The 68,552-nt window shown below is 50.7% G+C and overlaps 5 protein-coding genes across 6 annotated transcripts; 2 read left to right on the plus strand and 3 right to left on the minus strand.

The window, feature by feature from the left end:
• Positions 1-248: 248 nt before the first annotated feature.
• SNRNP40 (small nuclear ribonucleoprotein U5 subunit 40) lies at positions 249-11,497 on the minus strand. The gene is made up of 10 exons (XM_085208600.1): positions 11,229-11,497; positions 11,004-11,133; positions 10,653-10,746; positions 9,068-9,233; positions 8,023-8,145; positions 6,891-7,011; positions 6,085-6,167; positions 5,590-5,651; positions 2,325-2,428; positions 249-677 (listed from the first exon to the last, which is right to left on the minus strand). Exons 1-10 carry the CDS (start codon positions 11,436-11,438, stop codon positions 628-630), a joined length of 1,143 nt encoding a protein of 380 aa, XP_085064726.1. The 5' UTR covers positions 11,439-11,497; the 3' UTR covers positions 249-627.
• A 229-nt stretch (positions 11,498-11,726) lies between these two features.
• ZCCHC17 (zinc finger CCHC-type containing 17) lies at positions 11,727-24,758 on the plus strand. Its single transcript, XM_003212473.5, has 7 exons — positions 11,727-11,995; positions 12,323-12,380; positions 13,139-13,239; positions 13,924-14,015; positions 14,768-14,868; positions 15,942-16,090; positions 23,863-24,758. Exons 1-7 carry the CDS (start codon positions 11,954-11,956, stop codon positions 24,037-24,039), a joined length of 720 nt encoding a protein of 239 aa, XP_003212521.1. The 5' UTR covers positions 11,727-11,953; the 3' UTR covers positions 24,040-24,758.
• A 909-nt stretch (positions 24,759-25,667) lies between these two features.
• FABP3 (fatty acid binding protein 3) lies at positions 25,668-28,969 on the minus strand. Its single transcript, XM_010723280.4, has 4 exons — positions 28,810-28,969; positions 28,086-28,258; positions 26,044-26,145; positions 25,668-25,965 (listed from the first exon to the last, which is right to left on the minus strand). The coding sequence occupies exons 1-4, from the start codon at positions 28,880-28,882 to the stop codon at positions 25,912-25,914; spliced, it is 402 nt and encodes a 133-aa protein (XP_010721582.1). The 5' UTR covers positions 28,883-28,969; the 3' UTR covers positions 25,668-25,911.
• Positions 28,970-30,023: 1,054 nt separating this feature from the next.
• Positions 30,024-38,441, minus strand: LOC104914271 (cAMP-dependent protein kinase inhibitor beta-like). Of its 2 annotated transcripts, XM_085208601.1 has the most exons (5): positions 38,054-38,440; positions 33,000-33,086; positions 31,918-32,009; positions 31,555-31,706; positions 30,024-31,478 (listed from the first exon to the last, which is right to left on the minus strand). In XM_085208601.1, exons 4-5 carry the CDS (start codon positions 31,697-31,699, stop codon positions 31,396-31,398), a joined length of 228 nt encoding a protein of 75 aa, XP_085064727.1. In that variant the 5' UTR covers positions 31,700-31,706; positions 31,918-32,009; positions 33,000-33,086; positions 38,054-38,440; the 3' UTR covers positions 30,024-31,395. The 2 variants fall into 2 exon arrangements, with proteins under 2 accessions (XP_085064727.1, XP_085064728.1); XM_085208602.1 differs by lacking the exon at positions 33,000-33,086 and having other exon boundaries at positions 38,054-38,441.
• A 5,492-nt stretch (positions 38,442-43,933) lies between these two features.
• SERINC2 (serine incorporator 2) lies at positions 43,934-49,979 on the plus strand. The gene is made up of 10 exons (XM_085208708.1): positions 43,934-44,039; positions 47,116-47,277; positions 47,415-47,602; positions 47,915-47,994; positions 48,128-48,265; positions 48,356-48,525; positions 48,607-48,697; positions 48,768-48,903; positions 49,086-49,295; positions 49,723-49,979. Exons 1-10 carry the CDS (start codon positions 44,001-44,003, stop codon positions 49,859-49,861), a joined length of 1,353 nt encoding a protein of 450 aa, XP_085064834.1. The 5' UTR covers positions 43,934-44,000; the 3' UTR covers positions 49,862-49,979.
• The last annotated feature ends 18,573 nt before the right edge of the window (positions 49,980-68,552 follow it).

Genomic DNA, 68,552 nt, shown 5'->3' on the forward strand with positions numbered 1-68,552 from the left:
TCCTGAACTCATTCCTTTTACATTTATTTATAGCAGAAGGCTGACTCTACTCAAAACAAGAAAATAGAATTCAGCAGTAGCCTGACAATTATTTCCAGTGTGGTCATTTTTATTGCCATGAATAAAAAATAAAGCTGCTCTTCTGAAGTTCAAGTATATGTTTTCCCTGGGTTATATATGAGTGAGGGCTTTGATTTAGTATTGTACAGTAGAAAAGTAAAGCAGAACAATAAATTCCATCCACACAGTTCTTGTAAAAAGGTGTCTATTTCAGTTTGACCATATAAAAACAACCAAGAGAAACCGGACAGGGAATATACAAGCAACAAATGGAATTTAAACAAATTATACAAATTTCAAGTGATCTGGGTAAGGGTTTAGCAGCCCGTTGTACAGCCAAATTCAAAACCAATTCAATTCTGAGTTTTCCTTCTTCCCCAAAAGGGGAAAAAACCCAAGCTGTACAGCAGGCCATGCAGACACTGCAGCCTGTGATGTCTCATCAAGCTGCTTCAGTGTTTTCCCATTACCATGAGTGTGAGGGGGCTGGCACCAGCAAGAAGCAAGTCAATCCTACTTCTGTAAACCAGAGACTTCAAGGGCACGAATCACAGCATCTTCTCAGCTTCACTGGATCTCCCCCATATACAGCCTCTTGTCACTGGATGCAGAGAGTACTGAGGGAGAGAGGAATACAAAAATCAGTTTGAAACCTCTGCTGATGATACACTGTGTGGATTTAGCTGCTGGCTGTAAGGTATCGATAAAGCCAGATCTCATCTGCTCCCCAAAAACGCTTCATGGGATTACCACTGACATTTCAGCACATGCAGCACAACAGCAAGCACGTACAGCTCTGGCTGCCATTCCCTGCCCCAAGACAGACATAAAGGCATGCTGCCTGTAATGTCTGAGCATTAAAACACTAAAGAGAGACACATAAACACGCGGGTAATGCTCTCAAATATCCTGCAATGTTATTTTGCTTGCAAGGAGCGTTCAGATTGTGAATCAGGCACGGCCGCTGGGACCACGTGCCACTAGAGGGCAGAGGCTGGCTGGAAAAGCCTGGCCACGCTGCTGTCATCAGAACAGAAGCAAAATGCAGCTGTGCTCAGCCGGAACAGCCCTAATGCAGAAGGCTAAAAGGCTGCTGAGTGCATTCAAAGTGTGAAGGTGACGACAACTCCATCAGAGCTCTGTTCTTGACCCTGGCAACTATTTCATTCAAGTCTACGAGAGATGTGTGTGGGGGTTTTGCATGAAGCTTGCAGACCAACGTCTGTCATCTTGCTTGGTGTGCCCTCCCATGCAGATGCATAATGTGGGATGGTGGAGTGAGTTACAAGATTAATGTTCCCAGATGTTAATAGGAACCAACTGCAGGACTCTTATGCCATGACTGGATAGGTTTCTAATTTTTACTTTCAGATGAGTGATTGATTCACAAAGAGAAGCTCAGCAGAACACAATTACAAACAATCCGCTCCAAAGCAGAAAGATGGCTCTGCTCTTCCAGCACAGTCTCTGATCTGAAGACAGAGCAATGAATAACCAAGGAACAAACCCATAATTCACTGCCCTGAATCCCCACCCCCAGGCTGCTGCAGACTGTCATGCTCAGCACCACTGAGCTCTCAGCTTCCCTTCGGGGTTGACTTGTGTCAGTTTTTGGCTGAAGCAGTGCGATGACCTGGCTGATGGTGTGAGTGTTTCCATAGAAACAAACAGTGCCCTGTGGTCCTCCTTGGGCCACAAACACTGCTAAGAAACGGACACCAAGTCTGGTCTCAGCTATGGCACTGTAGCTGTTCTGAGAAAGCCACCAGGAGCGTTTTCTCACCCACCACTGATATGCAGTGCCACACCTTCGCCCTGGAGCAGAACACTTCTGGGATGATGACAGAAATCTCTGCACAAAGAACCTCATTTGTCCCCTGTAGCTTTTGGGAAAGGTAGAGGCCCTGTGCTGGAGACATGCCTCCAGGCTTCTCTAACTATTATCATGTGGTCAGCAAATACATGGTTATACTAAGCCCAAGTATCAAAAATCTTTTTCCGTGGCCTCTGGGAAGAAGCAGTAGCTCACAGCCAGCTGCAGCTCATGGCAGACCTCCACAGCACTGCTGGTCACCCAGGTCCACAAGAAGAGCCCCACTGCTCTGCCCAGGGCTTGGCTCCAGGCTGCAGTGGACTTCTTTCCCCCAGTTCTTCAATATTTGGGGTCTGGGCCACCAACACTATTTGTGCTGTTTTATGGAAGACCAGCATACAGCCAGCTCTGAATCTATTTCCCCAGCTGACTTGATCTGGGGAGGACTTACTAATAGGTTCCTCTGGATGGAAAGCCAGCTCGTTCACCGACCCCGCGTGGCCTGGCAGCTTGTACAAAATCCTCCTGGATGTGGTGTCCCACACATAGACAAACCTACAAGACAGTCATTATGAGAGCAAGCATTTGTAAAGGAGAGTAGCCGCCTCCCACACCAACGGCTGCTTCCTGCAACGGTTCACCACCCAGGCTGTAATAACCACAGCTGTTAGCATGGATAAACAAGGAGCCTGTCAGGAGCAAAACGCTGCACTGCTGAATTAAAAGGAGCAAAGGTCTGAGCAGGTAGGAGCTGATGTGCCAGCTCTGTGTTAAAAGCCTCTCTGCTGTCTCAGCACTGCAGCACCGAGATTGATGAGGCCACGGAGACCCTCAGCACAACAGCAACACAGTGGGCTTAGAGACACACGGAGCATCAGAATGACTCTTCCTCTTGCAAATACCTCCCTGTAAGCACCATCAGAGCTCTCAGTTCAGGCTGGCAGGCAAGCAGTGAGGAGGAGTCTGGGTGGTCCCCCCCAGTCCCTGCCATAGCACAATCCCTCCCAGTCAACAACCTTTATATATGGATTTCTTCCTGCGACGCCATTGAAGTCATCATTCACTTGGCAGCATTTATTAGGGGGCTGATCAGATTGCACCCAGCCCTTTGATTAATCTCCTGCGGGTCGCCATGCTGCACTGCTGCAGGTCCTGCCCGTGTGCCTCACCTTGGCTGAAGGACAGCACCGACAGCACTGCAAGTGCAGCGGGTCAGAAATAAACTGCTGGCACCAGGCAGCATTCACACTATCCTTACAGTCTCCAAATGGGAGAAAAAAGGCACCTTTGTGCAGCAGAACACAGCCTGTCTCTACCTCTTTCCTGCTGTCCATCACTATGCCAGTTCCACTGGGGAACAAAGCGATGCCCTGACCTCAGATATGGAGACCACAGCCAGGCAAAACGATGCTGCATCCCACCTGATTGGCCTCCCTCCCAAACTTAACATGGAATGTCATTTGTTACAAGGTCCACAGCTCTTCAGAAAAAAAATCAGGGGCTTGGGAAAGCTGCCAGTTCTGCATTATGCTCCTACTGCCTTCTCGTTTTGCTCTTTAAATAAGTGAGTGGCATCTGAAATAAAATCTGGCGGGGCAGAAAAGGAAAATGGCAGAGCAGTAATTGGTGGAGTTCAGTGTGGAGAGCAGCTCTGCCACACACGTGCTTCAGAGATACCAGGGTGGCTGCTCATAGGGGATGCTGCAGAGGGTGAGGGCATGAGGGACAGCAGGCAAGAGGAGAACACATAAAAGTGACCTACAGTCACATTCCTTCAAAGGAAGGTTGCTGCAAATGCCACTATGATCAGCACATCTCAGCTGTGTGAACTGAAACGTGCTCAGGATCAACGGCCCTTTTACATCCCTGCACATAACCCAGGCTCTGAATCCAAAGTGGGACCATTCCAGGCTTATGCAGTGCCACCACTCCAATTCTTTCTCTTTGACAATGCTCTGCGCACCTCATGAAGACCAATGGTTGCTTTTACAATCAGGCCTCTAATTGTAAAAACTTCTATTTCTTAGTTGAAACAGAAATTAACTTTTTTTCTGCCCCCAAAAAGCACTGAATCTTTTGTGACCCTTGTTGGCTAAGCAGAGGACACTGAATACCAACAGAGACTTTTTCAGAGGCATTCATTTTCAGGCTGGTGTTATTCTTTATATTATTTTCTTAAAGGATATGAAAAGGAAAAAAAAAATGGAGCATCCCACTTGAGTCATGAATATCATTTGAAGCAGCATTTCTTCAAGCTATTATCCAGCAGGCAAGAATCATATCAGGCACTTTCACTACAGAATTCTGCTGCAATGTTTTTTCTTTGGTATGGCAAAGCAGGAAAGCATTAAGCAGCTGATTTTACAATAACCCTTCTGAAAGGCTCACAGTGAAAAAAAAAATAAAAAAAAATCAGATAATTGTCACACATACTCCACATAATGCAGAGCAATACGGTAACCATTGGGGAATTATCTTTTATGCAGACAAATGGAAATTTTTAATCTTACTTTGCTTTCCCAGCAGATGCTCCTTCTCAAAAAAATAATTACAAAAAAACAACAACAACAACAACAACAACAACAAAAAAAAACTTAAAAACTCAGAGACAGCAGAAAAATCTGAGTGGCCTCATCTAACCTGCCCCAGGACCTGGCTGTGTGCTCTTCATCACGAATTTCACAGCAAAATTACTGTCAAACCTACATCAGCATCTGCAGAACTAACCTAATGGCCTAATATTTCAAGCCCCACTTACCATGTCAGGCTGCCCACACTGGGACTGGCCATGAAGGAACAGGTATTCATCACCACGTGCACTGCTGCTGCAGCCCAGCAGGACTGGAAAGAAGGGTCACGTCTCAGCTGTGACAGCTGGCCCCACTATATCTGCACAGCAAGAACTAAAGCTCTCCCTACCGTCTATCAGAAACTCATTAATTTGCTGATAACTGCTGCTCCATGCCTTGGACTCTGGCCTGCAGGAATTCTTGTCTCCATGTCACTGAGAGTGCACCTGGATCTGCTCCAGCAGGTTGGTATTGTTCATGGCAACCTTCAGTGTCTGGCAGGGACCCTCTGCTGCCCTCCTCCCTCTGCCCAGTTTACCCTTTGGTTGCCCTACCCTACAGAATCTCTCATTTAAATAAGTCAGCTACGTGCTAATTTAGTCACAACTTAATTTCCTCACATCTGTTAATTAAAGTAAGGATCACAAACGATCCTTGGAACACCACTGGTGCTACCTGGTAGCTTTGACTGATACTCGTGGTCATTATCAGCACAAATCCAGCACTCTGCAGCAATCTGCCAGAATCTCTGCCTTTAGAAAAGTCTCACAACAGTCTGCTGCTATGTCTGCAAGAGACCTCGCGTGCTGCCAGCTATGCTCCTGTCATCTGCTTGTCCATCTGTTGGATGCAGTGACTGAACACAAGCAGAAATGGAGCTCTCTAGAAGGTTTCTGACAACAGTAATAAGGATTTTACCACCATATAGTGCTTCTCCACTGATGCAAAGGCAATATGAACACATCACTGCTATCACTGCTGCAGACAATGCTCACAGATTACCACAGGGGGTTGTTTGGGTATTCACACCTCCATGCACAGCTCTGGCTCTTCATATCAATTTCAGAGATGATCCAGCTCGTTTCAGGAGTGATTGCAAATATAGTTTGGGATTGACAGTAACAGAGAAACACAGTGATAACTCACCTGTCAGCAGATCCTCCTGCTATCTTACTCCCATCTGGAGACCAGGAGCACCTCAAAAGATTCTAAAACAACAACAAAAAAAAATAGGCACAGTTCAATTTCCAAAGAAGATTTAGCTTTTCCCTTCCACTTCAAGTAAAATCACCACGAGACTTTAAATATCACGAGCACTACTATAATGATCCCTCTTCAAAAGATGAGAAAGTAATTACAGATTTTATTTTATTGCTGGAAACATCCATTGCCTTGCTACTTCACACAACGTAGATAGTAAGTGTAGGAAATACTTAATTTACCTAATTATAGCCAAACTGAGCAAAGAAATTTTGTTACTACAGTTTTAATTGGAATCTCACTTTGTGCATTAATCTTCCTTCGAGTCCTTATTAAAGCTTCACTGGTTTAAACTTGAACTTAAAAAACAATTTACAGAAAAGTTAATAGATAGCTGCAGTGTTGTATAAACAACAGTGTTTCAGCCTGTAATACACTCACCTTCTCAAAATTATGCACATTCCCCTGGAAAATCTTTACACATCTCTCTTTTGGGGCAAACGGTCGCACATCCCAGATGCGAACTGCAACAGAGAGCACACAGTAATTAGCTGGAGATAGCAGAGGCATGGGGGCAAGATCAGCAGCTAACGATCAAAGATCTGGTCACATTCCTTGTTCTTTTCATGCCTATGCTTCCTCAGAAGCTAAAGGAAACCAACAGCTCTCCCACTGCAGGAAGCTGTGATATGAAAGGTAAAATGCAGCAATTTATAATTACACTGAGACCATTGCCAACAGGAGGAGAAAAATCCAAAACAACTCTTACACAAACGAGCCACTGTCTCCTTACACGAGCATTTGCTTTATTCTAATACACTTCATGATCACACTTCTAATCAGATCAGCTTCGCTGAGCACCCATACGTGGGAGATGGAAACAGCACTGTCATTCCCTGCTGCGGGGAAGCAGCTGAACCACTGACAAAAGCCAGACCAAGATTATGTTCAACTGCCTGTGCAAATAACTTGTGCCACAGCCCGTGTCCTCATCACCCTTTGGGAGACGTAACAAACCTTTCTTCCGCTCCCTCTCTGCAGTGGACGTGACTGTCACAGTTCTAACAAAGAGAACTGAAGTTTTCTCTGCGGACCTGCCTGCATTCTGCCCATCTTTTCACCTGATTCTCCTATTTTAGCACACTGACCAATTTCAGCTGTTCCTTCCAAGATGCCACACGTAGCTCTTCAAAAGCAGGGGCTGACAGCTGTCTGCACAGCTGTGCTGTCACATTTGTAGGATGTACCTGTGTTATCCATTGCGTTAGAGAGCAGGTAAGAGCCTTCTGAACTCAGGCTGAGGCCTGTCACTGAGTCTGCATGTCCTCTCATGGTGTACGTGAGCTTGTTCTGGCGAAGGTCCCACACCTTTCAGACAGTAGACACAAAATTGTGGCTTAGAGAGGGCAGAAAAGACTATCAGCAATGCTCTTTGCAAACCACTTCATGCAGGTACTGATCAGCCATCTGATGAAATCAGTTTTCAGTTTCAGTCAGGTGAAGTCTGAATGGCTAAAATAAAAGGCTGTAATGTTATAATGTTATGTATTGTCCTCTAAAGGGCTGTTTTTTTTCTCTATTTCTTACCTAACATGTCCAACCACATTAGCAGAAAACAATTGAATTTCAGCAGCTTATGTATGCAGAATTCCCTTTCAATCTGGCCTCGCTCCCTCAGTTCCCAAATTCCTCTCACCCATGGCACAGAGAAGCAGCTGTCCAATCTCCAAGATTTCACACTATTATTTCTCTAAGAGTTACTGCCATTCAGAGGGCAATCAGAACAGATACTATTTCAGTGCTACGCTTAGTGGTGGTCCTCTGATAAGTATGTGCTCCCCATGCCTAGATAAGACTGGAGACTGAGGCTAAAGAGACAGTAAGACTGTCTGAATTGTGAAACTATCAGGAGAATCTCAGCTACAAAATGAATGAAACACTGAGAGTGCTCTTAAACAAGAACTTTCCACAGTAGCAGGTGACAAAGTAAATTATCGAAGCAGAGGTCAGAGAACATGGATGTGTCACCAGTTTTTCTATAGCCTACGTCATATATGGCTCTAGAGCCTCTGTGAGGGGCAGCAGCTGCCAGAAGAGCTTGCATACCATATCAGTGGCAGCGTGTGACAGCAGCACTGGGACGTGTGGCCAGTCACATGGCAGACAGCCCTGGAACAACTACCTCAGCTTGTTGGCCTTAGATCAAGAGAGAGGTTGGACACCGTGGACCAGTGCAGTTCTTGTGACAGTAAAATTAACCAATAGTCTTCCACATTTGTTCTTGACCAATGAGGCATTTTGCATGCTGCTAAATAAATATTGATGGGATGGAAAAGGTGAGTATGGTTGGAAAGACACACGAGGACACAAGCGTCATACCTTAATATCGTTGTCAATGCCCCCAGATATGATCTGATCACTGGTGTCATTGAAAGTTACAGCCAAGACCTGGTAAGTGTTCTGAAATGTCTGGACAGCAGCTTTTTTTCTGATATCCCACAGCTGAAAAGACATTGTAGTTGTAAAACTTACACATAGGAAGTTGCATACATGCTTTCATAGAACCATAGAACGGCCTGGGTTGCAAAGGCCCACAGTGCTCATCCAGTTCCAACCCCCTGCTGTGTGCAGGTCACCAACCAGCAGCCCAGGCTGCCCAGAGCCACATCCAGCCTGGCCTTGAATGCCTGCAGGGATGGAGCATCCACAGCCTCCTTGGGCAACCTGTTCCAGTGCCTCACCACCCTCTGGGGGAAAAATCTCTCTGTTTTGCAGAGACTCAGACCACTCTACTAAAATCCACTCTTTCACACCTCAAAGGATTTTTACAAAAAACACAGTAAAAGTCTGTGTTGCTAAAACACAGGAATTCCCCAGTTTTAAGGAAAAATAGGAGGGAAAAGGGCAGTTGAATAAAAGATTTCAGTAACTGAAGTTTCGCACCAATGTGCACAAGAACTTCTTTAGGTGAGGGTGACGGAGCACTGGAACAGGCTGCCCAGGGAGGTTGTGGAGTCTCCTTCTCTGGAGATATTCAAGGCTCGCCTGGACGCCTACCTGTGCGACCTGGTGTAGGGAACCTGCTTTGGCAGGGGGTTGGTCTCGATGATCTCTAGAGGTCCCTTCCAACCCCTACGATTCTGTGATTCTGTAACTGCTTGCCTTCCACTTGTTTGATTAACACTGTTCAGCAGAAGTGCAATTGAGTAGATTAATTTTGTTAGCCTTCATCCAAAAACTTACAGCAGGATCAACTGAATTTCTTTTCTGGTATGAAAATTTGTTGATAAAAAAAAAAAAAAAATCTATGAGATTTTTGGACTACTACTTAAAGGTGAATTCCACCAATTTAAATGGAAATGAATATGTAACGTTCTTGGAGATCCTATCTTATTTTCATTGTAGACTGCCTCCATATACTGACCTTCACTGTCCCATCATCACTGCCCGTACAGACAAGCTGAGGTCCTCGCCTTGCTGGGTAGCAGGAGTTCACAAACGAGGTATGGCCCTTCAGCCTCTTCACTCTCTCTCCAGTCTCACTGTCCCACACAGCCACAGTCTTGTCTGTGGATGCTGAGAAGAGCATGCTGTGGAGAAGAACCACTGTGAGACTCTCAATGTCAGAAGCATTTCTCCCTTCCCACTTTCTTACTCTACAGACATGAGGTCACAGCTTGAAATATTAAGTGGGAGCCACTAAATCAGACATTCATTTTGGTTGAAAAGATCATGTCCTGTAACTTGTCACCTGAAAAAATGAGACTGACACCCTTCTTGCTCCAGCCATCTTTCTTGCTACAGCTGCTGAGGGAAACTGATTTGTTCTGTCTGGAGGAAAAGGGGCTGGCAGGAGATCTCACTGCTCTCTACAGCTGTCCAGATCCTTTCCCACAGGACACCCTTCCAGCCACTCTCCCTGAGCCTATACCACTGCATTGGTGAGACCCAAGTGCAGCACTCAGCTTTGTTGAATGTCACATGACTGGACTCAGACCATCAACTCAGCCTACCCAGATCCATCTGCAACACTCCAGCCCAACTTGGTGTCACCTGCTAGTTTCCTGATGGTATACTCAAACTCTTCATCAGCATCTAATGAAGATCTGATTAAATGAAATTGGACCCACTACTATTAAGAACTATGTCCAAAGACAAATGTCTGCTGACTGACAACAGAACAAATACAGAGGAGGTGCTTTCACCAAATCCCATTTCTATGTAAAATTATAGATAGGATTTCTGACTCCTCAGACATGGTCTGTGATGAAACTGGGGCTCTTTCGTCTTGGGAAAAAGAAGCTAAGGGGAGACCTTATTGCTCTCTTCCAATACCTGAAAGGTGCTTACAGCAGAGCGGGGTTGGTCTCTTCTCACTGGTGACAGGATGAGGGGAAATGGCCTCAAATTGTGCCAGGGTAAGTTTAGGTTGGATATCAGGAAAAACTTATTTACAGAAAGGGTTGTTAAACACTGCAATAGGCTGCCCAGGGAGGTGGTTGAGTCACCATCCCTGGATGTGTTTAAAAACCGTTTGGATGTGGTGTTCAGGGACATGATTTAGCGGAGGGTTGTTAGTTAGGGTACTATGGTTAGGTTGTGGTTGGACTTGATGATCTTTAAGGTCTTTTCCAACCTGAGTGATTCTATGATTCTTTGGGAAGAGAAAAAGGAAAGTCTAGCAACCTCCTGGTTCAGATGCAATGGTGGAAGAACCTTCTGAAATAAACACATACATGTTCTCTTTCCCACCCCAAGCAACTAGCATTTCCTACATCATCAGCATGAGCACTCAGATTTCTGAAGATTGAAACCAAACATTCATACGTCACAAGTGGCTCCAGAGTCAACGCTCAGCCTCAAGCAGACACCACTCCTAATCTGAAAAAGGGTCACAAGGGCCGCACAAGGAGCAACGAGGAGGTGCTGTGCAGGGCTCTGTCCAGCAGAAAACATCTCCCCTTCAAAACAGTGGGGATTGGGCAGGAATCTACCAGCGTGCCCCTTACCTGCCATCCGTGTTATAGTGCAGCTCCATGACCGCCCCGCTGTGTCCCTTCAGAGTGGCGTAGTTATCACAATCCCCATAGACATTCCACAGCACTAGAGAAAAAGGAGAGAGGAAAGTGAACAACATGTGAAAATACATCTAATTCAGATTGAGAGATCTGCAGCCTGGAAAAGAGAAGGCTCTAGGGAGATGTGAGAGCAGCCTTTCCATATCTAAAGGGAGGCTATGAGAGAGAAGGGGCTGATGCTTTAGCGGGATCTCTTGTGATAGGACAACGGAAAGTGGGAGATTTTGATAAGTACGAATTATTTTGACACCAAGAGTAGTGAAGCCCGGCCCCGCTACTCACGGATCAGCCTGTCAAAGCCGGCAGACGCCAGGGTGTTGCCGTTGGGGTGGAACTTGCAGCAGTACACCTCTCCCTCGTGCCCCGACAGCAACATGATGGGCGCTTGCAGCGAGGAGCAGCGCGGGGGGCCCTGCGGGAGGATACGGGGAGAGAAGTGAGGGACAGCCGGAGCAGAGGACACAAGGAAAAGGATCTCTCCATTCCCGCCTCCCTCACAGCCCCTACCGATTGTAGCAGAGCACCGGCTGGGGGCTGCCCGCCAGCCCCTCCACCAGCCGCCGGTGGGTCATGGCGGGGCCGCTTGGCCGCCGAGGGCACGAGGGGGAGATCGGGACCCGGCGTGGGGCCAGGGGCAGCACCAGGCGCGGGGCCGGGGCCGGGGCCGGGAGCTGGGCCTGGGCCGCCCGGGGCCTTTCGCTTCTGCTGCTCGATCATCGCCACGGGCCGCGCGCGCCCGCCCGGCTCCCCATTGGCCAGCAGAACGGCCTTGTGCCGCGTTGATTGGAGGAGCTTTCCCGGATGACCCGCCCTTCTCCAGCCTTCCTTCCGTCGCGTAGAGATGACGTAAGGACGCCGCTTGAAAACTACGCGCGCTCTTCGCACGGATTGGCTGCGCTGACGCTGGAGAGGTCAAGGGGAGGGCGCAAGATAACATGAGTCACTTCGATTGGCTGATTCTTGGCTTCCGCCAGTATTGCGCGCGGCGATTGGTCGGCTGAGAGGGCGCCTCGGGTGAGGGCGGTGCGGAGGCGGCTCAATGGTGGCAGCGAGCGAGATGTGACTTTGTAGTGGGAAGATTTGCTCACGGGAAGCGTTCTTTTTTAATTAACCTTTTGTACTTAAGGTAACTCTGGTGTCGGTGCGGTAGCTGGAGCCGGCAGGGAGGCGGCCACGGATGCCGTGGGCGGCGCTGGAGGCCCTGCAGTGTGTCACCCCCCGGTACTAAGGTGATGGAGCCGCTACCGGAGCTCTACGCCATCTTCCAGGGCGAGGTGTGTGAGCACAGCGCTGGGAATCGGAGGACAATGCGGCTGTGTTCCTCATCGCTGCTTAGTTTGGGCCGTTGTCCATGTACATCTATGTGTGTGTGCTCACATGTGTATTTAAGCCTCTATAAGGAACTTGTCCGGGTAGCACAGGAGCAGCTGACCCCATCTGCTCTTGTTAGCAGGCAGTGCTGGTTCTAACCTGCTGTGATGCCCAAAGTTGTAGGAAATCACATGAAGCTTCTGGATGTTGTGTGTGTACTAACCACTTTATTGAGAGCAGGTGTGTTTTAAGGGCTTGCTCTTAAATCTTGTGCTCATTTTTTTTCACAGGTGGCTGCAGTGACAGAATATGGGGCATTTATAAAAATCCCGGGCTGCAGGAAGCAAGGTTTGTTTCTGTTATTTTGTTTGGACTTGGTTACGTGTTGCTGTGTCCAAGCCAAGCAGCCAGCCTCAGAATTAAGCACTTGGCAGCTTTTAGAAAAAGTGTTTTTTAAAAACAAGCAGCAGTTGATGCTCTCAGAAAGTAGAATTTAGATGGTATGCTTGCATGTGAGATTGAGGTCTATTTAGATATGGCTTCTTCCCAAGTGTGGTGTATTTAAATATAGACAAAACAGGGAATCACTACAGCTTCATGGTTTGCGTTGCTTATTTCTCTACTGGTCGTATTGAATGAGCTTATTGCAAAAGACTGAAATAAAAATCAGATAAAAAAAATCATAGCTGTCTTCAAGCTCTGTCTACAGTTGTGGGAAACACGCAGTGTGAAACAAAGTGATCGGGGGTGATTTTACAAAAGGAGCAATAGTAGCTTGTTGTTCTGTTATCCAACAAATAGTCACTTCCCACTGATCCAAAAGTGCCCAGTTACTTTTGTATCACTTCTACTAAAGGTTTTGGGCAGAAGTGTGTCTGCTGTAGAGAAGCTCTGAGGTGCGGAGCCTAAACAAACTGTGCTTCTGTACTTCTTCATACACGTGTATGACTGTGCTGATGTGCACGACCACACATACACAAAAGTAGATGTAGTAAAAAGGATGAGCTGAAGATAAAAAAAAAAATGAATAGTGTTTATTTTCTAGTATTATTTCTTAATAGTGCATGATTATTTTTTTTTTCCCCTTCTTCCAAAATTCTCATCAGGCCTTGTTCATAAGACTCACATGTCCTCCTGCCGCATAGATAAACCCTCAGAGATAGTAGATGTTGGAGACAAAGTATGGGTGAAACTCATTGGAAAAGAGGTAACTTTAATTCTTGTTCCTTTTGTGCTGTGTAGATATAAGTATATTCTAATGCAGTATGCTGTAAGAACAGTGAACATTGAAATTCTGTGTGCAGGGACTGATTGCTTTGTTAGGAGTGTGATGTGTGATACTTTCATATGTGACTTCGGGCACTGACCTGTGACTCAAAATAATGCAGTTCAGGAAAAAGGTCTTCATTAAAGCTTTTGACTGAAAAACAACAGAATTCTACTCTTTCCCTGCTCACTCATTCTCACCTTGTGTTGTCAAGGGCTGTAAGGAAAAGGCCCATACAGCTTAACTTTTCAGGATGTAGTTTTGCTAAACTACTGATCTAGGGGATCTCCCTTGTGGGTCATGTATTTGAGAATTATTGAAGAGCTTCCAATTCTTCCCTGGTGTAGGTTTGGTCAGTTAGATTCTCTGTTAATCTGAAAAGACTTTTAGTGATGGTGTCTTTTTTCTGGGTCAGCTACTTAAGCAGAAGCTGTTCTATTTATTGGAATGCTCTACACTGAAAATGCAACTACAGTATAATAGAACAGAATTGCTTTGGTTCGGTATTCTTTATAGTGCTCTGCTCTACTACCAATTTCATTTCTTCTCTATAGGCCTCCAGATGGATTGTATTAATTAGCATCATGTCATTTACTCTTTTTGTTCCATTTATTTCTCTTCCAGATAAAAGATGACAAACTGAAACTGTCCCTTTCCATGAAGGTTGTTAACCAAGGCACAGGGAAAGATCTTGATCCAAACAATGTTTCCCTTGAGTAGGTAAATCTACTGCGTAGAGTATAACAAGTCATGCAGGTTGCTGCTGCCTGCTTTTCCCTGCCTTTCCTTCCTAGCCTTCCTGCCATAATTATCCTCATGGTCCTCCTTCCTTCAGAGGGTGAGGGAAGTTCTTCCTGAGCTGCTTAGCAGTGCACTGGTTGGGGGGCTGACTGAAGGTGCTTCCTTGGTTGTGCTGCTTAGAGGCTGGCAAGAATTTCTCTGCAGCAGTGAATTCCACCCCTTTGCATCCTGGTAGCATTTTGGTTCTTCCATTTAGTGATGGCTGTGCACTTGTGCTGGGAAAGGTGTTCATCCAGGATGGGCACAGACTCACTTGTATGTGGTAGGAAACCAAGTCTCGACCGCTCAGATGTTTCAGAGCTTTCTTTACCTTTTCCTGTGACTGACGTGTCTTGCAGCTCAAATAAAACTCTCTTATTTTCATACTGGACAAGTGTGTGTATTCGCTTAGATCACGCAGATGTTACTGTAAAGGACCTAATTGCAGCTTATAGCATTTGCTTGCTTTGTGTAGAGGATACTCAGTTGATCTTAAAATAGGAGGTAACACTAACATGCTCTTAACGAATTGGTTTATTCTCATGTCTAGGTGGTCAGCTCTATTCTTTGATTAAGCCTAATTGTGCTTTTAGAGCAATGTTTGGAAGGGGGTGGGGAAATTTAGCTTGCCTATATGTAAGTATAAACGGTTGAGATTGAAAGTGGAACTTTTTTCTTCTCTTCTCAGTCAGGATGAGAGAAAAAAACGCACATTTAGAGACTACACCAGTCAGAAGATCACCCTTGAAGCTGTCTTGAACACTGTGTGCAAGAAATGTGGCTGCAAAGGTATGTTGGGTTGTTTTGTTCTTTTGACACAGCCTTGTTCCAACCAGATAGTGACTATGGATGGAATTGTAAGGATGTCTGTTGTACTGCATTTTGTTTTGTAAAGACTGAATTTCTCTTTGCGGAGAGCAACGTTTTCTATCACTTATTGTGCAAAGTGAAGACTTAAGTAAATTCCTTTTAGAAGGTGTTTTTCTTAAAATTGCATCTCTGAGCTTTCTTCTGAGTATGAGTTCTTCTTCCTGTGTTTTTGTTAACACTGGTCTTTATAACCAAGGCTTCATTCCAGTTTTACATTGTAAAAATTAAATGCATGCCTTCACCAGACCGTTTAACAAGGATAAGAAAGGTCACTGAAAATGACTTGACTGATTAGTTGCTGGAAATGCAGTGTAGATTTGTAAGCAGCTGTCTTAGAGCTCCAAGTAAGCATTTTTACCAAAGGCTTTTGTATTTTGCTTAGTGCAACAGTGAGAAGTTAGCTTACGTGGTACTTCTGCAGTGGCTTTGCAAGCGTTGAGGTGTAAGGTGGTTCTTTGCATCTTGAGTTTTTGCTGCACCCAACTTCTTGTTTGACCACAGACTAAGTGGTTAGGCTGGAGTTGATGCTATTTTGGAGAAGGTAAATAAAGACAGATATAAAGGCAGCTCTTAAACACCAGTATGGTTCTGTGCAGTGGCCTTATAAAATACCATTCTAAAGAAACCCCAAAACTTACCTAGATCCTGCATTTCTCCACTCACCCACCAGATATCTGTCCCTTCCATGTATACTTTTTCATGCTGCTTAAGTCCTTACCCTTATTTTCCTGTTCATAAAGAGTGTCTTAGCTTTGCTTTGACTAATCTTTCCAAAATGATGTATTTTGCACTTATTCCCATCTTTTTTAATAGGGGCATGCTGAAGTAGTACAAATACCTGGACAAAAAATGTACATTTGACATTGTTGTGTTGTGGCTACTAATAAAAAAAGGTTGTTGTTGTTGGCACTTTGGGTGTTTGAAGTGCAGTTGTACAAAATAGAAGTGTCTGAGGATGGAGAGGGATTGCTCCTTCAAACACTCGTTTACAGGTCATTTTGCCAAGGAGTGTTTCATGCAGCCTGGAGGGACCAAATACAGCCTGATTCCAGAAGAGGAAGAAGAGGAGGTGAGAGCAGCAGAATGTGAAAGACGCAGAAAGAGCAGCTTGTCTGATGATTCTTCAAAGAAAAGGAAGAAGGTATGAGGTACCTTACTGCAAGTCTGGAAAAGTGAGCCAGACAAGATGGTTCTGCTGAGTTACATCTGTGATTTACTACAGCACGTGATTGAGTGGTCAGTGCTGGGCTGAGGAAGTGGCTCAGCTGTGTGCAGGTTCTTTAACTGGCAGTCTTTTCTGCAGACTCTGCAGCATTTCTTATATTATCTCTTTTTATTCTTGTTAACTGTCCCTAAGCTGTGTCATAATGCATAGCTCTCAAAAGAAGTAAGAAAGGCATCTTTTTCTTATTGTGAAACTCAATAGAACTTTCTTAGGTTTCCTCAATTTCCACGTTTCTTGCCAATAGCACTCTTTTGTCTTCTCTCTTGCTGCTGTTATCCAATCACCTTCCTTTAATTTGAAGCAAATGTCCACTGCTGCCCTGCCAGCCTCTGTGATGTGACCTTGGTACATCTGCACACAGCAGGGTAAAATCACAGACTGTATTTGCACAGGAAGCATACTCCATTTCCAGGCTATAAAGCTACAAATTTCCACGGATCTTTTATGTTTTTGTATCTTAATCTTGGAATGGCTGAACTCTGGTTTCAGAGCATACTGATTTAATTAAGAAAAAAAAAAAGTAGAAGAGACTTGAATCTAAAACAGGAATGCTTGGTGGTGTATCTCATTATACAGAAATGAACATTCTGTTTTGAGACTTTGGTAAGTAAACATTTTGTCAGTCACCTTCACGTCATGAGTATCCATCGTTGTTCCAAAGCCTTTTTTCTTTTTTTCTTTTTTTTTTTTCTTCTTCCCTTTTTTTCCTTCCACAGCCTTACAACCATTGCTTTCCTAGAGAGGTGCAACAGACAGGATAGGCAGTGGGATTTCCCATGTTTAGAAGCAGGTCAGGCTGAAAAAGGGGAAAAGTTTTGGAAGAGGTAGTGAGATGTGCTTTGCTTCCCAGTATGTAGGCTCTCATTCAAGAATGTTTTTGGCTCGTCTGTGGTATGTTATTATGCTGCAATGTAGAATACATGTACTCTTTCCTATTCTGGTCTTGGAGGCAGTCAATTGAACTGACTTGTCTCCCAGATCCCAGCCTAACTGTGACTTTCAGACATCAGTTTCTGTCTTGCCATTGTGAGAGCAGGCTGTTGGCAAAAACTCAGCGGAGCTTGTTTCTCCTACCTGGAGTTCTCCTCCCTCTAGAGCAAGGATGATTTACCTGGTGATGGCTCACTTTGTCTTACAGTATAGCTGTTATTTCAGTTCTACTGGGGAAAACCTGTACTGGGAGGTACACAAATAGTGCTTTATCACATTGGTGCCTATCCAACAGGGTGGGGGTTCCCTGTGGAGCCTTGCCCTGCTGGGACTGCAGGATATGTGGGTCACTGCTGTGAATTGGTTACTTTTTTTTGTTTTTTAGTCTGTGGATTAACAGCCTTTCTTTAAATGTTGCTTGTTTCTTTGATCTTCTCCCTTCTCAAGAAGGAGATCAAAAGTTTTCAGATGTTTTCCAGCGCTGGAAAGTAAAACCGAGCTTTCTAGAGGCAGGATGTGGTATCCTTGAAATGAATAGCTCCCTTGTTGGCTTGGGTGCCTGCTGTGATCTTGTCTGGGAGCCACCATTGTGCTTCCCTGCTTGCCTGGATCCCCGAGAGGATTTGCACAAAATAGAAATAGCTCAGTCTACCTAGTGAGAATTACTTTGCAAACCTCATCCCATCTGATGTTTGTTACATAGGTGTAGAAATATATTTTTAGTGAGTAGAGAGGTGCTTGGTAGATAGGAAACTGCTGTTTAGTGTCGTAGTAATAGCTCTAGGTTGTTCATTATCTACGTTTTCTGTGTCCCCGATCTGATAGTTCCTTGCAGTCCCTGAGTGCTCTTCCCTCCCTCCAGACTTTCCTTAAAGAGATGCTCTGGGGACCTTACTCTCTGCTTTGTGTGCATGCCATCCCCAGGGTTACTGTATGGTGGTTTGTTGCTGCTGTCCTGGCTTGTGAGAGTCCTGGAGAAAAAATACAGAGTGCTTTTTGTCCCACTGGAATCTCTTTCGTACCACAGTGGAGATAAAAACAAAGTTCTCCAGTACTCTGCTCTTCTGCCTGAATTGTATGACATTTACAGAGTGGAGCTCTCTGCACTCAGAGAACATCAACTTCTGGAATGACAGTGGGTACAAGACTTTCTCCTTTCAGATCACCATGTCAGTACTACACACCTCCTGTTATCAGTGAGAAAACAGTGGCTGGTGGCAGAAGCTCATCTAGTGCTGTCACTGTGCTGTGCAAATACCAGAGAGCATCTGAGGAGCCTTGACAGCTGTGCAGGCTGTTGCTGTGTCCCTTTCACTTTTACTCTGTGGGTCACAGGGTGAGGGAGCTCCTATGGGAACACGACGCTGTGCCTGTGCTCAGCTTGCGTAGGAGGGAGGCGTGCTGAGAAAAAAAAACAAACCCTTCTGATTCTTCTCTCTTGCCTTCTGAGAAAAGAACTGCTGTTTCAGCACTGGAAGGAATATCTCTAATTTGAACTTTTACAGAAATGACCTGTCCTCTGCTGTAGTTTTGCAATGGTCACTGGAATTGTATGGCAAATGTGATCTGTGATTGCTTTTCTGCAATCCTTGCAGCTTTTTCTCCCATCCTGTAAAAGATTACCATGAAGTATTCCTGTTGTCTTTCACTTAAAGCCACACCTTTTTCAGTGTTGTTTGTTCAGTGACCCGTAACTCATCAAGCTCATCTATCCTTGCCTGTTGCTAGTACTTGTTTTCCTAATTCTTAAATGGCAATAGCTTAGGGCACTGCAGAGTCAGATCCACTCTCTCCACACAGAATGCTTTTCTCTTTAACAGAGAGAGTTCTCTATGCTTTTCTGACTTTTGCAATATTTAATAAATGGCCACAGTCTAGACTCTTCTCATCAAATAAATTCTAACTGGTCCTTAAACTGGGAATAAAATATATTTTTTTGATTTACATAATGAATCTTGTTTAATATTAAACTGAGAGATGGATTTTTTTTTTTTTGTATTTTTTAATAAAAACTTAGGAATATCTGCGTGTTGCTGGAAGTGCAGGAGGACAGACAGCTGGAAATCCATTTTCCTTTATCACGAGGACAGACATAAAGGCTTTAAACAACACCGTGGCTACAAAGTGCTGGTGAAAAATTCTTTAAACTTCTTTGAGAGTTGTGGACGCTCCCCTCTTATCTCCAGATCAAATACTTGTAATTCTTAGAATGTAGCCACAAGCAATCTGTCTTACAAAGAACAGGAAAAGGCCTGGGGCAGTGTGGTCCCCTTTAGTAGTACCAACTTCTTCAGAATACCTGGCAGTAGGAAAGCCAGGGCTGTCAGGCTGTAGCCCAGCTGCTCAGCCATCCCTCAACACAGTTTTTTTTTTTATTTTGTATTTGAGGGATTTTGAAGCAAGTTTGTTCCATTTTAGTAGAACTGTAATAGAGGTACTGAACAGTGCGTATGAGGAACTGTAATGGTCTTTGTACTTGTAAAGATGGTCAGAAAGGGCCAACATTTGGAACCTGGGCAAAATTTGGACAAAATTCTCTCACAATGCTTGCACAAATGCAGTGTTTGTAGTACTGAGAGAGTGCCTGGGTGTGCCTGAGAACAGCAGAGCTCAGCTTCATCCATCAGCAGCAGTCCCTTCTGGAGACCTGTCTGTAGCTCTGGGCCTGGGGAGGCTTTGCTGCTGTTACTAAAGGCACAGTTTGGACACTTACTTTGGCACTCTGTAAACCAGAGGAAGGCTGTGCAGTGCAGGTAGGTCCTGGTGAGCAGAGCGAGTCTGGCATCCAGTGGAGCATGGGAAGGCAGCTGAGTGCTGCTCATCCCGTACCAGGATGCTGGCACTTAAAGTCAGGTCTGTGGTCTAATTTCTTTTTTTGTTATTGGTGTACCTCTGCCTGTAATCCTGAGGGGACAGATGTGACATCCTGTCTTATCTTCAGCCTTCATGCTGAGACAGCTTCCCAAGCTCTGGAATGAAACTGTTAGTTAAGGTCTTCTCCAGTTTTCTCACCACATTCACAGACTGGAAAAGCTTGAGAAAATTCTCCATGCTGCGTCCTTTTTCCAAGAAGATTTAACTTTTACCAGTCTTCAGAAGAAGATGGTAATGATTTGCTTCTGCCCTTGCCATGTGAGTCTTTGTAGTGAAGTTGGTGTTGTCACAGTTATCACGGTGCTGTTGTGGAGCTACAGAAGCTGATACTTGCCAAAAGTCTGCTAGGTGTGCAGTCTGCTTAGTTCTCTGAATCTTCCCTGAGGTCTGAGAACCAGGTCTGAGACTCTTTGATATTCAGCTCTAAGCTGTGCCTTGATGCCTTGACTTTGCTATGTGGTCTCCCTAAAATGATTGCTGTGTTTCACATTTAATAAGCTAGTAGCTTCCTTCTTTCTTTGTCCTTAGCTGAGAGTGTCTATCTGGTGCTATGGCATGTTATCCATGCTGAATTGAGATTTTTAGATGGGCTGCTCATGGCCCCACTCTTAGGGGAGGGTGTGTTATTAAATGAAACGTACACCCCTCAGCTTGACTTCCTGTAAGCTGGTGTATTCATATGGAGACCACGCTTGCCTGGAAGTGACTGAAGCTAATGGAAGGAATGTCTCGTGGGGAGGAAGGGGAGAACTCAGCCTTCTCTGTGCTCATTGCATTGAGGCACCTTTTTTCCCCAAGCAATCTGAAGACTGTCTGCCCTTTATAGCATGAGGTGAGGCGCTGGGAGGCTGCCAGCAGCTGGGTGAAATGCCCTGTTAAAGAATACTTCCACACTGCATGGTCTTGGCTTTAACATCTCCCTTGTCACAGTGAGCTGCCAGAGGACCTTCAAGCCAACAGCAGAAGCAGAATCAGGATGGAAAAGTCAGTTATTACTGGGGATTTCCCCCCATCTTTGCCTCATTTATTATTTTTCTGTTCTTAGCAACTGTTTTCACACGAATACTGGTTTCTTCATTTGCAGTTTTGTGGGTGAATAGGCACATTGCCTTTCTCAGGCTTCCTTCTGTGAAGCGAGTTTCCTTTAGGTGGATGCTTTCCAGTTTTTTTAGCTGGGATGGCTGATTTTGCCTGGGTGGGGTGGGTGTGTAGCCAGCCCCAGGCAGTGCTGCAGGCATCCCAGAGTGACTCAGGACAGACCCACAGTGTCAGTGCTGGATTCAGACCTTCAGCACCCAGTTCTGATCCCAGCTTTGTTGGAGCAGGTAGAAATACTTGCCCACGTGAGTCATTCTGATTTTGTGCAGGTATTACTTGTATATCCACGGCTGATAGTGATGTTCCCTTCGCCTGTTCATGCATTTTTTTCCTCTTCCTTGGCTTAACTGTTCTTCTGGGTTGGCTGTGGATGCACAGAGCAGCTAGCCAAGAGAGGAGACCTTCCAGAAAACTTGTTCTGCCTGTAGCCCTGTGTCTTGCACAACCGTGCTGTTGGGCTCACTGCTTTTTTGAGTTTCCTCATGAAATGAGTGCATGGCACAATCAGCCCTGCCAAGGCAGGGGTGTGATTTACAGCAGGCCTCTTCCAGTAAAACTCTGCTGCAAGCCCACGGGTGACCTTGAGGTCACTGGAAACACTTGGCATTGAAAATAAGCAGAGCTGGTAGCTTGGGGTCTCCAGGCTTCTCGTGTTACACTCCCTTGCATAGTGGAATGTAAAACACGTTTTATATGGCAAACACTGAAATTGTGTTTGGGATTGTCAGTAGCAGTGCCCATCTCTGGCAGTGGCTCTTTGCTTTTGCCCCACTTGGAGGCTGTTTCCATGAGCTCACTTGCACTCCAGCTGTGTTTTTGCAAACCCGTGTGTTAGTTTGGTGCTTTCAGGAAGAGCCATTCCTGGGCCCAAACTGTGCATGGAGAGTGCAGTGCTTGTGAACTGTGGCAGGATGGCAAGTCTAAATAAGATGCATGTGGTAGAGTATGCATGTGGGGAAAGGAGCTGGACTGCAGATAGGGAAAAAGCCTCATCTAGTACAGCTAGCACTTGGACTTGCCTGTGTAACTGGATAATGCAATTGGCTGCTGGTTTTCAGCAAGTTTGGGAAAGTCTGTGCCCAGTCTTACATATGCAGGTCAGAGCAGTTAGCACGCACACATTGTCCAGGAATGAGCACACTTCAAGCAAAAACACCAGTATAGGGCTTAGAGCAGCAAGCTTTGCTTGCTGGGCTGCATTCCTCACTGCTGTTGCCTAAGCCTATCACAGGCATTTGCAGTGGCATGAGTGGCCTTGCTGGCCCATCTCTGTTTCATGGAACTCCATTTTGCTTCTTTTCTTACATCCTTTTTATGTGCTTGAACTGCAATGAAAATTCATGATACGCATCTGCAGAGAAAGGTCTCTTTCTTAGTGGAGAAAAGCAGTGAGTGCGTGTTGCTGGATGGAATGCTTGCTGGACTTAGGTGGAGAGCTGGAACCACCATTAGCAGTCTCTGCATGCTTTACAACATACTGTATCTTGGGCCTGCTCACCTGCATGATGCTTTAATTTACTTCCCAGAATCATGGTGTTGCTATTCTCCTCCCCTCTGGTGCTGGCGCTGCTTGGTTTGCACCCTGCAGGTGGTGGCCCAGCTGCTGCTTGGGGCTGTGGGGCACAGCAGGGCTGGTGCTGCTCTTCATGTGCTGCCTGCACAGCCAGATCGCATCCTCCCCCTCATCCTGCTGTCTAATTAAATAGATACAAATTGCCATTCCCACGCTGTTAAGCCTTTGTCTGCCTTGAGGTTCTGTGTCTGATGTGACTTTGGGAGGAGGTGTGCTGCAGTACTGATTTCAGAGTAATCTGTGCTAAGAAGTTACTGCTCAATGCCTCAAAACTCAGTTCCTCTTATAAAGTTCCTTGCGTGATTTATTCCAGCATCAGCTGGTCTTTTTCTGACTATAAATGTTAGGTCCCTCTTGAACACTGTGTAGCTTTTGTTTCAGAGCCTCACAAAAATGCAGCCCTGGGGGCTCAGTGATGCCCCTAACCTCTGCCTGCCACGTGGTGGGGAGATGACATTGTGCACAGAAAGTTATTGCCAAAGGGTGCTTTCCTCATCCCATCTCCCTTCCAGGGAAGGCCAAGGGAAACCTCATGTCTGAAAAACGTTTTGGGCCTTGGGGGGCAGGAGGGGGTGGTGTGGGGTCCGCCCCAGCACAGCTGCTCTCAGGGCTGTGGTGTGCTGGGAGGCCCTGCAGGACCGTCCCGTCCCTCTCTCTCTGGTTCCCAGGTAATGACTGTGATGGTTGAGGTTTCCAAACGATTCCTCTGCATTTTGGCTACGCTTGGACTTTGCAGTGAGGAGAAGGGTGTGTTGTTGTTAGTGCTCCAGTGCATTAGTGTTCTTTTCCTGGCAGCCTGTGGGCTGCTGATGATGTGGGGAAGTGGGGATAGCTCTCACTTCCAGCTGGCTGTTTAGAAACCCATTTCGTTGGCAAAAGTTTTCTTCCTGCCAACCCCTATAAAAAGGAATAGCCTTAAATAAATGGAGATCTCTTTGTGATATGACTACCAGTATTCAGGCTTGGATTTCCGTTTCGGTACCCACCTCTGTCCTGCCAGCTGTCAGACAGTGCCTGCTGTAGCCATGGGCTGACACAGGTGGCAAAGTCCGTGCAGCTGGGGCAGTGCCTGCATGCATCATCGTGTTGGGACAGGCTCACTTCTCTCACAGCTTTTCAGGCTCTCATGACAGCAAATGGCTCAGTGCCCTGATGAACACAAGTGACGGTTTTCCCACGTGCAAAGCTGTATGTGTTTTGCTTCATTTGATAGGAGAAGAAGAAAAAAAAGAAGCACAAGAGTAAGCAGTCCTCCGAGTCTGACTCAGACAGCTCTGACTCGGACAGCGATGGGGCTCAGCCAGCCAGCAAGAGGTCCAAGCATTCGGGGAAGACCAGCAAGGCTCAGAAGAAGAAGAAAAAGAAGCATAAGAAGAAGACCAAAGAGTGACAGCAGGCAGAGAGGGGCACTGCTGTTGTGAACGTGCTGCTGGGAGCAAGCAGGAGCAAGTCAGCGTGCTCCTTGCAGCAAGTCAAGGAGTTTCCTTCTTCCAAAAGTAATGCTCAGCCTGTGTTGTTAAAGTTGTTGACTTTGCTGTAAGTTTTCCTCTGCTACCTTAGGCATGGGCTGCCTTTATCTCCCACCGAGGCCAGTGGGCATGCCTGCCAGCGTAGTCTAATTAATTACACCCATTCATCAGCCCCTCTGTCTTGTAGCCTCCTGTTGGGCTGGGTAAGCTGCCGCCACCCTGCAGGCTCCCTGGTCAGCGTCAGCCCTGAGCTGTGGCATCAGTCCCGGATGGAGTTGCCTGAAAAAGGTGGAGCCGTGTGTCCCTGCACCCCAGCCTGCCTGCACACGTGCTCTGTTGGATGGGTGCAGCTGCAGTGACTGAGCACAGCCCTGCTGCACAACTGCTCCAAGGAAGGGCACTGCTATCTGTGCCCTAACCCCACTCCTTTCCCAATGCAAGGCACTGCCTGGAGGGGCTTGGTTCACAAGTTGGCTTGAGTACACAAACCCTCCCCCTGCTGCATTCATTTTTTTTGCCTGTAAACATTGAAAGTGGCAGAGTAAGAAGCGAAGTGGTGAGTGGTGATATTTTAAGTAAACATTAACTGTGGTGTATTTGCTGCCTTTGTAAAGGATGGAAAATAAATCTCTCAAATCTCCAGGTGTACTTTGTACTGTTCTTTCTTTTGTGTGCTCCACACTTTCATCTTGAGCAGTGGATAAAAGAGCCCTTGGCTTGCAAGCTGAGAACTGCCTGTTGGGGAGGAGATGGGATGTGTTGTGGAGTTTTGATAACGAGGCAGGGGAGAAGCTCTGTGCCAGAGCCTGTAGGGCTTCCCTTGGGTGAGGATGCCATCCCCACAAAAAGGCTGGTGTGCGGTGGGGCTCGCTGTGCCTTTTGGTGATGGCCTGTACCAGTGACAGCATTGTGAGTCCTGTAACTGGAGCTGAAGGTCAGGGAAGTTTTGCTGAAATGGGGCTGTTTCCAGCGCTGCTTGCCCAAATCTCAGCACAGCAGGGCTGGGGCTGGGCACAGGGCTTCAGCCCCTGAACTCCTTCAGGTCCCCGTGGGCCAGCCTGACTTTGGGCTGGTCCCTTTCCAGCCCAGACCCTGACGTGCTCTTGACCTTGACTCCTCAGCTCCTCTGTGGCCAGGCACGTCATGCTGCCTGATGCTTTGGCAGGCAGCACCTGTCTGGATTAGTGCTGGGGAAGGATTGCTTTGGTTGGCATGACGTGCGCTCTTATCCTGAATGATTTATAGCAGAGCTGCCATTGGAGTGAACTAATATCCCCTCCAAAAAACAGGCTGTGTGTCCACCTGGCACTGCAGCGCTGACGCAATGGGTGGCAGAGACTCTGAGCGCAGTGGGACCTGCCCTAGCGTGGGCTCATCAGCCCTGTAGGTGGGAAATGGCTGACGGTGGGTTTTTCCCACATGCTCCTGTGCTTGAGAGCCCGATGGGTGCCCTGGGGGAAGACGTGTGCTGTGCAGTGGATAAAGGGGACGGTGATAGCCCATGGGTGCACATGCCAAAAGCCTTTTTCCCAAGCACGCCAGCCGCAGCTCTGTAACAACATTGCTTTTATTATTTTTCCACGTGGGTTCGTCCATTAAAAAAAAAAAAAAAAGAAAAATAATAACAAACATAACACCCTCACCCCAACCAGCCCCACAAGACCACAGGATCAGGGCACGGTGGCTTTGGAAGGCTCCAGCACTGTGGTGAGCCGCGCACCGCGCGGGGAAGGCAGAGACAATTCAATGCTGGAGCTGGCACTGGGGGACGGGCAGGGAGCTGGGGACAGCCTCTAGGATGCCCTCTCGTAGGTGCGGGTGGAGACAACGCTGCCCATGGTGAGAGTCTGGGGGCAAAGAGCACTGTGAGCACTGGGGTGGGACCTTGGGCATCCCCCCATCTAAAATCCTTTACATTCACTTACCAGAATCAACTTCCCATCCTTCAGCTCCCGCACTAGTGATGTCTCCTTCCCATCCCACTTCTGCACATGGACCAGCTTGCCTCCATCTAGCTTAACCAAGGACTGTGGAGAGAGAACAGAACCACCATTCCCCTCATGGTTGGAGCTTTGCTGCTCCATCCTTGCAGCTTTGGATGCTCCTTTTCATTCCACGGGGCCCAAAGACCAGCAAAGGGCACTTCCAGGATCCCTGGATGTCAGCATCCCACCTGGCTCTACTCACCCTGCTTGGCACAGGACACCAGCTGGGTCACAATTGTAGCCCCAGTTGCTCCTATTGGCACCAGGGGCCACTGTCATGGTGACCCTGCCCTCCCTGCCCCACAGCTGCATCCTGAGCTGAGCTGTTGAACAAGCTCTTGCTCATCTGGGCTCCTGTTTGCACAGCCGCTGCTGTTGACTCAGCCCTGAGAGCTCGCCCAGTGCCAAGGTTAACATGACAGAGGGCTCGGCTGTGCCAGCATGGGAAGTGGCACTGTCTGCCCAGCTCTGTTCTGCTATTGCCCCACTGCCTGGCACCCAGTCCTCTGCCTCCCAGTGACAATTCTCAGCTCCAGCCCAGGGGACCGCATGCCCCGAGCTGTCCCAGCCTCTTGTCCTCTGCAAATCTCCCTGTGACTCTGGTGCACAGGCACCCAAGGGCTGGATTTCCCATGGCTCAGGTCCCCAGCACAGCACAGATGCAGCTGCGTCTTGCTGACCCCGTGGCTTGGTTGACATGCCTTGAGTCCATCCAGCCCAAGGCTTCAGTGCCTCCATGGATCAGGGCTCTGCATGGCTTAAGATTCTCCATCGTTTGGATCTTCTAATAGTTTGAGTCTCCCAGTGGTTGGATGTCCCCATAGCTTAGGACTCCCCACTACCTGCATGTCCTCAGGTCTCCCCATTGCTTGAGTCACCCCACGGTTGGATGTTCCCATGGCTTGGGTCTCACCATGATGTGGATCCCTGCAACCCACTTGCTTCCCTTCATGGGTAGGGACTCTGCATTGGTTTTGATCTCCTCATGGCTTGGGTTACCCATGGTTGGATGCCCCCAAAGCTCAGCTCTCCCCATTAGTGTATCCCCATAGCTTGGTATCCTCATGGTTCAGATGTCCCCATGACTTGGATTTCCTCTTAGCTCAGGTCTCCCCATGGCTTGGTGTCCCCATCGCTTAGGAGCCTCCATGACTTGAAAGTCCCCAAAGTTCAGGTCTCCCCATGACTTGATGTCCCCATAGCACAGATGTCCTAACGCATTGGGTGTCCCCATGGCTTGGGTGCTCTGCAGCTCAGCTCCCTTCAGAGCTCAAGTTCTCCTCTCCCTGCACCCCAGACATTCCGGGTCCCCCCCAGTTTGGTGACTCCTCACCTTGGAGCACCCCAAAGCCCAGCAGCTCCACAGCTTCCTGCTTGGCTGCCTGGGGGCTGAAAAATGGGGCCCCATTTCATTGTCTGCCCTCTGGCAGCCAGCCGAGAGGTGTCTGAAGGGCACGTCCCTGGCTGCTTCACACGTCCCTGCCACACACCAGCAGCCAAAGAGCTTTTAGCATAGTTTCCACCACCCTGAGCAGAGCAGCCCTGCGCTTGGGGCAAGCTGTCACGAGACAAAGCAGGCAGGCTGGTTATAGTCAAAGCTGTGCATGGAAATATCTCCTAGGGGTCAAATCTGTGCTCTACTTCTGCTCTGGTTCCCCAGCAAGATGGATGGCACCAGGATAGGCTGAGCAGATGGAGCAGAGGATGAAGACAGAGGTATGCTGCAATGTCTGCCTGGCACTACCGCCTTGCTCGCACTCGTCCCATTTCAGCCCAACTTCACTCCACACCCAGCCCTCTGCCTGCTTCCCCATGGGGCAGGAAAGAGTTTCGTGTCCTACAAGCCCCGTGGTGGCCTCCAAATCTCTTTTGCAACACAGCCACTCGGTTACAGCATCGCCTTCCACAAAACCCAGCTGCAAGTGGAGGCAAGGGGTGCAAAGGGAAAAGTGCGGAGGGAAGCAGCCCCCCAGCTCCCTCACCTTGACGTGCCTGTCGTCGGCCGTGGTCTCATCGAACTCCTCGCCCAGCTTGAAGCTGATCTCTGTGTTTTTGAAGGTGCTCTGGGTCTTCACCGTCACCTTATCGCCATCCACCTCGATGATGGTGGTGGGTTTGGTCAGGCTGGCCATCTGCCTGGTGGCAAAGCCCACCCCTGGTTGGGGAACAGGGGGTCAATGCGGTGTCCCCATGCATCACCCCAGAGTCCCTCCTGGTTTTTTGGGGGGGCTTTTTTTTCGACAGGGGGGACCCACTGCATCCCCATGGGGCCGTACTTTGGGGGCGATCTGGGCATCATTCAGGGGCTGATCCTGGACATTTATGGCTGGGCGGAATGGGAAGCACCTGTGGTCACCACCCCCCCAGACCCCTCTGGGCTCATCCTGCCCAGGGATGGAGGATTCAGGACAGCGGATGGGGGCACAAAGCCCCTGGGATCCCCTTCATCAGCCCTTCCCCCACACCGGGGTTGCAGGAGGGGGATTCCACCCGTTCCCCTCCACCCTGGGCAGCAGCCCCTCCCCAGCACAGGCTCCCCAGCACAGTTGCTCTTTCGTATTTTTATTTCTATATTTTATTATTTCTATTTTTATTTTCCCTTTTAAACCCATGCAGCAGCCGACGATCCCCACCCTCCCCATTCAGGAAAAAAAAAAAAAAAAAGGCGGAAAAACGGCGATTTCCGCCTTTCCGACCCCCACTCACCCAACGCCTTCATGTACTCATCGAAATTAGCCGTGTCCACCAGCTTCCAGGTGCCCACGAACGCTTCCACCATGGCGAAGCCGCGCGTGTCCCCGTGTCCGTCTGTCCCCGCAGCGCCGCACCGCCCGCAGCTACCGCCCGGCCCCGCGGCTCCTTAAATACCGGCCCCATCACATGATGGGAAGAGGCTCCAGAAATACCCCGACGGGGACGGGCAGCGCTGCCAACCGCCGCCCCCCGGCCGCCCCCTCCACCCCCGTCCCCTGCCCGTGTGCTGTGCGCGGCCCCGCGGAGGTCGCGGACGCGCGTGGGTGCGTGGGGGTGAGGATGTGCGGTGCCGATGGCCGCGTGCTTCACGGTGAGGTGGGGATGGAGAGGGGGAAACTGAGGCACGGGAGCATCCGTGGGGACACGCGGGACCGTGTGTGTGCGTGCTGGGGACGGTGAGGGTGAGGACGGCCACGTTCCCATCCCTCCCATCGTTGGTGATTTCAGTTTAACGCCTTTTGGACCTTTTCAAATCGGCCCCATCCCAACGGCTGCCCTGGGCTCCGCTGGGTTCAGGCTTGAAGACCCCCATGTCCCATAGATTCTGTCCACCCCTCTCCCCCACGGGTGTGTCCCCACGGGGCTGGGGGCATCCGGGACACGATCCTCTCCTCCTTCAGGCTCGGGTTGCAGCATGCCAGGGGATTGCGGTGGTAGTGGAATTTGGTGTCCCCTGCCCCAGTTGGCACACAGCCCTGGCTCAGTGATGAGCCTCCTCCCATACCCCCCCCCCCCGACCCCTTCAGTTGTGCTGACAGCTATGGGGGTCCCCTTGGCCAAAGTGTCCCCAACTCGGGGGGACACACAGGAGGTGGCTGTCACCTTTGGGGACATATTTATGGGAAGGGGTGAGCCTGTGGGGGTCTGGCATCTTCTGCCCAATTTCAGTCCATTGGGTTTGGGGATTGGGTGGCAACCATTGAGTGTCCCCATACCCAGCACTGCAGGGCGGTGGCATCAGGGTCAAAGTGATCATGCCTGGGTGACACTCAGGGACACTTTGTCTCTCTTTCCATCCCCAAGGTATCACTGCATGCACCCAAAAATAGCCAGGGGCTCAAGTTCAGCCTCCTCCCCATGGCCTTGGAGGGGCTGCGAGTGAGAGCCCCTGTCCCTTGGGCGGGACAGCCACCAGTCCCCGTGGGGACAGAGTACGGAGCACTGTGTCACAGGGAAACACACACAGTTTATTATCCAACCATGGCCCTGGGAGTCACCCAGCTGCACCCCAGAGCGCACAGTGCTCCTTGAATACACCCTCCAGGTGCCACAGGCTGGGGACAGGCCTGGAGGGTTCACCTGTCTCTGCTCCTTCCAGAGCCATCCTTGGGCATCAGAGTCCCAAATGTGCACGGCCCTGGGGCTCCCAGCATCCCCCTGGAGCAGCAGGGCTATGGGACATGGATGTGCACGCACATGGACACACACACAGACGTATGTGCACAGGGACAGCCATCCACAGGAGAACCTATGCACGTGGGCACCCACACACGTGAACACTCACATACATGGACAAGCATGCACATGGGTATTACTGCACACCGGCATCCATGCACACAGACACCCATGTGCACAGGCATCCACACACATGGACACAAACACCCACCCACAGCAGCACCCACACAAAAAGACCCCCACAAACACAGACACTGACACGCAGAGGCACACATGCACACGGAGGCCCATGCACATGGGTTATTGCACACTGCCACTCACACACACAGACACCCACCCACCCCAGCAGCACTCACTCCCACACGTGCCTGTGCCCACTGTCACACACTGTGGCTCTCAGTGCCACCCATCCCACACAGCTCTCCCCTCCCCCAGCACTGAGCAGAGCAGGGTGGCCCTTAGGACTCCATTCATCGGTCCCACAGCAAGAGCTATGGGTGACCACTAGGTTACCACCTGGGGACAGGAACAGATATGAGCACTGTGCCCTCCTCCAGCCCCCCACCTGCTCACCCCTGCCATGCTCTGGAGCTGGGCCACGTGTTTTGTCCCCAGCAGTAAGTCCCAACCCAGTAGGCAGCAGAGCTGTGAGTGGCAGAGATGTCACTGTCCCCAAGGATGGCTTTGCAATATGATCCCAGCTGAGCTCCCTGCTCCCCTGATGCAAGGAGCACTCTGGAGCAACACTTGGTGAGTGCTGGCTGCTGCTGGGAGGCTCTCCTCCCCAACCCATCGATGATGCTTCCTCCAAAAAAAAAAAAAAAAAAAAAAAGATCTTGGATCACCCACTGGAAAAAGGACAGGACACGGACGTGGTACCCAAAACATCACAGTGAACAACACTCAGACCCCCTGGGCTGCTCATGGCATAGCCCCCCCGACCGCTCACTTCTGGAAGAAAAGTGTCCTCCTGTGGGGTGAATGTCCCCATCCTTGCCCTGTGTGGGAATGAAATGTCCCTTTGTCCCCACAGGTCCCCACGTGGCTCCTCTCCTGCAGGCGATGCTCTCGCTGCATGGCACGAGGGCAGCGATGCGGATGCTCCACAGCGTCCTCACCCCACTGCTCAGTCCCCCAGCAGGGTTAGGACGTGTCCTTCAGCTCCGGGCTTTGGGGCTGCGGTGGGGGAACTTCTGCAGAAGGCGACTGCATCTCCTGGGAGCTGCCTGTGGTGCGAGGAGGGCGGTGAGCAGCCATGATACCACTCCCATGTGCCACCCCCATGTGCAACCCAGCACCCACCTGCACTCAGGGACATCTCGGCCAGCTTGAGGGGCAGGTCAGAGGGGCTGACGCCTGCCGGTGAGCCCAGGATGTCAGGTAGGGCATTGCGGCGTCCAGTCCTCCCTGAGGATGCGAAGTCCAGCACCGGCTCCACCTCGGTCATGCTAACCCTGATGAGATATGGTCCCCCCCCATCAGTGGAGTTGATGGAGACCTAACCACAGTGCAAACCTTGCCCAAGTGTTCTACCATCCCCATGGGTCTCCCCCATCCCCAGCACAAAGTTCAGCATAGGAGCCCCTCCTCATGTTTGCAGTATCACAGGAAAAAGGAATGCTCTGCGACCCTCTGCCCCACCACCAAGCCCTCCAGCATCCTTACCGGGCGCCCTCCAGCCTGGCCTGGCTGAGTCTCCCCACTGCCCTGGGTGCTGCTCACAGGGGGCTGTGGGCTTGGAGCCCCCCAGCTCTGGCCTGGGGGAGGAAGAGCAGAGGGTGAGCTTGAGTCCATGGCTGCAGTGCCAGTGGGGTGCAAAGGGGGGTGGAGAGGTCTCCAGGGGGTTAGAGAGATGTGGAGTGCAGCACCCAGCACCCTCCTGCAGTGCGTCTATGAGTGACTAAAGCAAAGTTGTGAAGGGCAGGGGGGGGTCTTGTACTTGGTGCAGGAAGGAGAATGGGATGGGGGTGAGGGAAGGATGGATGGAGGAATGAATGGAAGGATGGAGGGACGGACAGAGGGATGGAAGGAGTGATGAATGGAAGGAGCAATGAATGGAGGGATGGAGGGATGGAAAGAGAAAGGGGATGGAGAGATGGAGAACCAAGATGGGAATGGAAGGAGAAATGAAGAGATGGAGGAATGGAGAACAAAGATGGGATGGAGGGATGGATGGAGAGATGGACAACCAGGATCGAGATGGAAAGAGGGATGAAGGGTTGGAGGGATGAAGAACCAAAATGTGAACATGGAGGTGGGACAGTAAGGGAGGCCAAGAGGAAAGAGCAGGGTTGGCTGCTTTGCCGGGAGACAAAGATGTGGCGTTCTCAGCCTGGCCACACATAAAATGAACCCCAAAACGTTCCTTGGAGAGGGACTTGTGCTGCAGGCAGCTCTCTGGACTCCGTGGAGGTGGCAGGCAGTGGCATGTCATCTCAGCCAGCCCTGAGCCCATCGCTGCCAGGTCCCTCTCAGCACTGATGGATATCCTGGACTTTTGCACCAGGGTTCCTGCAAGCTGGAAGCTTTGTGGTGGGTTTAGGGATGGCACAGACAGTACTGAGGACAGTCTGTGACCTTCCAGGCATGGTTCACCGTCCTGCAGCCTCTACATTGGCCTGCATTCCCCTTCGGTGTTGCTCTGCGGGTTGTATTCAGGACTTCCCTTCCTACTTACTGGCGTGGTGCTGAGTGATGCCCAGGAGCCCTGCCCGTGTCCCCAGCCCTTCTGCCCCAGCAAAACTCACCGGAGTCCTCCTCAGATCCGCCTGTGGGCAGACAGTGAGCCACGGTCCCCTCAGCCACAGGAGCAGCAGGAGTGACACTGGCTGAGGCTGCGGGCGAGGAGGTGAATGATTAACCAGGCTGTGAGTCACGGGGCAGGATCTGGCCCTGCACTGCCTTGGGGCTGGATGAGGAACCCCCGAGCTGGCTCTGAGTCCCATGGTGGTGTCCTCTGGCACACGCGTGTGCAGAAATGGTGCACTTTGGCACATGTCTGCATGCACAGCACCTTCTGGCACACGTGTGTGCATGCACGGTGCCTCATGGAACATGCGTTTGTGCGTTTGCATGCATGGTGCGCTCAGGCACACATGTGCGTGTGTCACCTGCAGCTTTCAGCATCTCTTACCCCACAGCACACATCTGAGTGCACCTCTTTCACATCGCATCGCAGCTCTGCCTGCCTGGTGGGAGCAGCCAGCCCAACAGCGCCATGCTCCGGCCCCAGCACACGGCTGCAGCGTCCCTGATGTTGGTGCTGGAGCATCCTGGCAGTGCAGGAGCAGCACTTTGTCACCCTGGCAACCATATGGGAGCAGGGCCTGGCTGCTCATGCCTCGGCCAGCGTGATGTGTGAGCACAGGAGCGTGCACAAAGCATGCATCAACTGATGCACGCACACACGTGCATGCAAACATACACGTGTGTGATCACATGCACACAGAGATGCTTGTGTACGTATGCAGACTGCATGCACGCACACACAGATGAGTGCACACACACACACACACACACACACACACATAGCCTCTTTCCCTCTGTGTCTGCACAGCTGGGCACAACCCAGTCAGACAGCAGCCTGCAGGGCTGGATCAAAGCTGCCTTCCCGGCAGCCCCAGCGGCTTCAGTGCTGCTGTTGAATTGTGCAGCAACATCCCTTAGGACCAGGCTGGGTCCTTCCCATCTCTGGGCCATGTCTGTTGCAGGAACAAGGTCCAAGGTGCAGCTGCCCGCCCCATGCCCAACTTACTGCCCTGCAGGCAGCGAATTAACAGCGGTGTTGAGCAAATAATGTTGCATAAACTCCAATCTCCACCCTGTGGTGGGGATTTCCCCTCCAAGCAGGGCCATTTCCGTGAGGCTTAGCATGGCCTCTCTTTCAGAAGGAGTCACATGGAAGGTCCTGGGGCTGCTGTAATGCCCTTAATGGGATAGAGGAGAGTGGTGCAGAAATAGGTCTTAATCCCTGTAAGAGATGGGCTGCAATTGGAGATGCTTGGATGGGGTGGAGGGAAGACACAGCATGGGGACATGGCTCTCACGCAGGTTTTCCCTTGCTGGATTTTGAAAGAGAAGAGCATAATGAAGGCAGCAGTTTCCATTCATGCTACTTAAGTTCCCAACTTACGTAAATATCTCCTGAAACCCATTTTGGGCTTGAGCTGGAGGAGACACGGCAGTCTTGGCCCTTAAGAGGGATTTGTTCAATCACAGGTGTAAGAATTTCCCTTTTTAACCTCCAAGTGGCTAATGGAAGGTGGGCTTGGGCCACTGAGGGTTCTGGGTTGGGTTGTGTTGGGTTGAGTTGTGCTGTGTTGGGTTGGATTGGGTTGATTAGTGTTCACCCTTTTGATGGTGTTTCCTCACACTCTAATGGAAAACGATCAATGCTGTGTCCTCCAATAAAGGCTGGAAATACTGCAGTCTCCAAAAACCCACCCACAACCCCACAGCACTGAGACTATTAGGAGATGATGAGCACAATTAAAAAGGGGAAGTGCTCGTGAAGTGTAACGCTGAATACAAATGAGTGCTGTGAGCTGGGGAACAAAGAACTGCCCCATATCAGATAAGAATGAGAGCCTTGGGCAAGAAAACCAGCATCCAGGAAGACCCAACGGGGCTGATTTAAACAGAGACCAAACCCACTGAGATGCATTTGAAGCCTGGAGCAGCAGATGGTCATAATTAAACACTGATGTGGAGATCTCCCACACAGACAGCAGGTTGGCCCCAGTGTTTTTGGGTGGGGATCTAGTGCTGCTCCAAGGCACAGAGTAATGGCCATGGGATTTACTGTGGGATCCCCTCAAATTGATGTCCAGTCCCAAAAGGTCTCAGCCTCCAGCCCACGGCTCTGTCACCTCAATGCAAATGTGTGTTCCCATTGTCACCAAGCAGTGGATTTGCTTGTTAGCCTAATGGCCTTACACAGTAATTCCTGTCCCCCTGTAAGCCCTTGTCATCACATCCAGCCCAGAGATGGGTACAGGTGATCTCTGCTGAGATCATGGGATGTGGTCTCGCGGAGGAGCAAGCAGCGTTGCTGCTCCATGCTAGGATTGCTGCTCAGGGCTGACAGCGGAGCTCGCCTGCAGTTATTGCCCTCATTAAACCAGGAAAAATCCAACCTGAGTCTCTCCAGACAGGATTCCAGGCTGTTTGCATAAACTGTCACTTTTGCTTATAATGCTGAAAACACAAATCAGAGCAAGTCCTGCTCGAGGGTAACAGCGCGACTGGCTCATGCACCCGCTGACATCCAAACTCAGAGCTTCCCTGAGCATCTGAAGGGCAAACCCAACTGCTGCCAATGTGAACCTGATGCATGCATGAGGCAGAGGTGTCCCCCGACCTGCAGACCCCGATGTGCCCATGTCTGTGCTTTGCATTATGGGGCAGCATAGCATCCCAAAAGGCACCGATGGCAGAAAATCCCTACAGGGCTGGGCTGGACCATGCTGAGGTGGGAAAGATGAGCCCGGCCTATACCCCACCAGTTATGACCTCTAATTGCTGCCCACAGGATGTGTCCAGAGGAAGATGGAGTGTGAGGACAGGAATTTCTCCCTGTAACTTCCCCCTTCTGCCACGTTGCAGTTGTAAAGAAGGTGATCTAATGGGAGGTAATTACAATGATTGAGCCCTTGGTAATACAGCTCCCACTGTAACCTTCAGTTAGCTGCTCTGACGACAGCACAAACTATAATTTTACATAATAATTGTGTCACCCACACCTAAATCGGTTTCATTCTCTAGCAGCTCCAGGCTCCCTTTACACACAGCTCTCCAGCAGCCCCTCATACTGGAGCTGATGGACCTGATCTGTGGAAATGCTTATGAGTTCCTACATGGATGTACCACATCCATGAGGGAACCTCCTGCCTCCATCCCACAGCAATACAAAGAGCTCCCGGCCCCACAGGGACCCCTTCCTTCTGCCCCAAGGGGTGGCGAATACAAAGACAGATGCTGGGGACAGCAGCTTCCCAGGGAGCCCTAACACTAACACTAACTCCAATCCTAAACCTAACGCTAAACACAACAAATCCTAACCTGAATCCCAGCTCCAACCCAAACCCAGCTCCAACTCCAACTCTAACCCTAACCCCAACCTTAAGCCCAGCCCTAACTTTAACCCCAATCCTAATCATAACCCTAACTCTAACCCCAATCCTAGCCCTAGCCCTAACTCTAAACCCAACTCTAACCCTAACCACAACCTTAACCCCAAACCCAAATCAACCCCAACCCTTACCCTAACACCAGTCCTAACCTTAACCCTAAATCTAACTCTAACCCTACCCCCAACCATGACCCCAACCCAACCCCACACTTACCCTAACCCTCAACTCTAACCTTAACCCCCAACTCTAACCCCAACCCTAGCTTTAATCCTAACCCTAACCCCGATCCCACAGCCATGTCCACTGATGCTGGCAGCCAGTAGATTCTCCTTCCCCATGCGACTGCCCCATTAAAGGAGATGGAAACCACCTCTATGTCCCATGCATCCCACTTCCAGGGCAAAAGACTGAAGTGGCTTCCCAAGGGTGGGAATTTGGAGAGAGGTGTTGTGTAGAACTGGGAGCATCTCTGGGATTCCCCATTGCAGCTGGCAGGAATGGGATTGAAAGCTGAGGAGGGAGGAGATCTGGGATCAAAGCATGGTTTGGAATCCCCAGAACTGTGCAGTCCATGGGGATGGAGCAGCCGTGCCTTGGCTGAGCACGAGCCATCTGTTGGAGCCAAGGACAGAGCGGGTCTTGGACCTGTCCTTGTCCTGGTGGCACCACGGGGCATCCTTTGGGGTGTGTGGGGCAGCACCAAGGTCAGGCACCCTGCAGCCCTAAGCACCCCATCCTGCAGCCACAGACAGCAGGACATTGGACTCCTGCAGCAGGGGACGTGCTGCCACCAGTCCTCTGAGCATCCCCACATTCCAGCCTCCTCCTGTCCCCCTGCATGACAGCAAGGGATGTGATGTCACGCAGTGGGCAGCCCCAAGGTCACAGGCTGTGGGTACTGGGGGAAGCACGGGACAGCTGAAACAGCCACCCGGCCCCTGCCACACCCTCGGTGGCACTGCCACCCAGCCAAGGGACAGCAGCCAGCTCTGGGGGCCAAAAGGACCTGATCCAAGCATTGGCGGGGGCAACCTGCCAAAGTGCTGCCCTGAAGGCAGTGAGGAGGTGTTGTCCCTGGGGAAACCCTCTGGTCCCAAGAGGTTTCCTCCATGCCCAGGAGATGAGCATGTGTCCTGCACAGAGCCATACTCAGACCTGTGCCCACTCTCCCAGGGCTCCTGCTGCCTGCAGCCCCCCCAACTCCCCACTCCCCAAAACAATGTAGTCCCAAAATAGCCCATTCCCCTGGCCCCGATGGAGGTCAGTGAGCATGACTTCGGGGCTGTGGGGACCCACGGGACTGGAGGAAGAGGACGTGAAGATGGGGCAGGGTGATGGGAATGGTGGTTACCCCAGGATCTACCAAGGAGAGGAGCTGGGATGGGACAGAGGAGCTTCCCTGAACACTGCTTGTTATGTGATCACTGCTCACCCTGAGCTACCCTGGAGCCAGCAGCCTCCAGACAGACACCACCAGACCCCTGCGAGACACTTCCAAACCATCGGGATGCACCCCGGAGCCCTCCTCAGCACCACCACCCGCTGCAAACTTTCATCCCCACAGCACCGCCGTGCCCTCGGCACCGCACCTTTATCCTTATTGCGCTGCTACGGACCAGCACCGGGGTGGGCTCGGGGCCTCCTGCCACCACCGGCCATCGGCTGCTCACCTGGGCTGCGCGGTTGTGTCGATGTCGGTGTGGGTATGGATGGGGATGGTGGTACCGATGGCGGTGCCGCCCCGGGTGCTGATGTCGCCGTTGATCCCAACACGGACGGGCGATGCCACTGTTGATCCAGGTACCGGTGTCGGTGCCCAACCCGGTGCCGATGTCCGCGCTGATGTCAAGAGCGATGCCGATGCTGGTGCCGACAGCGGCGTGGATCGCGGTGCCGGTGCCGGTATCAGAACCGCTGTGGGTACCGCTGCCGGCGGTTCAGGACGGGCCGGACCCGGCTCCCAGGCTGCGAGCAGCCCCCGGGGCAGCCCGGAGCCGCCCGCACAATGCCCGCTCCCGCCGCCTCCTCCCGCACGGCCCACGCGCGGCGCGGGGGAAGCGCCCGCACCCGGCCCCCTCCCTCCCCGCCCCGCCCTCCCGTCCCCCCCTCCCACCGCTCCCCCCCGGCTAACGGGATCCCACCGGCACCCCCCAGCCCCCGCGTAGCCTCAGCGGTGGAGTTGAGGACCCTCGATGCGGTGCCTCCCCGCATCCCCCCCTTGCCCCCCCCCCGGATTGGTCCCGCACTTGGTTGCTGCCCGCCGAGGATCAGCGCATCCTCCCGTGCCCCCCCGCCCCAGGAGGGGTCTGGTCCCTGCCTGGCCGCGAGCATCACGCGTGATGGTGGAGCGGAGAGGCAGAGAGGGCGTGAATTGAAAGAAATGGGATGTGCAAGCAGCAGGGCGCAGAGGGTGCGCACTGGGGATGCTTCCCCCACAACCACCAAGGCACGTTTTTAGGTGCCTGACGATGCTGGGGTTGAGCAGGGACACCCAACCCTGCAACCCAGGCGACGAGGGAGCCTTGGCTAGCACTATTTATAGCTGCTCACGCTCCGCTTTCTCCTTGACTGTCTTCCCTCTCAGCTGTCTAACGCCGGGTAGCAGCAGGAGGTGTTGCCATCCTGGCACCTGCTGGGATGTGGCACTGGGAGAGGGGGGCAGCTGCCCCCCACTGAGAACCATTTGGGGGAATGGTGCTGGGATGGGGGGGATAGGAAGGATGAAGTGGATAGGAAGGATCTCCGTGTATCTCCTGTCTCCAAGGTGGAGATGGAGAAGGGTCTGGGCCAGCAAGGTGTGGGTTGGTTTTCCTGCAGCTCCTACCTGGGCTAAAAGCCACCTCTTAGGGAGAACAGTGCTTTCCTATTCCTCTTTGATCCAATGCATAATTCCCAGCCTGGTTCAGGACCCGATTTCTTGCTGGGGACGTAGGTAGCATGGAGGAAATCTTACTCCTGAGCTGAGTGCCTGGGCTGTCAGTCCCTCTGTTAGGTGGTATTTTGGGACACAGCTTTGTGGACCTGCAGGTCTCTTGGTTCTTGGTCCCTGTCCATGGACAAGGTCCATGGGACTGGCCTGGTGCATCCCTTTGGACATGTGAAAAGGGCTCAGAGCAGCAAAAGTGGACTGAGGTGATACTGGATCAGGCCGGGGAGATGCTGTCATGTGCTGGGGAGATGCTTGGATGTACTGGAAGATGATGGGACGGACATGATGGGATTCACCCAGTTTGGCTCCAATTATGTCTGAACGAGTGCAAAAAGGCAGAGTGTTGTTTGTGCTCCAGTAACTTCCAGTAACTGGAAGCTGCTGTGTTACAAACCAGCCAAAAAGAGCAAAATTGCTGAGTGTGGGGATAGTGAGTGGGGATAGCAAGTGGCCATCGCCTTGTGCCTCCAGTGCAGGACATGGGGCTGCCTCCTCCTTTTCCCCCTCCTCCTCTTCCTGCAGTGGCAGGGATTTGTGCAAAGCTCCCAGCACCCGGCTTGGGCTTTTTTTATCCCTGGCTGCTCTTCCATTGACATTCCTAGCTGTGCCACCGGCTTCAGCGCTGCTCGCTAACCCCTTTTACAGGCAGCTAAATATAGCCCAGGCAGCCAAGGAAAATCTGCTCAGCTGGGCACGTGGGGCTGAACAGCACTGCTGCAGCCTCGCACGGTGCTGGGAGGGCACGGGGTGGTGGCACCTTGTCCCCCATCCCCATCCATGGTGAGCACCATGGCACTGCTTGTTTGGATGCACTCCGTGTATTTCACTTTGTGCTTACATCATGCGTAGCTTTCCATGGGCTTCTGCACACCTGCACTGTCCTGGTGGGGACACCGTGATGGCACTGCGGGACACCCCGTCACACTTGGGATAGACCTATATGATGATGCATGGTGTCCCACGTGGTGGGGTGGGAAATGCACATGAAGAGCTGGGGAGATTTGTTCCTGATTTAGGAAGTGTTGCATCCCTGCGAAGCAATGCAGAGGGCTCAGATCCAGAGCTGGGGTGAGCTGGGGGTGGCAGGTGCTGAAAATCACAGAATCTTAGAATCATAAAGGTTGGAAAAGGTCTCTAAGATCATGTTGTCCAACCCCAACCCATCCCCACCATGCCCCCTGACCACATCTCACAGTGCCACGTCTCCATGGATCTTGGATACCTCCAGAGATGGTGACCCCACCACCTCCCTGGGCAGCCTGTGCCAATGCCCAACCTTTCTTTCTGAGAAGAAATTTTTTCCTAATACCCAACCTGATCAATCCAAAATGTTTCCAAATGGATTTATGGCTCCAAGAAAAGAGCTGTGTCCTCCAGTTGGGTTGACCATGGGCACCTTCAGGTCATGCCCTCACCCCTCTTCTTGCTTCCCCAACTCCCTGCCCCTGCACCCCTGTGGAATTGGATCCTGGTGGCTTGGGGATGAAGTTTAGCTGATCACAGAGCTTAATCCTCCAAAATTTTCCACCTTGTGGGAGGCCCAGCAGTTACTGTGACAGTGCAGAAGCTCCTGTGTGACGCTCCAATCCATCACCAGCTCCGCATCTGGCCACTATAATGAGGAAGACAAACAGCATCCATCCTGACTTGGCAGGGAAATGGGAAGGCAGCTGGGAGCCCTGCCTGCAAGCACAGCTACATCAAGCCTCAAGGGCAGAGGGTGGCCAGAAATCCTTGGTCCTTCACTTTTCTGGATGTGGGTAAAAGATCCCAATCCAGTGGATGTTGAGCAATTGGTGGTGGCCAATGGCATTTCTTAACTCCAGCTGAACTGTCATGCCATGGTCAAAAAAAGTGACAGAGATGGAGCTCAAGTGCAGAAGGTTTTGCCTTCAAGGTGGCATTGGCCATCCTGAAAGTCACCCTGATGAACACTGTAAGCCACCCAACCCTGCCTTATTTTTTCCACTGATTTGGAATGCCAGCTCCTGTGATGCTGCTGTCCGTAATTAAAAGCTATGCAATCGCCTGTCGCTGGTCGCCCTGTGTCTGCTCATTACAGAGGAGCTTAGCTTAAAACTAATTCCCCAACTCAAAGGCAAGGGGGAAGGGAGATGCTTTAATCTCGAGACTTCTGTATTTGTCCTTCCCATCATCTCCCATTGGAAGCACAGCGTGAGGCTGCGAGGGTCCCGGGTGCCCCAAAGCCTCATCCAGGAGTGGGGCCAGGAGCATCACAGCCATCTCCTCCCAGATGCCTCATGCCTGCGCTGAGCAATGCTCTGATTTTGCTGGTTTTCCAAATACAGACTCAATTATAAATTATTATTAATTACTGTAATGTAGATTTATCCGTGAATGGCATCGCTTGTGCTCAGCAGGAACCCTTCTGGCTGCGCCCACGGCTAAGCTGGTATTGTCTCACATACTGGCACATGAGATCGTTTGTTTTCCACCCGCTCCCCAGCGGGATGACAACCCTGAAACAGCCTGGTCCCTCCATTGCCACTCAGGTGCCACCTCCAGCCCTAAAATCCCCCCATAGAGGTGGAAAATCTCCCCAGCGGGGAGGACAGATTTCGTTTTGTTTGTGGCCGGGCTGCCCCCAGCGCTCCTGCGGTGGGAAGGGACGGTGGCACGGAGCATCCCATGCACTCTCAGCAGCACCCCTTGTCTGCTGGGACATAATGCCAGCGTGCCCCTTGGTGCCTAGGGAATGCCACTGCCCTGCCAGGACCTGGTCCTGCTGGTGGAGATGCGGCAAGATGGGAACAATAGGGGATGAGTGGTGGTGGCGGTGCTGTGACTCTCATCCCTCCGGTCCGGGAGTGCGAGGGGTGACGGTGACATGAGGACGTCACCTGGGTAACGTCAGAGCCGAGCAGCCCGTCTCACTGCAGCACTGCCATCTGCTGGGACAGCGTCAGGGGACGCGGGTGGGATTTCTGCTGCTGGCCGGGCAGCAGGGAATCGGGGGAGCTTCGTCTGTGGGCAGCAAATGGGGACTGAAGAGATATTGGGACAGGCTGGGGAGATGCTACGAGGTCCCTGGGGCGCCCCTGTGATGTCCCTGGGGTGACCTCTGGATGTGTCTTTGAAGTCCCTGGGGTGTCCTTTGAATCTACCTGAGGTGTCCCTGGGATGTCCCTTAGATGTCCCCCACTGCTCCAGGTGCCCCAGCTCTGCCAGGCTCTCTCACCCTGCCCCCACCCTCCTCTCAGATCACGGCCCCTTTTGCAAAGATGTTATCCTGAGAATTAAATTGCATCCTGCAGTGATTTCAAAGGGAACAGCTCCTGCATCTTGTGATCAGGCAGGATCTGCCAGGGACACGGAGGAGGATGCACCCTGGGGATAGGATTTGGGGCCAAACCCAAACTCCCATTGGCAGCTCTGCAAGGGCACACCTCAACCCACTGATAAAATTCACAGCTCTTCCTCCTCCTAAAGCCACACACTGGGGAAGCCCCTGCTTTCCACAGCAGCAGCCCCAGGGACAGCAGTGGAACTCAACTCAGAGCTTCCAGAACCTTACAAGCTGTTAGACACGGGCACAGTGCTCCTAGAGAGGCTGTTGGTGTCCTGTGCCCGTGTTTGAGGCATTTGGGCAGCACTCCGAATGATGTGCTTTAAGGTGGGGTAGTAGAACCACTGGCAGACTGTAGGTCCCTTCACATCAGAGCTGTTACTCCGTTCTGTTCCATTCCATTCCATTCCGTTCCGTTCCATTCCATTCCATTCCATTTCATTCCATTCCATTCCATTCTATTCTATTTTATTCTAGCCTAGCCTAGCCTAGCCTACTCTACTCTACTCCATTCCACTTCACATCTTCACATCTTCACATCTTCACATCTTCACATCTTCACATCTCCATCTCCTTCCCTTCCCTTCCCTTCCCTTCCCTTCCCTTCCCTTCCCTTCCCTTCCCTTCCCTTCCCTTCCCTTCCCTTCCCTTCCCTTCCCTTCCCTTCCCTTCCCTCCCATTTTCTTTCTTTTTTTTTCTTTTTCTTTCATTCCTTTTCCTTTTCTCTTTCTTTTTTTCTCTTCCTCTTCCATTTTTGTTTTTTTAATTTTTTTTTCTTTTTCCTTTTTCCTTTTTTCTTTCTTTTCTCTTTCTCTTTATCTTTTTCTTTCATTCCTTTTCTTTCATTTTTTCTTTTTCTTTTTCTTTTCCTTTTTCTTTTCCTTTTTCTTTTTTTCATTTTTTCCTTTTTCTTTTTCTTTTCTTTTTCTTTTCTTTTTCTTTTTCTTTTTCTTTTTCTTTTTTCTTTTTCTTTTTCTTTTTTCTTTTTCTTTTTCTTTTTCTTTTTTCTTTTTCTTTTTCTTTTTCTTTTTCTTTTTCTTTTTCTTTTTCCTTTTCTTTTCCTTTTTCTTTTCTTTTCACTTTTCTTTCTCTTTTCCTTTTTCTTTCTCTTTCTTTTCCTTTTTTTTCTTTCTCTCTCTCCTTTTTTTCCTCTTTCTTTTTCTTCTCCTTTTCTTTTTCTCTTCCTCTTCCCTTCCCTATTCCAGCCTTTCCCTCCCATTCTCACACCCAGCACCGCCACCCCCCCACCGTCCCTCCCCGCACCCCCAGCCCCGCAGATCCTCCCCCCCCCCCGGCCCCGCCCCGCTCAGCCCCCGCCCCCCCGGAGCCGCCTCCCCTCCCCCAACCTCAGTCCCGCCCCGGGAGGTGCAGAGGCCGCATTATGGGGGCCTGCCTGGGGGTCTGCTCGCTTCTCAGCTGTGTGAGTGCCCTGGGGGACGGGGGCAGCGGGAGAGGTGGGGGCTGCGCTGATTCCGAGAGCTGAGGCTGGGAGGGAGGCGGGGGGGGGGCGCTTGGGAGAGGTGGGGGCAACCGGGAGATGCGATCCGATGCAGCCGAGAGAGAAGCAGGGGAACAGCGGAGGAATGGCGCCCTTTCCCCCCCGGGGGGGATGAGGGACATCCCGTCTGTATCCACGGGGATGCGGGGCACCCTGTGGGGTTACTCCTCTGCCCCGGGGGAAGCAGGGGACAACCACTGCAGGGCAGCCCACCGGGCCACCAGCCAAAGGGACCCCATGGGGTCTGTCCCATCTTGCAGGCGCTCGTTGATGGGGAGGGAGGGCGCAGAGTATCGGGAGGAGCCCACGGTATCGGGGCATCCCTATGGGGTGAAACCTCTGTAGTGGGGAAAAGCTGAGCCCTCCCCTGCACCCACCTCCAGGGAGGATCGGGGCTGTCCCGGGGGGTTCAGGGCATCCCAGGAGGAGCTGTAGCCCTAATAGTCGGGGTGATGGGGGTCTGGCTGCTCCTGCTGCGTGGGTGCTGTGCTGGTGACACAGCTGGGTGCTCCCGGTGCTGTGCCCATGACGCACAGCCAGGGCAGGGCTGGGAAACCTTCCTGCCTGAATAGGAGCTGCTTTCGCAACTTGGCTTCGTAGTTTCAGAGGTGGAACTGTCATAACGTCTGGCCTGAGTGCAGTGTGTTCTGTGTCTCAGGATACCTCTCCTTCTGGGCACGTGTTGGAAAAGCCAGGAATGGGATTTCCAGGGCAGTGTATGATGCTGACCTAATTATGGATTTTTTTCCCCTTCAAAAAAAGCATTTTGGCCCAGGCTGTGGGAACAAGGCAGAGTCACGTTCTTATAGGGTCTACATAGGTTTAGGACCCTGCATTTCACATTGCTGTCAACGTGGCCATGGGGCAGTGCTGGCACCTACAAGTTGCCCACCTCCTGAACCCACGCTGACAGCAAGCTTTGGTACTGATTAACCTGCAGGGTCATTCATTTGATGGGAGACAACAACCGGCTGCTTGGCATTGCTTTGGGCTGACTCAGTCAGTGCAGCCTCAGGGGTACTGGGATCAGGGCAGCCTGCAAGAAGAGGTGTTGGGTTGTTGTTGCTGTTAGTGGGTTGTTACTGAGTGGTTGTTGCTGCTTGTTGGGTGGTTGGTGGGTTGTTGCTGAGCGGTTGCTGCTTTTTGTTGGGTTGTTGTTGGATCATAGCTGCTGTTTGTTAGGTTGTTGGGTTGTTGTTGGGCTGTTATTGAGCGGTTGTTGCTGATTGTTGGGTCATTGCTGTTGGTTGTTGGGTTGTTACTGAGTGGTTGCTGCTGTTTATTGGGTTGTCGGTGGGCTGTTATTGAGTGGTTGATGCTGATTGTTGGGTCATTGCTGTTGATTGTGGGGTTGTTGGGTTGTTACTGAGTGGTTGCTGCTGTTTGTTGGGTTGTTGGTGGGATTTTGTTGGGTTGCTGTTGGCTTAGGACCTTGCAGACTGTTTTGCATTGTTTGTGCTCCCTGAGCTGCCGTTCCATGCGAGCCACGCTCGCACTGAGCTGTATTCAATGAGGAAGTCAACAGTGAAACCAGAGGGATTAATCTTTAATCTGCAGCAGCTGAAACCTGACGCTTCCCATCACCACCTCCGTGCTGTGGCTGCTTCTCTTTACGTGCTTTTTCCACCCTGCTGGATGCTACCTGCTCCCTTGGGTGTGGGCTCCCCAAAACCTCATACATGCAGCATGCTGATGTACCCATCCTAGGGAAAGCCAGCTTAGGGACATGTCTTAGTGAACGTGAGGGTGATGGGTTGATGGTTGGACTTGATGGGCTTAGAGGTCTTTTTCAAGTGTAATGATCCTGTGAAAGTGGGGTGCATGAGGTCGTGTCTCCTGCACATCTTCAAGGATGCTCTCATGGGATGCCCTGCAGTATTCCCATAAACAAGTGCATCTCCTGGCCATGCCCGTTTAGATGGCTTCTCCCTTTTTCCTTCTCTAACCTTGTTCTTCCTGCTTGATTTCTTTTTAAAGCAGCTGTGGGTGCTGGGGATGTGCACAAGCTGTGGTTTTCGTGTTAAAAGCGCCTTCACAGAACTTGCAGAGCTCACAGTGCCCAAAAAGCTTCAACATCAGGAAGTGACAGCAGTGACTCCCATATTCACTACAACAAACTTCATGTTTGCAAGGCAGAAAGAGCAGTTCAAAGGGAAGAAAAGGAGCTTTGAAAGCAAAATAAATTGATGCTGTGAGCTTACAGGTAGAGGGAAAGCAGCTCAGTGAAGACCAGAGAGGGGGAAAAATGGGCAAATGTAGTTTTGGGTCCTGGAGGCACTTTGCCATGGTGCTGGGATGGTGGTGGTGCTCCCACAGTTGACTTTGGCAGTTTAAGGGAAACTCAGGGGTCACATTAATCCTGTTTTCTTCTCAGATATTTAACTCAGGACCTTTCACTTGTATGGCACAGGAGAGGGTTAACAGTCCAGAAATGTTTCTTAAAGTGTTTCTAATGTTACTTATTCTCCATCTTTACACTCTTTTAGGAAATAAGGGTTTTGGACATGGTCTCACGGCACTTTGGGGGTGATGAAGGCTGAAAATAGTCCCCAATCTGAACAGACAAATTCAAAGCAGGATGTGGTGGCCAGGACTGGCTGCTGGCCCTCTCCTGCCCCATAACCAACGTTACAACATGTCTTAATGCAAAACCCTTTGGTTATTCTTCCTCTAAGGCAAGGAATATTGGCCGTTTGGGTGCTGCTTGGAGCTCTTCCAAACCTTGCGGGCATTAAATAGGTGTGTGAGTATCCCAATTATTGGACAATCTAGTGGGAGCAACATTTCGAGGAGCAGTGAAGTCAAACTTGGACCAGAGATGTAAGCAGCATCTCCCCAGTGCTCCTGCCACCGTGGTTTGTGGTATCCGGGGATTTGGGCAGCCAGGACTCGTTGTGTGTTTTATAAATACCGTGTGTTTTCCCCATCTGTAAAATGAACCCAGCAGCTGAGTGCATCCCACACCCCCTTCCCACTTATCTCTGGGCTCTCATTGCAGGTGTCCTGCCTGTGTGGCTCAGCACCATGCCTGCTCTGCGGCTGCTGCCCCTCAGCCAAGAACTCCACCATCTCCCGTCTGCTCTTCACCTTCTTCCTCTTCCTCGGTACGCTGGTCTCCATCATCATGATCATCCCTGGGGTGGAGAAGGAGCTGCACAAGGTAATGCTGCTGCCTTCAGGGCGATGGCTGGACTTGATCAGAGGTGTTAACTCAGGATGGGTACATATCAGAGAGAGAATTTTTGGGGGCATGTCGCTGCTTCTGATGCCTTTTTCCCCATCTCCTCATCCTTGCAGCTCCCAGGTTTCTGCAGGGGCAGCGACTCAGTGCTGGGGGTCCAAGCTGACGTTGACTGCAGTGGTTTCCTGGGCCATAAGGCCGTGTACCGCATGGGCTTTGCCACAGCTGCCTTCTTCTTCCTCTTTGCCGTGCTGATGGTGTGTGTGCGCAGCAGCAAGGACCCGAGAGCTGCCATACAGAATGGGTGAGTGTATCCCCGTGCTTGGCTGGAAGCTTGGCTGGAGGCCACTGCCATATTTTTGCCCTTTTTATTTCTGTTTTGGGCATGGGATAAAGCAGAAGGGCAGTTTGAGCTCACTCTTAGGTTTTGAGGTCCTCTGATTTGTACTGCACAGTATTTGTGGTGTGTGCAATGCGCTGGGGAATTTGAGGTGTCTGCTGGGCATCCCTCTGACACTGCTCCCCATGGGGTGCCCCCAAGGAGCTGAGCATCCCTGGTATTGGGAACTGCTGGGGGTTCCCATTTTCAGACCCTGACTCCTCTCCCCTCTTGCAGCTTCTGGTTCTTCAAGTTCCTGCTGCTGGTGGGGCTCACAGTGGGGGCCTTCTACATCCCTGATGGCTCCTTTACATCAGGTGAGGGGCTGTGGGTGGACAGGGGGGTGCCCATGGGGTTTGTACCCTCCATGTCCTCACACTTGGTGCTGCCCTGATGCACCCCACACCATTGCAGTCCCATTACTGACCCACTTCCCTCCCACCACCCAAGTTTGGTTCTACTTCGGCGTTGTCGGCTCCTTCCTCTTCATCCTCATCCAGCTCATCCTCCTCATCGACTTTGCCCACTCCTGGAGCCAGCTGTGGCTGCGCAATGCAGACGAGAGCAATGCCAAGGGCTGGTATGCAGGTGGGTGCTGTGCCTCAGGGGCTCTCGTGGGGCCAGCTGTGATGCTCGTGGCCCTGCTCCAGCCCCTTCCCTTCTCCCCTTCCTCCTCAGCCCTTTGCATTGTCACCTCCATCTTCTATGCTGCCTCCATCACGGCCATTGCTTTGCTCTATGTCTACTACACCAAACCCCAGGGCTGCACGGAGGGCAAAGTCCTCATCAGCATCAACCTCATTCTCTGCCTCATCATCTCGGCCGTATCCATCCTGCCCAAAATCCAGGTGAGGTGATGGGAGAGGGTGGCCTTGCTGCCTCCCCCTGGTGCAGGGCTGAGCCCTGAGCCACTCCCGTGCTGTTTGCAGGAAGCTCAGCCACACTCAGGGCTGCTGCAGGCATCTCTCATCACCCTTTACACCATCTTCATCACTTGGTCTGCCCTGGCCAACGTCCCCAGTAAGTGCCCTCTTTGCCCTGGGGGGTGCATGGGGTCAGTGATGGCACTGACACCTGTGACCTCCCCCAGCCCAGGAGTGTAACCCCACACTGCTGCTGAGAAACAGTACTGGCTCAGCTGCAGCCCCACAGACACTGACAACGTGGTGGGACGCACCGAGCATTGTGGGGCTGGTGGTCTTCATCCTCTGCACGCTCTTCATCAGGTGAGGCCGTGACAGCGCCGTTGTGTTCTTCAACACTGGGACCCCGCAGGGTCCTGCACACAGCTTTTGGGATGTCAGGAGGAGTTGAGTGAGCTGTATCCCCCAAAGTGCTCTGCTGCCTCAGGGACACCCCTGCAGGGCATCCCCTCACCTGACCCATCTGCCCATCTGTCTGCTCGCAGCATCCGCTCCTCAGACCACACCCAGGTCAATAAACTGATGCTGACGGAGGAGAGCGGGGCTGGAGCTGGGACTGAGGCAGCAGCAGAGAGCGGGGTGCACCGAGCCTACGACAACGAGCAGGAGGGCGTCACCTACAGCTACAGCTTCTTCCACCTCTGCCTCCTCCTTGCTGCCCTCTACATCATGATGACCCTCACCAACTGGTACAGGTACAGCGCTCCTGGGGACCAGTTGTGACCCTGTCCTCTGCTCCTCCCTTCTCTGGGATTATCATTGCTCTTGGGCTGGGATGGGTCCATATGTGAGCAAACCTAATATGTAACCCATCAGCATTCATTATTTGGAGGGATCCAAGCACCCAATGGATACACTCTGGTTGGGTCTGAGTTTACTGGGTACCCTCTTGCAGCATTCCTTCGGCTTGCAGCACTCCCTATAAGCTTACAGCATACCCCCTCAGCTTGCAGCATCCCCCCGCTTGCAACATCCCTGCTCTGCTTGCAGCAGGACACCCTTCAGCACGCAGCATCCACCTTTGCTCACAGCTGCTGCACCAGGCTCACATCCCCCAGCACACAGCACAAACCTGAGTCCTGCTCACAAACCTGAGCATGCACCTTTCGTTTGCTGTTCCAGGCCTGATGACACCCTGCGGGTGCTGCACAGCCCCTGGACGGCCGTGTGGGTGAAGATCAGCTCCAGCTGGGCCGGGCTGCTGCTCTACGTGTGGACGTTGGTGGCCCCCCTGGTGCTGCCAGAGCGGGATTTCAGCTGAGCACTGCTGCAGGGTCCCCTCCTTGCCCAGTGCCTTACATCTGGACTCGAGTTTTGTGTCTTCTTGTGGGTTTTCCATTTTAATTTAAAAGGGATAAAGTGCCAAGCAGGGACAATCAGCGAAAGGACTGAGAATGACTTGAGGATTGCTGTAAAGCTCTTCTACCCTCTGTGCTTGTCTAGTGCCTTCAGCAGTGCCTCCAGCCCCTCCTCTTTAAGTGTTTGGAGGGGGTTGCACAGGCTTCTCTCACCTGCCTTGGTGGCCTTGGGACCATGGTGCCTTTTGGGTGGTGACAAGGAACCAGAACCTGGCACCAGGCACTTCCCCAGGGAGCCCTGAGGACAGCTATGCTGGGGGCTGAGTGTTGCTTGTGAACCCTGAGCTTTAGTGGCTGGGTGGCTCCTGCAGGGCTCCCCCCTGCCTCCTATATAAAGTTTTGTTTGGAAAAAAGCCCAGACACCCTTGTGTCCTCTTGGGGTCTCTCAACATGTGCATTCATGGTGGCTGCACAGTGGGACATCACCTGCATTGTGCATGCTGTGTGCATCACCTTGCATCTGCAACCTTTGGTCTGCGTTTTGCATCGTTCCTCCTGCATCCCAGTACTCTTCAGTCTGCACTGTGCACCCTGCAGCCGGTGTCTCCTGAACCCTGCAGCCTTCATCCTACAACCTTCATCCTGCAACCCACATCCTTCATCCCTACGTCCTTCATCCTATATCCTACATCCTTCATCCTGCATCCTATGCCCTGCATCCTCTTGCATCCTTCATTCTTCCTCCTGCATCCCAGCATCCTTCAGTCTGCAGTACACACCCTGCAGCCTGCATCTTCCATCCTGCACTTTGCATCCTTCACCCTGCGTCTTGCATCCTCGCATCCTCCATCCTCGCATCCTCACATCCTTGCATCCTTCATCCTCCATCCTAGCATCCTTCATTCTGTATCCTACATCCTTCATCCTGCATCTTGCGTCCTACATCCTTTCAGCTTCCATCCTGCATCATCCATCCTTGCATCCGGCACCCTGCACACTCCACCCTGCATCCTTCATCTTACATCCTGCATCCTTTTCCCCTGCACCCTGCATCCGCGCACTGCATCATTTCTCCCACACCTCTGCAGCCTCTGGGACGTGCAGGGCTGCACCCCAGGGACGAGCTGTGCATCGCAACGGGAACGAGGGGCGGGGAGGAGGCGGGGACGGGGGCGGGACGTGCGGGGTCCCGTTGGTAGCCACGAGGTGGTGCTGGCAGCACGCGCCCCGCGTCCTCCTGCAGAACGCAACCCTTCATCCTGCACCCTTCATCCTGCACCTTTCACCATGCACCCCCTCCATCCTGTGCCTTTCACTATGCACCCTCCACCCTACATCCTTCACCGTGCATCCTGCACCCTGCATCATGAGTTGGACGTGCTGCACCTTTCGTCCTTCACCCTGCAGCCTTCGGTCTGCACCCTTAAGTCTGCACTGTGCACCCTGCAGCCTGCATCTTTCGTCCTGCACTTTACAGTCTGCATCCTGCAGCACTCATCCTGCAACCTCAGCATGCACAATACGTCCTGCACCCTTTACCTCATGTCCTGCATCCTGCACTGTCTCACGCATCCTTCATTCTGCACCCTTCACTAATCATCCTGCTCCCCACACGTTGTGTCCCACATCCCTACATCCTTCACCCTGCACCTTTCACAGTACATCCTGCACCCTTCATCCTGCACCCTGCATCGTGTCTGCTGCACCCTGCATCTTGCATCCTGCACCCTGCATCATCTATCCTGCATCCTCACCATGCACAATCCTTCCTGCATCCTTCACCTTGCATCAAGCACCATGTTATGCATTCTTCACCCTACACCCTTCATCCTTGCCCCTTCACCACTCAGCCTGCACCCCATACTTTGCCACCTGCGCTCTGCAACCTTTCTGCATCCCCCAGGTGTGTTGGGCTGTGTGAGCAGAGCTGGGCTGTGCTCCTTAGGCAGCTCAGCTGGGCTGTGACATGCCCTGTGTGTGTCCCTATGTGTCCCCACGTGCACCACAGGCAACCGTGAATCTGCAGGAATAATCCACCAGCAATGATCATTCCCATGAGTTTTCCTGGGGAGGTTTGAATGGCCCATAGCACTGCTATGGATTTATTTCACTTACGTCTCCTCTCCATTATTTATCACAGTGCAAACAGCCTCTGCCCTTTATTTTCTTCATGGAACAGTTCAGCCAATGCACCCCAATGGGCAAACCGAACTCTAATTGCTCTAATTACTCCAATTCACCCTCCTTGGTTGGGGTACCTCAGAATTACAACATTGGGGGACAATGAACAGAGGACAAGAAATCAGGAAAGGGTGGCAGGAGACCTGTGTGGATGAGCAAGGAGCTCGTGCACAAACTCAAAGGAAAGAAGAAGGTCCATGAAATGTGGAAAAAGGGTCTGACCACTTGGGAAGAATATAGAAATGTTGTCAGGGCCTGCAGGGATGTGATGAGGAAGGCTAAAGCCCGCCTGGAATTGAGTCTGGTGAAGGTGATACAGGATAATAAAAAAGGCTTTTTAAAGTATGTTAACAGTAAAAGGAAGACTTGGGAGAATGTGGCTCCCCTACTAAGTGAGGGGGTGTTCTGGAAACGGGGGATGCTGAGAAGGTGGAGATACTGAATGCCTTCTTTGCTTCTGTCTTCAGTGAAAAAGCTCTTCCTCGGGAATCCCAGGCCCTGGAGGTTAGTGACAGGTTTTGGGGAATGGAAGACTTCCCTTTAGTCAGGGAAGAGGTGGTCCAAGGGTGCCTAGGCAACACCAATGTTCATAAATCCATGGGAGCTGAGGGGATGCATCCATGGGTGCTGAGGAAGCTGGTGGAAGTGATGCTGAACCCCTTCTGTCATCTTTGAGAGGGCTTGGAGAATGGAGGAGGTGCCTGAAGACTGGAGGATAGCCAGTGTCACTCTGGTCTTCAAAAAGGGCAAGAAGGAAGATCCAGGTGATTACAGGCCAGTCAGCCTCACCTCTGTCCCTGGAAAGGCGATGGAACAGCTTGTGCTGGATGCCGTCTCCAGACAACTGGAAGAGAAGGAGGTTATCAGGAGTTGTCAGCATGGGTTCACCAGGGGGAGGTCGTGCTCGACCAACCTTGTAGCCTTCTACGATGTCACTGGCTGGGTGGATGCGGGGAGAGCAGTGGATGTAGCCTACCTTGATTTCAGCAAGGCGTTTGATACTGTGTCCCACGACATCCTTATAACAAAGCTGAGGAAGTGTGGGACAGACGAGTGGACAGTGAGGTGGGTTGAGAACTGGCTGACTGGCAGAGCGCAGAGGGTCGTTGTTGGTGGTGCAGAGTCTGGCTGGAGACCTGTAACCAGTGGTGTCCCCCAGGGGTCTGTGCTGGGTCCGGTCTTGTTCAACATCTTCATCAATGACCTTGATGAGGGGACAGTGGCCACCCTCAGCAAGTTTGCTGATGATACGAAGTTGGGAGGATTGGCTGACACGCCTGAAGGCTGTGCTGCCATTCAGCGAGACCTGGACAGGCTGGAGAGCTGGGCAGTAAGAAACCGGATGAGGTTCAACAAAAGCAAGTGTAAGGTCTTACACCTAGGGAGGAATAATTGCATGCACCAATACAGGCTGGGGGATGAGCTGCTGGAGAGGAGCTCTGCAGAGAGGGACCTGGGCGTCCTGGTGGACGACAGGTTGGCCATGAGCCAGCAGTGTGCCCTCGTGGCCAAAAAGGCCAATGGCATTCTGGGGTGCATTAAGAAGAGCGTGTCCAGCAGGTGGAGGGAGGTGATCCTCCCCCTCTACTCTGCCCTGGTAAGGCCTCATCTGGAGTACTGTGTCCAGTTCTGGGCTCCCCAGTACAAAAAAGACAGGGATCTCTTGGAAAGAGTCCAGCGGAGGGCCACAAAGATGGTGAAGGGCCTGGAGCATCTCCCTATGGAGAAAGGCTGAGTGAACTGGGTCTGTTCAGCCTTGAGAAAAGAAGACTGAGAGGGGACCTGATCCAGGTCTGTAAATATCTGAGGTGTGGGGGGCAGAGTGGTGAGGCCAGACTGCTTTCAGCAGTGTGTGGAGACAGGACAAGGGGAAATGGCCAGAAACTGCAGCATAGGAAGTTCTGCACGAATGTGTGCAAGAACTTCTTTAGGTGAGGTGATGGAGCACTGGAACAGGCTGCACAGGGAGGTGGTGGAGTCTCCTTCTCTGGAGATGTTCAAGACCCGTCCGGACACCTACTTGTGCCACCTGCTGTGGGGAACCTGCTTTGGCAGGGGTTTGGACTCAATCTCTGGAGGTCCCTTCCAACCCCTACGATTCTGTGATTCTGTGTGTGAGAGTAATGTGAGAAACTGAGGAAAACCAGAGCTTGCTTCACCAAAGGTGGCTGTGATCATTGCCTTGCTAAATTCAGTGGGGTGAAATAAAGCAGAGAGGGGTCAGGGCTAAAATCCCACAGGGGTGTCACCCTCCTTTGGGTCGCAGAGGAGTCGGGGATCTCAGTGACATCACCTGAAGGCAGGAGGGCCCTCATGCCCAGGGGTCCCAAGCAGAGCCCCCGCAGCAGCGATTTATTCTGTGCAGTGCGTGCTCTCTCCTGGTTTTATTTTATTCATGGGATTAACACATCGGGCAGCAGCCCGCCTGGCTTTTGCTCTGAAGAGGAGGGGAAAGCGTTTCCATAATTCATTTAAATGAGGCACCCGGGGAAATCCAAATTGGACTTCCAGCCTGTTCACGGTGCCACGCAGAGCCCTGCGATCTGCAGCCGGAGCCATTAATGCCTCCCAGATGGACTGCAGAGCATCTATAATTAATAGTGGAGCAAAACCACGGCCCAGTTTCCAAAGTGAACACCTCCTGCTCCAAGCAGCTCCTGCACCCCACATCCCTGGGGCAGGGATTTATTTCGGGTCACTTTCTTCCTCTCCCAAGAAGCCCAATGGAGCATCCAGGGGAGCACTGGGGTGAGAGCAGCAGGAGAAGGAACACAGAAATGCATTAAATCACAGCTCTTTTCTGGCCTTGGGGATGAGGGGTGGTGGTGAGGATGATAGGGTTTGCATCAGCCCCTTTTTTGCTGCTGCGTTGGATGTTCTCCATGCAGAAGGCAGCAGTTTTGGGGCCAATGGCAGCCCACGTGCTGCACATCCCCCTGCTGATCCCTGTGCTGCTTCTGTACCTCCAGCACCGCCTTTCTGTACTTCCAGCATCGCTTTGAAGAGCACAGAAAGGATGAGAAGGAAGACAGGGAAAAAAAATCAAGCTTGAACCCTGCTGCTAGAGCAACATCTGTATCTATAAATACCAATGTGAGCAGGAACAGGCTGTATCTCCTGCAGCTCCCGAAGGCAGCAGAGCCGCCTCGCCCCAGCTAACCTCCTTCCAACACATGCTCCTGTAATGCACACAAGTCACTGTTGCACAAAAAAATCCCTTTAGCTCACTGCTTCCTGCTTATGGCTTTCTCAAAGCTCCCATGTCCCACGTCCCCTCCCTGGGACGCCATGTCCCATGGTCACCCTTAGGATGGGATGGGCTGAGCTTCTCCATCCCACGCACACTTTGCTGATGTTTGTACCGGTGCTGGGACCGGTGTTGGGTCTGCCCTGGTGGTGCCAAGCTGAGGCTTTCTGGATCTCAGAATCCAGGCTTAGAGTCTGGAGGCATGCAGCCAGCCTTGGATGACCCAAACCCTTGCTCAGACAACACTGAGGTCATGAGGAGGTGATGAGCTTGCTGGGACCCCTCCATTCTCCATGTGCTGTTTGAGTGAGGGAACACACGGTGCAGCACGCTGGGGTTGTCCCACATTGTTCATCACATCAACCCATCTTCATCCCTCCTCCATGGCAGGAGGCAGCACACACATACACTGTGCTTATGGACATTTCCTTCCTGATTTCCAGCTAAAATACCTTCCTCCAGCCAGACCCCCTGTCCCTCTGCCTGTCTGAGCAACCTGGCTTTCTGTGTTGCTGCTTTTGGGATGCTTTTTGTCCACAGAGCATCGCTGTTGTGCTTTATTTCTGATATGATCTATGCTCTCTGTGTTTGGATGTGAGCCACGAGCATCCTCTCCAGCCTGGGGCTGAGCACAGCATCATTTGGCTCAAGGAAGAGGGGCTGAGCTCTCCCAGCTCAAAATATCCCTTTGGGGCTGAACAACGAGTGGAGACATTTGCTCCAACAGACGCTTGCACCTTTAGCTCTATCATTCAGCTGGGTCCCATTTGCAAGGCTTTTTTTTTTTTCTTTTTTTTCTTTTTTTTTCATTCCCTTTGGCTCTTTTCCACCCAAAATGCCAGCAGAGAAGCGACACATCACGTCCCAGCCTTGCAGAGCCTGGGCTGCCTCCAGGTCCTGGAGAAACCCCATCCTGGAGCATCATCCCCTGCTGCTCAGCACGTAGGGCTGCTGCTCCAGATGTCTGTGCTGACGGAGCTGGGTGGCTCCAACGTCACTCTGTTCCATGGGGTTTTCTTGGGGGCAGCTCTGGGACTTTTTCCTTTATTTTTTCTTTCTTTTTTTTTTTCTTCTTTTAGTTCTCTGTCCTCTCTGTGTCAGCCCTGCCTGTCTCTGTAGATGGGGATGTGCAGCTCCCCACGTCTGCAGGGGTTCTCCAGGCCCACGAGTGCCACCCCCAGTGACATCAGCGTGGTCATGACTGAGGGAAATTAATGCCACAAAGCAAATATTGTCCTCTATTCCACACTCATGACACCAGAGAATTGCAATGCAAGAAAACAATTGCTCATCTCAGTATCCAGAAAACAGGAATCCCCCCTGCCTGCTTGATTCTTTGCTGGAGCTGCAGGTGTGACGTGCATACAGGCTACAGCTGGGTGCTTCCACAACCTTGTAGTTCAATCCCTGCATATTTGCACTAATAAATGGCTTTTTCTGCACTGAAAAGTCTGCTGTTGCTCTGGAGAGAAGCTGCAGGTTGTGTTCTATGGTGTGCATGTGGAGTAAAACCTGGTGCGTGGCAGTGCCCGCTGTTACAAGCCTACAGCCTGGATTTGCAAAAGGATTTCAGGGCTTATCCTCTGCTGCTCTGGCACCCAAGTGCCTTTGAGGGCTTGGGCAGGAGGACTGTTGTACAACTTGGTGACCTCATTTTGTTGCTTGCAATGGAAACAGCTGAGATCTGAGGACAGAAGTGCTTTCCCCTGGCAGCTCTGCATGGTGCGATGCCTGTGGGTGCTGCAGTGAGCTGGGACCTGGTCTGGTGGCTTTGTATTGATACTCCTTAGTGCCAACTGGAATATGGAATGGAATGGAATGGAATGGAATGGAATGGAATGGAATGGAATGGAATGGAATGGAGTAGAGCAGATAGAGTAGAGTAGAGTAGAATAGAATGGAATAGAATATCTCCAGTTGGATGGGACCCACAAAGACCATTATGTCCAACATTTGGTTCCACACAGGACTACCCAAAATTTCAGCTGTATGCCTGAGAGCTTTGTCTTCTCTATTTATTTTTGGGGGTGAGACATTTAGTCAAATTGCCTAAAAACACTGAACACACATTTGTGTGCTGGAGACCACAAAAGCCCCGAAATCTCTGCTTTGGGGCCTGAGCAAGTAGGTGATGGTTGGGCTCTTGGAGGAAAGGGCTTAACTCTCAGATTCAGAGAAAAGACAGTAAGGATCCTCTATAAAGACCAAGTACTGCTAATTGAGCTGAGGCAATGTAGAAATCACCCCTCCTTAGAATAATAAAGGGATTTTCAATTCTGGTACAACAGAATACACCAGGACTTCCTATGGGATATTGAGAGGTCTGTCTCAACTTTATATAAAAAAGAAAAGAAAAAGTAGAAGAAACAATGAAAAGAAACAATGAAAAGAAATGATGAAAGGAGAAGGAGAAGGAGAAGGAGAAGGAGAAGGAGAAGGAGAAGGAGAAGGAGAAGGAGAAGGAGAAGGAGAAGGAGAAGGAGAAGGAGAAGGAGAAGGAGAAGGAGAAGGAGAAGGAGAAGGAGAGGGAGGAGAGGGAGAGGAGAGGAGAGGAGGGGAGGGAGAGGGAGGGAGAGGAGAGGGAGGGAGAGGAGAGGAGAGGAGAGGAGAGGAGAGGAGAGGAGAGGAGAGGAGAGGAGAGGAGAGGAGAGAGAGAGAGAAGAGAAGAGAAGAGAAGAGAAGAGAAGAGAAGAGAAGAGAAGAGAAGAGAAGAGAAGAGAAGAGAAGAGAAGAGAAAGAGAAGAGAAGAGAAGAGAAGAGAAGAGAAGAGGAGTTAATCAGTCACCACATTTTTTTACTTCCTAGGAAGTTTGGCTAAAATATCTCCTTTATTCACCAAGTATTTTCATGTTCTAAAGCACTTTAAATGTAAAATTTGAGGGTGAATCATATTTTTGCTTTAAATAAAACTCTTTCCATACTGCAGGATGTGTTTGTCATTGATTGTGTGACTTGTGTGATTGAGCAATTGTTAGAAGGATCGAAGAAGCCAATAATTACCCTGAAACTCCACCAAGGTGTCCTTTATTGAGGAAGATACCTGCAGACCTTCGCATCAGCTCTCTGATGGGACAAAGATTGTGGCTTTCCACAGCCTACAGGGCTCTCAGACATGGAGTAATGTAATCACAACCGGAATCTCTCACATCCCAGAATACATGCATAATTTGCCCCTGTTGTGCTGAAGCTCAAGCGCGGAGCTCACACAGCGCTGAGTGTGTAGCACAGCAAAAACAGAACTGAAGTGTCTTTGAGAACACCAACTGGGATATGAGGTGTAATCCTGGTGGTCAGCAGCCCTTGGAGAGCAGGGATTTTTCATGGACACCTGCTGGGGAGATGGAAGAAGTGCCGGGATCTCCCAACATCTTGGGCAGACAGACAGACAGAAGATGTTGTGCATGACTCTCCCATGAGACGAGTGGGAAACAAAGCTGAAGATATCTCTGTTTGCCAATGGAGGGAACACAGTGTTTGCATGGGGAACATCTGGAGCAGCAAACAATGCCTGCACTCCCTGGGGGCAGAGTGATCCGTGCCAATCCATGTCATGTTCTGCTGCAGAAGGAAGAGGTCATGGGGACCCTCTGGAGAGAATGGAGATCATCTCTGGGGGAAGAGAGTGACAGCAAATGATTGGGGCCTGATGAGGGTTTGGTAGCTCCCCACTGCTCTGGGATAACCTCTGGAGATTGTTTTGTCTGGTGAAGAGGAGGCCAAGATGGGACCTTCCAGCAGCCAACTGGTGGGCAGAGTAAAATGACGAGTGGTGGAGCCAGATTCGTCCTGGTGCTGGTGGAAGGTGAAACAAAGAGCAGCAGGCACAGGGTTGGGAGGTTTGGGAGGTCCTTCACTGGGGGCTGATGGAAACATCTCCACCCCAGGACACTATCAAGGCTTGGTTGGACAAAGCCATGGGCACTCTGTGCTGGTGAAGGTGATGGTCCTGCTCCACAGCAAAGAGAAGACTGGAGGCCTCCTAATCCCCCTCAGCCAAGGGGCTGTGGGAGGACACAAGAACCTGAACTTCACTCAGCAGCAATGCTGGAGTGACAAACACAGCACCCTGGGCTTCAACATTTCTCTGCTCCTAGAAGCAAGCAGTTCTGTGCTTTCCATATTCCAAACAATGTTTTGCATTTAAAAAAATGTATCAGTTTGTCTTTTAATCTAATTTCAGTCATTCTGGGGAACTCTCATTAGGAAATGGTCTAGGTGGAGCCTTTGCAGGGGCTTCCTCTTCCAGCATGGAAGGAGGACTGGGAAGGAGAGGAGAGAAAGCAGCTCTCACCCGGGGCTGCAAACTCTGGCTTTCCTCCAGCAGCACTGTAGCCCAATGTGGTCATGTTTCTCAAACAGTGGCTCTGTGTTCCCTCTCTGGGGGGTGATGGACATGGAATAATAGAATCACGGAATGGTTTGGGTTGGAAAAGAGCTGTAAAATCCTCTGGTTCCAACCCCCTGCTGTCTGCAGGGACACCTCTCACTACTGGTTGTGAACTGGTTGTGAACTGGTTGTTCACATCCCCATCCACCTGGCCTTGAACACCTCAGAGATGGTGCAAACACAACGTGTTCCAGTGTCTCACCACACTCATAGTGAAGAATTTCTTCCTAATATCTAGTCCGAGAACCCATAAAACACACATAACAGCACACAGAAATCTCCTTTTCACCCACCCAGCTACTCCTCACAGCCCCCAGGCTCTGCAGGCACTCAGGATTTTGCCACCATCTTTCCTGAGTTGTCTTCAAGGGGATGTGGCTCTGCCATGGGTCCTACATGATGCAGGTGTCCCCCACATCCCTTGGGATGCTGCCATGCCCCACGCAATGCCTCATTACTCCTTCCTAACGGCATCCTAATTTCCCTCCGGTTTACTCTGCTTTTTGTCACTGACATGTTTGCAAGATGCTAATGACTCCCATTTGGGGTTATTCTTGGAGCAGGGCTGCCAGTGAGCAGCCAGACCTCAGAGGTGGCTGTGCCAGCACCACGCCATCACCAGAGAGGAAACAGAGCAGAACCCACTGCTTTTAACAAGCTATTGGAAAAGCAGTTGCTTTTACCCATGGCATTATTCCTCCTGCTTTTTCTGCTCCTTAAGGGACCATTCTGATGTGCTGTAGGACAACTGCAGCTCGGAGAGGGCTGCTTCTGGGGAAGGCACGCGCATTTGGGTGACTCTCTAGACTTTTGCCTTCTCTGTTACAACAGCAGCTTTCCTTGTGGCAGAGCACAGACCAAGAGATGCTGGAGCTGGAGAGGACTCTATTTGGCTCCTGTGGATGTGTCTTTTCTCTGGTATACTGGTCCAAGATTGCCCTGTGGAGGGGAATAGGAAGAATGTGCACAGCTATTTTGCCAAAAAAGGAACCAAAAAGCATGTGTCTCCATACTGTCCTTCACCATATATCTCCTTTTCTCCCCATTCTGCTCTGCCCACGTGCAATCTGCCTCTCTGCAAGCTCTCTGCCTTCCCGTGAAGTCTCTGGGGGGTGGTGAGGGAGCTGCTCTGGTTTATGCACGTGCTGAGGTCCTCATTTATGGCTGGGTTAAAACCTTTGCTGTTCCTTTTCCTTTACCCATTCCCCACATCCTCCAGTGGGACTGGGGGAACCTTTCCAGACCGTGAGGAATTTTCCACCTAAACACCATTCTGACCTACAATTTTTATTTTATTTTATTTTATTTCTGTTGAAAACACATAAAAAGCAAATAAATATAGCCTTGAGCTCTCAGCTTCCAAAACAAGAGGCACTTTACCCTGCTCAGTGAGCACCAGTGAATATTTTTAATCAAAAGCCTTTTCTGCAAATAAGCACCCCCATGATCTGTCCTGAGGGGCCCATCCCTGAGTTTCCAACCCCCTGACGAGGGCTGGGTGCCAGCAGCACATCAGCTTCCTGCAGAGCAGCTCAGCTTCTTCAAACCACCAAGACAAAGGAGGGACGCCAAGGAAGCCATTGGACCCCGCCAAGCAACACTTGGCTGCCAGGGATGGCTGAAGGCTGAACGTGCTTCTGACGGCGCTGCTGGCAGCTCTGCTTCCCCGGGCTTTGTGGAGCCATCCTTGGAAACGCTGCTGCTGCTTAATAGCAAACATGTGGTGCTGGGGTGTGGTGCAGAGGTGGACAGGATGGTGAGGTTTCATCCCTCTTCCCTGGTGAAGGAGCTCATCCCAGCAGGCAGAATGCATGGGGCTTCCAGCAGATCCCCTGTGGCCTCGGCACTAAGCTGGCAGCTAAGGGCACTCCTCCAGGCCAGATGCAGGAGGGTTGGCACCCCACGGCAGGGCTGAGGGCAGCTGTCAGTGTAGGGGATGAACCTCCAGAGCCCACTCTTCACATCCGATCCCCTGCTTTACCCTCTGCTAAATCCCTTGTCGCAGGTCTGGTTGGAGGGGTTTCCCTTCTAGATGCATATCTGCTCCTTCAGTGCTTTGCCCACAGTCATGAGGATGGGAAGATTCCCAGGAAGGCTGCTCCCATCCCAGTGAGTGCCTCACAGATCCCCTGGCAGTGGGGCCCATCGCAGCCTTCCGAAGTGTGAAACCTGGCCCTGGTCCCACCACAGCAGCCCTGCTGCTCTCCATGGACGAGTCTGGGAAGTTCACACTGCTGGGTTGTGATGACAGGGGCAACCTCTAACACATTCTGCCGGATCGTTTCTGTCTGTCTGTCCCATTGTGATCCAGATCTTCCTGGCACAGGCACTGTGAGATGCCACCAGCCCCAGGGACAGCACGTGGGTTCCTGACCTCCATGACAAGTTCTCAGAAGGCAGTCTGAACCCCCAGCCCTGCCTCCATCCACACCAATCCAGTGTCTGTGGTTAGCCAGGCTGTAGAAGTGACTCCTTGTCTTCCTCTTCATCCAGGCAGCCTTCTTGTCCCAGCACACCAACTGCAATGTGCTCGAGAGATGCATTTCCTGGCAGTGTTCGAAGGAGCAGAGTTGCAGCTGAGTTCCAGAGATGAATTTGCAAGGGAGATCCTTAGTGCAGGAGTGGGGTCACAAGTACACCACACAGATGAGGGAAAACATTTCTTCTTCCCTGCTTCAGTCATCCTTTGGCCAGCCCAGAGGTCACAGCAGGACAGAGTGCTGCAGGTGATGTGTCCCTGCATGCTGTGAGGACAGGGAGGGAACAAGGACATCTGACCATCCACAGAGCATGGATGTGGGGCCACAGGAACCCCAAAACCTTTTTACTCTACTGAGATATAAGGACTCCTGAGAGGGGTCTCATCTCTTCTCTGAGAATCTGCAGACACCTGGTGTGGCACAGAGTTCCCTATAAACACAACACAAGCCTGGGCACCACATCAGGTGCCTGAAGGATCTTTTGCATTGCATCCTTAAAAACTTCCATTGCACCATTTCCCCACCTGGAAAACCTTAAAACCTTCATGCATCTTTTCTCAATGGGCTGTTGGGTCCATTTTCTGCAATGCATTGAGATCCTGGCATCCCAAGCTTGAATGACCACCCTGAACTTGGGGCTGTACTCACATATGATTGCAGCATTGTGTGGGGCAGCAGAGAAGATCGCTGTGCTCAAATTCAGAACATCTGCAGAACATGCTGAATATGTCCTACAGGAATATAATATGAGATTGATTATTTGATTGGAAGCATAGAGATAAAATATTTAAAAGGTTGTAAAATCTGACCTGATTCGCTATTTGATTATTGCAAGTGGATTTAAGCCTGATACAAAACCGTAAGTAGTGTAGTTAGTAACAAGCATCAGTGTGATGAGGTTTCATTCAGTATTTTGCAATCTGAAACAGAAACTGTTTGTGGTATCTTTTGGGATAAAAAAGAAAACACAGAGCGTCTGCTTCAGACAGTTTGAGTCGGATGTGCTGGATCTGGTGGAAAGGAAGGAACAGACTCCAAGGCCTGAAGTCTGTTGATTTCTCTGCTGCTGTTATTTCCAGTTAAAGTGTCATCTCACTTGAATTTGCTATCAAAACTTTTTTAGACGGATTTGGAAACGTATGAAGCTCAGTCCCATCGCTGTCTTGCGCAGTGCGTTCCATGTAAGGTAGCAAAACCCAGCAGCGTGAGCCCTTGTCTCACAACTCCTCCTGCGACAGCTGCCAGAAGGGGGATTTTTCATAGGCTTTTTATTTTCAGGAGGAAGAACCCATCAGCAAACCCAGCACACCAACACGTGCTCCTCCAGGTGAACTTGGCCACTGCTGCGCTTCCCATGCAAAACCATCCCACATCTAAAGAGGAAGAACAGGGATTCCCATCTCCTGTGGCGTCTGCAGGGAGATTAATTGGAGCTAATGCAAAAAGAAATGTTGAGCAGCTCCCTCTGAAAGCAGTGGAGCTCTTCTAAAAGGCAATTCATCTCCTGGCACGTCTGTCCAGGCAGGGCAGATGAGTCCCCATCTGGAGATGCCTGCTGGTCCCTACAGGATAACGGGGATTTAAGGTGACACTTAGAGATTAAAGCTAGCTCAGATGGCTCACTCCCAGGGTATTTCTGTGTTACAAGATGTAGCACATGAGTTGTGTGTTTTCCAGTCTCTGTTGACTCAGAGTCCCGAAGCAGGGAGCAGAGATGCACCCAGAGCATCACCATGGGCAGATGAAGGAGAGCTGAGGGTGTGACCAACAGAGTCTTGGAGGAGGCTTTCTTAGGGACACTGGGAGGGTGAAGTGCCTGGCAGGCATTTCTGGAGAGGGAATGAATGCCTGGAAGAAGGGCTTATTGAAGTCAGGCTGACTGTGTCTGGGATCCCTATCATTGGGACACATGGGTCAAGACTTCAAACTTGAACAAAGAGTCCAATAAGAGGTAGCATGGATAATACTGGCAAGTGAGGACGAGGTCAACAGAGCTCATCCAAAAAATGTCAGGAAATGCATGTCCTCCAACAGTGAGAGCTGAAAATAGCTCCCATGGAGATGTGGAAGACCTTGGTCAACTGTCATCTGTCCCATAGTAAAGCACCAAGACCTGGAGGTGGTGCTACCGATGGAAGCAGTCACCAGCAGGAGGAAAACCACTTGGAGTTTTGTGCTCTGAGCAATTTTGCAGCTTAGCAAAAGTACTTGGTATCAGTATCTGCGAGTCACATCAGGACAGCAGCAAGGGTTATGGATGCAGAGCTGTTTCCAGATCTAACAGGGCACTTTCACTTCGGTAATGTTGATTTCTCTGCTGCTCCCCAGCACCCAGAGGATATAATATGTCAAACTGGAGGTGTTTGCAGATGAGAGATAACAACTGTTGAAAAAAATTAAATTAAGTGCCTTTAGAAAGTGTTAGCTGAGGCGCAGAAACAAAACAGCTGTGGCTGCAACACCTGGGAGCGAGTGTGAACTCGAGGAATGCAGGAGGGAGATAATATCTTGCTGTTTCACCCAGCAACAGCTCCTGGAGGTAAGCTGTCACCCGGCCAGGCAGGAGGAAGCGACCCTTGGAGCCATAAGAAAGCATGCAGGCAGGTTTCAAGAGGCACATGTGGTCTTGCCAGCCCTTTTATCTGTGCTTTCAGTGCATGTGCTAACATTTACATTCCCAGGGCAGTTACGCCATCATTTAATTCTTCTGCTTTGACTCATGTGCTTGCATTCTATCTGTTAGCTGGAGAGCCATCATGCTCCCATTGAGCTTCCCATTACCCAGACAAAGGAGGTGCATTTTGGGTGGCAGAGGATGCTGTGGCTGCCATGTATGGTGATGTGGGGCATGGTGTGTCCACCTGGAGCCCCAACGTGAGCTACAGACCAAAAGGGGACACCTCTGGGAGTGACAGCTGTGTTAGGTGGCATTGCTTGGGGGGATGGCCCAAGCCATAAGGCAATTGTGAGGCTTAAAGAGGGGCGGTGACAGTGGTGTAGGGATAGTTAAGGACCAGAGCTCCTTCAGGAACGCAGGATTCGGAGTGCTCCTTGCAGTCACATTGCCCATCTGCCTCTGAAGGCATCAGCAGATTTTCTCCCCACTGATACTGAATTTATGCCTGTCCACAGGGAACTGGCACAACACACCCAGACAGGGTCTTTTATCTTTTTTTCCTCCAATGAAAGCAAAAAGACGAACTTGTTCTTCCTCTTTTTTCATGCTGCCCAATCATCTTTGTTATAGCTATTCCAAGACAACCATCCTCCCAAGTGGTTCTCAGCCTCAGCCTTGGCCACGGGGCCACGCCACAGCCTCTACCAACAGCAGATGAGTGAGATGAAGGAGCTGGCAGGGAAAGCTTGCATGAGCACAGAGTGCTGGTAGACAGCAAAGCTCACAGCAGCTTTTAACTTTGGCATTTCCAGCTCCACAAGGAAATCTCACGGACTGCTTGGGTAGAGGGCATGGAACAAACCTGGAACCTGTAAATGTGGCACATGAGTGCTGTGATGAGCCTGAATGAGTGGTGGTTTTGTCAGATGAGTGAAGAACAGGGGGACACTGCCTATGACTAGTGTCTCACGAGCAATCTGATTCTGGTCCTAGCTGGAACTGCCAATTCTGCACTAGATGATGAAGTGGAGGCCTATGATGTCCCAGTTTGGGATGCCTTGTCCCAGCTTGCTCGGGTGTTATGAGATTGATGTAATAAATGTGAGTGTTGTTTGCAGAGCACAGATTTGAAAAAGAAACCTTGGAAAAGCTAAGCCCAAGACTGTCAAGAGAGAGGTAGTTTCCTTTCTCTTTTCCCATTCATCACACCTGCCAAACACTAAGGGCAATCCCAGGAGAACATCCTGCATTCAGGAACGGAAAAAAGAGTTTCAGATTTGTAAGGGCTCTTCACTCGTTGCCAGAAGAAACAAAGCAATGAGAGGTTTCGACTTTACAGATGTACAAGATACAGAGAACACTGCACCAATTGTGCCAAGGAGCAGTGGCAGTGGGAAGGCTCAGGTTTGCAGTGTGCAGGTGCTGAGTGCTGCGGGAGGGATAGCTTCACTCCTTCTGCAGCTGATGGGTGTATGGAGAGCCAACCCTGAGCTCTGGGATGGTCTGCAATTGGGTCTTGGCTCATGTGATCCATGGACCGAGCAGAAAACCAGCAGGGCCCCATTCTCTTGCGCTTCTGAGCCAGTCTGAGCCAGGTGAGATGAACTGATGGTCCTCTCTGGCTATGAAATGTTCACCTTGAAAGTGATATCGTGCACAGCATCCAGCCTTGAACAGTGCAGCAATTGGAGATGTTAGGGCATGGTCATCCCATGCTATCATCCTGTGATCACCCCTCCATCTCTGGAGGTGCCTGAGGCCGGGTTGGATGTGGCCCTGGGCAACCTGCCTACAGCACGGATGTTGGAACTCAATGATCTTTAAGGTCTTTTCCAGCTTAAGCCATTCTATGATTCTAAAATCCTGCTGCATCTTTAGCATGTAATTCTACTGGGCATTGCCTTACCCAGCCCCTCGTGAAGCACCTGGCTTTCCCCTGGCAATGAAGTAAAGCTGAATCTATGCTGTGCCCAGAGTTATTTCCTGATATTTACTCCAAGAGAACAGCCCCTAAGACTCCTGTGGTCCTACCACCATCTCCTTGCCTCTACCAGGTGAATGAAACAATGGCACTATCCACTCTGTGAGCAAGAGAGAGAAACGAACCTTAGGTTTCATAAAAATGAATTTAACAGAAATATGCCTTTCCTTCAAGTGTTTATTTTCATGACCCAGTGGGTCAAACAGCCTGAAAGCAGGGAGATGTTTTCTCAGTAGGTTTCAATGTGAAGCAGTCCAAGAATGCTGGGAATCCTCCACAGTGTCAAGCTGGACGTCTCAGCCCTGGGCTGAAGGTCTGTGCAGAGCATCCGTCCTCCACATCTGTTTGGTTTTAATCGCAGATTTATTACGAACAAAGGCAGCTGTTGGAGGAGCTACACTCCTCTGACATGCCTGCCTGGCCTGCTGGACCAGATGGACAGAAATAGTTTCACATATTAGTCAAATTCTGGAAGGCTATTCACCATAAACCATGGGCAGGCATGAGCAGAATGGACATTATATTGTTACTGATTTATAGATGATCACAGAAAATAAATTCTAGCCTTGTATGGGGATGTTAGCCACTTAAGTTTTGGTATTGATCTCATGGCCAAGAGACTGGAATTCCAGGTTTTTGTAGCCTCAAAGCCAGTAGCAATAAAAGTTTATATTATCCCTGGTGAATTTGTGCTGCACGTTGAATTGGAAAACTGATCTAAGGAGCAGAATAGGAAATTATAGCAAGTTCTGACTGATTTTTCTGAATGGTCTGATAGTGATAGGATAAGGGGGAATGGCTTTAAACTGAAAGGGGAGATTTAGGTTAGATGTTAGGAAGAAATTTTTTACTCAGGAGGTGGTGAGGCTGTTCATAGAGGTTGTGGGTGTCCCATCTATGGAGGCATTCAAGGCCAGGTTGGATGGGATCCTGGGCAGCCTGGTCTGGTGAGGGCAAGCCTGCCCATGGTACGGGGGTTGGAACTAGTGATCTTTGAGTTCCCTCCAACCTGAGCCATTCTATGATTCTATGGAATTAAATTGTTATACTGGAAACTCAAGGATTCATTTTCTAGGCTGCAGTTGCAGAACTTTGCTTTTTACTACTTGGTTTTGAGTGATAAATATTTAACAAGGCAAACGCGCTCATAATTAAGGGGAGATAGACTGCATCCCTAATGATTCCTAACAAAAGGAAAAGCAATTTCCTCCAAGATCAGCAAGAATTCCCAAATCTCCTCAAGTGAAATAAGAGCGTGTAATGAATTGAGTGAGGAACTGATCTGAACCAACCGAGGACGTTCAGCATCTGATGGAAAATGAAGGGAAGCACTCATCCCTACTGCATGGCCTCACCCAGGGGTTAACAGAGGGATTTTCTAGCACCAGCTTACCAATGGACGATGGGAAATCATCTGTCTCTGGGCCTCATTTCCTATTTGTAATATGAGGATTATGTTGGCTGTCTCTTAGTTGCTGGAACATTTTTTTTTTTGATGCCAAGATACAAATTGCAACATCTCATGGAAAAAAAATGCTTTTAAAGCATATTTGTTGCTGGAAAATGTTCGTATTTGAGTTTGGAATTTTCAAATATTGCTTCATATTTTATGAGAATATTTTCCCATGCTTATTTTTATTAATTTCAAGGGTTTTACCAAATATGTCCCAACTGTTAACAGAGTGATTTATCAATGTGCCATAGCTGATATCAAATGAAATCAAGTGCAGACTAAGAGGTACAGTCACAAAGTCACAGATG

The sequence above is a fragment of the Meleagris gallopavo genome, chromosome 25 (genome assembly GCF_905368555.1).
Source record: "Meleagris gallopavo chromosome 25, MGAL_WU_HG_1.1, whole genome shotgun sequence".
Taxonomy (NCBI): Eukaryota; Metazoa; Chordata; class Aves; order Galliformes; family Phasianidae; genus Meleagris; species Meleagris gallopavo.

Coding starts and splice junctions, on each gene's coding strand:
- FABP3 (XM_010723280.4), bottom strand. CDS start 28,882: ATGGTGGAAGCGTTCGTGGGCACCTGGAAGCTGGTGGACACGGCTAAT. Junction 28,259..28,809: donor TGAGTACATGAAGGCGTTGG/GTGAGTGGGGGT, acceptor TTCCCCAACCAG/GGGTGGGCTTTGCCACCAGG. Junction 26,146..28,085: donor CCGACGACAGGCACGTCAAG/GTGAGGGAGCTG, acceptor CTCTCTCCACAG/TCCTTGGTTAAGCTAGATGG.
- ZCCHC17 (XM_003212473.5), top strand. CDS start 11,954: ATGGAGCCGCTACCGGAGCTCTACGCCATCTTCCAGGGCGAG. Junction 13,240..13,923: donor TGAAACTCATTGGAAAAGAG/GTAACTTTAATT, acceptor TTTCTCTTCCAG/ATAAAAGATGACAAACTGAA. Junction 14,016..14,767: donor CCAAACAATGTTTCCCTTGA/GTAGGTAAATCT, acceptor TTCTCTTCTCAG/TCAGGATGAGAGAAAAAAAC.
- SERINC2 (XM_085208708.1), top strand. CDS start 44,001: ATGGGGGCCTGCCTGGGGGTCTGCTCGCTTCTCAGCTGT. Junction 47,278..47,414: donor TGGAGAAGGAGCTGCACAAG/GTAATGCTGCTG, acceptor TCATCCTTGCAG/CTCCCAGGTTTCTGCAGGGG. Junction 47,603..47,914: donor AGAGCTGCCATACAGAATGG/GTGAGTGTATCC, acceptor CCCCTCTTGCAG/CTTCTGGTTCTTCAAGTTCC.
- SNRNP40 (XM_085208600.1), bottom strand. CDS start 11,438: ATGATCGAGCAGCAGAAGCGAAAGGCCCCGGGCGGCCCAGGCCCAGCT. Junction 10,747..11,003: donor CGGCTTTGACAGGCTGATCC/GTGAGTAGCGGG, acceptor CTTTTTCTCTAG/TGCTGTGGAATGTCTATGGG. Junction 9,234..10,652: donor CACTATAACACGGATGGCAG/GTAAGGGGCACG, acceptor TCTTCTCCACAG/CATGCTCTTCTCAGCATCCA.
- LOC104914271 (XM_085208602.1), bottom strand. CDS start 31,699: ATGACCGAGGTGGAGCCGGTGCTGGACTTCGCATCCTCAGGGAGGACT. Junction 31,479..31,554: donor CGAGATGTCCCTGAGTGCAG/GTGGGTGCTGGG, acceptor CTCGCACCACAG/GCAGCTCCCAGGAGATGCAG.